Below are 72,089 nucleotides of genomic sequence, written 5' to 3' on the forward strand. Positions count from 1 at the left end.
AGTCAAAACTTTGAAATGATAGGTGGCAGTGACCAACTCAGATTTCCTTAAAAAAACAAAAGTGGGAAATTATTGGCTCACATGATTTATTCTGGAAGTATAAAATAATGTCATCGGAAATTTATTTCTTCTATTCTCCATTTCCTAACACTATTGTTCTCCTTGTCAGCCACATTCTCGAACTTGGTTCTAAATGTGACATGACAAGGCCCCTTGTCATTGGTGGGAGCAAATAATTTAACAAGTGGTTCTCTGCCCTAATCACCGTTTTAAGTATTAAAAAATGATATACCTAAAGGTAGTTTATTATTTTATGCATTTAATACTTAAATAAGAACAATAAAAGAGGTACACAAAACTTGATTATAAGAATTTTAAAATAGTAATAAAAATATTAAGTAATACCTGACAAAAACAATAAAACTATTATTTAAGATATTTCCACATTACTTCCACATTTGCGAAGCCTCATTTTTTTAAAATTATAAATAAGGATTTGGGCATTTGGGATTATGTTTTTTTCCCTTTGTTATATGCTAATTTTTATTCAATTTCATTATACTTTTTGTCATGAACATTGTTTGACTATGTTGTATTTTTTTCTTAATTGCTGCTGGATTAAATGCTTAGAAGTTATCTTTATTGTTTCTCTGTTTTTGATAAGTGGAATTTCTCTGAGTATTCTTTTCTCTTTGATTTTTTGTTTTCCATTGTTTGTTAGCAAGGTGTAACTGGTAAAATTAATTGAAGCACTTTTCTTATTTTCTAAAATATAATATGTAAATAACATGGACTTTCTGCTCCTTGATGGTACACAAAACTTTCTTAGAAAGTTAACAGGATTTACTTTAGGGACTAGGGGGGTCATAGAATATTTTTGAAAATGGATTTAATTTCTTTAATACTTATTGCTTAGTTTCAATTTTTGTATCATTTTGATTCAACTTTGGTGATTAATGTTTTTGGAAAATGATATATTTTACATCGAAACATAAAATTTACATGTTTCACTTACAATTGTTGAATAGCTACTTAATCTTTATTTATATTCCTCTTTTAATTCACAGTGCTACTTTTTAGCCTATTTCTCATTTTTGTAATAATTTATAAGTTTTTTTCTTTGGTATGTTTATCTCTTACCTGGTTTATTTTTCCCCAAATAACATATGGTGCTAATTTTTTCCATTGTTCCATTTCTGGTTTATTTTTTATTTGATCTTTACTATTTCTATCAATTTTTAAATTTGTACTTTATTCTTTTCATAAATTTTGTGTACAGCAGATAATAATCATTTTATCACTAAAAGCTTTTCCTCATGAATGCTAAAAGTTCTTATATTAAGAATTTATAGTCTTTGTCTGACCAAGTGATGGCACAGTAGCGAGGGCACAGGCCTGGGACGCTAAAAACCCAGGTTCAAAACCCTGAGGTCCCTGGCTTCAGCATGAGCTCATCCAGTTTAAGCATGGGATCATAGCCATGACTCCATGGTCACTAGCTTGAACTCAAAGGATGCTGTTATGAAGCCCAAGGTTGTTGGTTCAAGGTCAAGTCACTGGCTTGAGCAAGAGGTCACTGGCTCGGCTGGATCTCCCTGGTCAAGGCACATATAAGAAAGCAATTAATGGGCCCTGGTCGGTTGGCTCAGTGGTAGAGTATCGGCCTGGCGTGCAGGAGTCCCGGGTTCGATTCCTGGCCAGGGCACACATGAGAAGTGCCCATCTGCTTCTCCACCCCTCCCCTTCTCCTTCCTCTCTGTCTCTCCCTTCCCCTCCCACAGCTAGGGCTCCATTGGAGCAAAGTTGGCCTGGGCACTGAGGATGGCTCTGTGGCCTCTGCCTCAGGTGCTAGAATGGCTCTGGTTGCAACAGAGTGACGCCCCAGATGGGCAGAGCATTGCCCCCTGGTGGGCGTGCCAGGTGGATCCCGGTCAGGCGCATGCGGGAGTCTGTCTGACTGCTTCCCCGTTTCCAACTTCAGAAAAATAAAAAAATTAAAAAAATTAAAAAAAAAAAAGAAAGCAATTAATGAACAACTAACGTGCCACAAATATAAGTTGATTCTTCTCATCTCTCTCACTTCCTGTTCATCTCTGTCCCTCCCTGTCTTTCTTTCTCTCATACACACAAAAAGAATTTCTAGTCTTTCAAATATTTTGAAATCTTAATTTTTTTTAACCCATCAGTAATTCGTGTTCTATTCCTACAAACTCATGGAATTTTTTTAGGTATACTTTTTAATATACTTTACAATTTTTTTATTTCTAATCAACTACATCAGAATATTCAGCTAGTAAGAATTTTGCAGACCCAGTCTTTGGGAGAGTGGGCACCTTGGTTTAACTGGTGATCTCTTTGCAGCTAAACCCCCACTCTTGTTACTGAAGATTGCTTTTTTAGCTTTCTTTCATTGATCACGATGGGATCAAACACATCTTTAATGGTTGAGTCTGGATCTGATGTCCTATCTTACTAGGTAACTCTTTTTTAGTCCTCTCACTCCACAGGATGATTCATATTTCTCATAGCCACGGCATGCTTAGAGAACTTGAGATCAGTAAGGCTGTAGCAGTGGCCTTGTTTTTATGGTTTTTCTCAAGTCCATGTGGAAACAAGAATTTTATTTTCTAAGACCATACGTGTCCTATTGCCTTTCCATTTTTATACTGTATTCTTCATTGCTAGGTGTCTGTGACAGACTACTTCTAATTAGGTATTAATTAATTCACTGTAAATTTTGATCTGAAACCTGACTCACTCTTAAGATAATCTGATTTTAAAAAGCACATCATGTTGCCTGACCTGTGGTGGCACAGTGGATAAAGCGTCGACCTAGAAATGCTGAGGTCGCCGGTTCGAAACCCTGGGCTTGCCTGGTCAAGGCACATATGGCAGTTGATGCTTCCAGCTCCTCCCCCCTTCTCTCTCTCTGTTTCTCCTCTCTCTCTCTCTCTGTCTCTCCCTCTCCTCTCTAAAATGAATAAATAAAAATAAAAAATAAAAAAAATAAAATAAAAAAACAATAAAAAGCACACCATGTTTTGATATACCATAGGTAATTAGTGACAAACACATAAATCATTCATTTTTTCAACAATATTTTTGAACATTTATTTTGAGCACTTTTCATGACCCAAGCATGTTTCTCTTCCTAAATAATTTAGGCTGTTGTTGAAAAAGAAAATTGGAAAGAAAGAAGTATGTTATGAAAAATAAAAGTGTAACTGTCTTAAAAAATAAGTAAAACCTCCACCTACTCTTCTAACATTGAAGAAAAGCAGGTATAGGTTGTGAACCTACCATCATTAGCAACAACTCAATGCCAACTGGAATTCCCGGTTCAGGGTTCTGTGAAGAAGGACACTTTATTCAATGCAAAACATCTCAATTGTGAAAACAGCAAGGCTGGTTGTGAAAACAACAAGGCTGTAAGATAGCCCTTGGGGTCATGTGGTCTAGATAGCTAGACAACTCTGCTCCTTGCTGCTCTGGTCTGCTCCATTCTATGCCAGTTTGCTCTGGCCTGCCCATTCTTCTCTGCTCTGGCGAGACACCTTTGGTGTTTTAATTCAGCCAGGGAATGCAGTCTTCAGTCTTTGGTGGAATGACAAGGCCCACTTCCAGAGCCAGAGGACAGCCGCTAGTTTCTGATTGGTCTATTCTCATGCAAATGAGGACTCCAAATCCTTGCAGTTTGTTTGACCCAAAAGACACTGTTCTGAATGGTCAGAATACAGCAGCTCTAATTAGTCAGTGAAGAAGCTGATGGAAAGGATATAGCTGCAAAGCTCTGATTGGATGGGAAAAGCCTCAGTCCTATTGGTAGAAATAGGATCTGGGAAACTTGTTTATAAGGGCTGGCTTAGATGGCAGAAACACAATGCAGGCAGGTAATTCAATGCAGAGGCAGGCAGTTCAGTGCAAATTTCACCATGAAGTGCAATTAGCATGAGACTCCTTTGTATAGAAATAGCTACTAGGCTTTGTTTTATTTAATTTAAGCCCATTTACTCTCTAGGAGCCCTTCTTAGTGGGTACCTTCTTTCTCAGGGTCCACGGGTGTAGAGGACAGTGATTTAAATGAGTCTAGTTGGATACCTGTGATTGTTTCAGTGATATAGAAGGTAACTTGCTGTAAGGGATGAGACAACATAGAAAATATGTGAAGATGAGAAAATTTTTATATAGAGATTTAAAATTCATGTATTAAAATATTTTTTAAGGGAAATGCCAATTGGCTAACGATACTTAAAAACAAGGCTTGAGAGGTATTTGGGGTTAGCAAATATCAGAGAATTGGTTAGTGGGGGTTGTTCAATATCCAAGATTGTGTGCAGTTTATAACATCATTCAGAAACTTAGCTTTTGGAGCAAAATATATAGGATCATCTAAGTTGAAATGAGTCGAGTTTTGTGAGATATACAGGGAAGAAGAGCAGGATATAGAATGTTAGAAAAATAGCCACAGTAGTGTTGCATTTTATTGACTAGGGAAGAAAATGAAGCCATGGAAAGGATAAAGAAAAAATATTGTTAGTCACTTCCACTTCTGTTTCTATGCTTGATTTTAAGTGGTTTTAGATTAAAGTTTATATTGTTTTGTCCATATCTTCACAGCATTTTCTCTGACATATAGTAAAATTCAGTAAGTGGCTATTGAGTAGAAATTAATTTGTACAAAGATACCTTGATAACAAAAATTGAAATAAAAACTTCCACAATTTGTAAAAAGTTTCCCTTTGAACACTGGAAATGAGTTTAAACCAGAGTATCCAGATTATCTTTCATAACCAGATGTTTGTGAGGGATTGGAAATTGCTTTCTAAAAATGAGTCACAACGATTTCTATTTCTGGGCAGAAGTCCATGGACAGTTTAGAATTTCTCACATGAATCTCTTCAGAACCATGTTTTTAAGCTGTTTTTTTTTTTGTTGTTTTGTGGTTTTTTTGAGATTTTTAAATAAAGGCCTCAAAATTAGAATTATACAAAAGTAGATAATATACAGAAGAGTTCCATGATACATTGTATTCATCTCTTTCATGAGTAAAATGTAATAGAAATCAGAAGAAAGAACACTGATAATATTTAAAGAAAACGAAGTGAGAAACCTCAGTATGGGTGCATTTAAAATTCCTAAATATAAAAGCAAAGTAATAGCCCATCATGAAGTTAAGTTGTTCTTTGTTCTGCTTCTGCTTTCAATACAGAATGTGACATGTTGTTCTGCAATAACATGAGGCTTAAAAGAAATATAGTGCTTGAAGCGAAGCTTTGAACTTTACCCATTGAAGAGGTCTAAGTGTTTGTGTGATCTTATTTTTTCCTACACATACTTTAAAAATGTTTTACAATACAGCTAAAGTTAATGTTTCCCTAATTTCCTTAAAAATAAATTGATCTATCAAAAAGCAACTTGTTTATAGCATTAATAGAGTATTTGTAACAAAATATTGAATTATAGTGCACCATTCAATTCAGTTCTATTGATTATAATGATAAAGGAATTAATGCAAATTTTGTTTTTATCTAATTAACTTTAAAAGCTCAAATATTTTGTCAGAAATCTAAAATTGTGAAGTTATAAAGGATAGGAGATTTCTATATTCAGGATTAAAATATTCTAAAAAACAAGAGTATATCATTCTCTTCAAAATATTTTTTTCTTATTTTTCTGGTAGCAAATTTTGGTTTTGTTTCAAAATGTGTTTTGCAGGAAATATACGAGACCATTAACATATTCATATATTTTCTTTTCTATATATTTTTACACTTTATTTAAGATAGATTTTAGAATATCACTAGATAGTAAAAATAAGAGTCCTTAGAGATCATTTAAAACAATCTCTTTATAGCTATAAAACTGAGGCTCAGAAAATACAGCCCTAACAAATTGATTTCCTTTAAAAATATTTAAATTTTCTATATATGCATCCAAATAGCAGTTGACATAAATTGTTTTCTTAAACAAAAATGGTTCTAAAATAACAAAACACACACAAATGGGAATTTAATGTTTTCAGAATAATGAACTATCAATGTAACATAAGATTGAATATGACCAACTTGTTCTGTTTTTATAATGTTTCCAATTGAGTTATGTGTGCTTTAAAATGTTGATCTGAATTTCAAATAATTTTATCAAGTATTGGATTAGCACTTATTTTTAAATCATTTTGTAAAAATTCTAATTTGAGAAGGCAATAATGATCAAAACTGGACTTGGTTATAAGTGTTGTTTTATCACTTAGCTGACATGGACTTCTTAGGAAGTCATTTAATTGATTTAAATCTCAATCTTCAATTCTGTAATATATATATATATATATATATATATATATATATATATATATATATATATATATATATATATATATGACTTTTTGGGAAATTACTGATTATGTCATTAACAACTTTCTCCCCTTCATCCCCTTGTTTCCCCATCTAAGTTGTATTTGTAGGATTTTTAACATTTGAACTTTAAAGAGAGGAAGTGGAGAGATTGGTGTGACAAAGAGAAGTACACAGTTTATAATAGCTTATTTACCTACCACCAGGTTCTTTATACTGAGTTTTGAACCAGAGAGAGTGAGCACTAGGTATGTGTAGAAGCAGAGCTAACAGGACATTCAAAGCTTTTTGTTAGATCAGGGTACAGAGAGTTTGGAGCCCATGGTGACATGGACACAAAAGAGACCTTTCTCACTTAAATTTTGCATGCAAAACAGCATTATTTTGGCACCAAGAATAATAGAAATTTGGGCACTATTGATCCCCAAAAACATAGCCTAGAAATCCGAGTTCTCCTGATGGGTCTTGATGTAATGAAGCTTCTTTAGCAAGCTTGAGGCAGTAGATATGAGTGCGACCAGAGAAGGATGAAGCATGTCCCAGCAAAACTGAAATACAACACGAGGCACAGAGGAGATTTATGTGTCCCTGTCTGGTATTTGCTTTGGACTTTCAGAAGTAATTTTGATTTCTCAAATCCAGAAGAATCTCTTTCTGCTCCAAGTCCTGATTGTACGTATGGTCAGAAGCCTGCCTTTCAGCACATCATATATGCTAATATTCTCTATTCAACAGGAATGTCAGCATCTGGAAGGCATATTAGTTCCTGAAACTTTTATGTCCCTTGATATCTAGAAAAAGGGAGAGACAGAAGTTATGTAACAGATATATTAAAGTATGGATAGAGGTTTTGGTGGCAACAATGAGATAATTTATTTTCACAGAAGTGATACAGTGGCAAAAGCCATACTTGTATGTATTAGGCTATGATTATTTTATTAACCTGAGATGAAAGTTCAAGGACGTGAATAGAGGAAGGTGATTGTGAAGAGAACAATAACATGTATGCCTTAATCTAAAATCTAAAAATAATTACACGCCTGGCTCAATCCAGCTGAGAAAGTATGCTCCTTCTGAATTTATCTTGGCAAGAGTGTGAGAAAAAGAAAGACCCTAAAAGACAGATGTTAGAGATGGAGATGGAAATATTTTTGGATTAAGAGACAGTTGATTTAGTCACAATTTTATCCTGCACTTACTGTTCACAGATTCTTCATAATTTGCTTTCTCTCTTCATGTAAAATATTACTTATTTGCATTTCTAATTCATCCTTAATTTGAATAATGATTAGCTATGACATGGATTGTGGGCAGTGGTTGAACGGCCAGTGAGGCTTCAGGGCTTTTGTTCTGACTGTGGTCTGAATTCTCTGCTTGGTATTAGACTAACTCAGATAATGCTGTTTCTCCAATTGCAAAGTAACCAAACTAGTGATGAAAAATGGTAGTGTGTGACAAAAGTAGGAAACAGAGAATAACAGCATGATTTAAAAATGTTTGTGCCCTTATGGATAATAAAAATACATTGACTCCCTAATTTTGCTGTTTTTCTGCATTAAAAATTAGAAAAAGGAAAATGAACTGATATGATACAGATTGATACAGATACAAGTTGCTCCTTGTCAGATACTTGGAGTTATATTTTTATTTTTCTCGGTTTCCAGTTTTTTAAACTAGGAATATAAAGCATACCTACATATACAGATTAGATGCACAACTTTTTAACTTTCCATCCTTATATCCTTATCCTTTTTAGAAAGTGATGAGGAATAATGTTAGTCAATGTCACACTTTCCTCCCCAGTGCCTGTTATTGTGCTTGGCACTGAAAAGTACTTTAGAATGAACTAGCAAATGTTTGAAGGCAGAGAGATGAGTGGTGTTGGGCCAACCAATCAATGTGTTTCAAGTGTGAAACAAGTGTGTTTAGGTTTCCTCGCTTGTATTTTTCATTGGTGCAGGGCAGCGCCATGAGTGTACAGTCTATGGCTGTGGGTGCTTGCCCTCAGGGCAGCAGATTGTAAATTGTGGATTGCCTTTCTGCTTGGGAAGGGCCATTGTTTGCTATTATTTGCTAGAGAAGGTTTTTTTTCCCCCAGTCTGTTTTTGACTGGAGAGTTCAGAGAGAGAGGAGTGCTGAGAGGTTTGGGAGCCCTGAGCTTTTGGCCCAGCCTGTTTGGCTGGGGAGTGCTGAGACTGGTGGGGGCCTATGAGGACAAAAGGAAGCAGTCTTCCCTGCCTGTTTGCTCGTCCGTCTTTACTAGACTTTAATAAATGGAATGATCCACCATTTTCTGACTCTACAGATCCTTTACCATCTGCCCAAATCCAATGAAAACCTGCATGGCCATGGTGGTGGCCACTGGCCTTACAAGTGGATTCACAGATGGTGTATATTTATTATATTGTGTAACCTCAGGCGGCTTTCCTAAATGTAAGCAAGTTTTAGTGTTCCTGACCCAACTTATTTAGAAAATATAATTCCAGTCATTTAATTTTTATGATAAACTTTGAGCTTATTTTAATGCTGAGATAAACAATAGAACCATTCTGTTTGAAAGTTGGGAGGAACCTGGGGTCATTTAGTCTAGTTATGTCATTTTGTAGCTGATGCTGGAATCAGCACCGTTATGGGGCTTACCTACAATCGGACAGCTAACAGCAGTGCAGATAGTTCTTCCTTTTACTAACCAACACAATAGACAAAGCTGGAGAACTTTCATTTTGCTTTGACTCTAGCTTATTTTCTGTTGCCTTGTTCCTTTTTCTGTTAGCTGGAATGACATAAGTAATAGTTTAAGTGGTCTTGAGCTAGTGGGCATCTACCTAAAGGCAGTTTCACTGAAGTGGTCCTTGCAGGTAATCTAAAGTCAAATGCATATAACTATCATTTTTATTACCGAGCACTCACTGTTGGCAGATCCACTTCAGAGAAACTTGCAACTTTGCCTTTATTCTTTAACTTATTCCTCACTCTAACCCTCTAAAATTAATCCTAGTTTATTAACTTATTATAGACAAAGAAAATGAGAGTGGTTGGGAGAAAATTAAGCAGTTTGTCCAAAGTCACAGTTACTAAGTGAGAAGACTAGGAGATGGTTAGTATAGCCAACTACTTCCAGAAGAGTTTGGAAGTTTCCTTTGTGTAGCTAGCTTACTCATCAAGCCACAGGCTAGATGCTTCCTTCCCCCAGATTGATCTTAACCAGCTTCCTTGACTCTGCTCTACTCAGACCTACACAAGACACTTGGGTGGTGCTTAACGCCATATTATGAAGACCTATTTGGGAATAACATGTAACTTTTATACAAGTTTAGTATGAGTATGATAGAATTTTACATTTTAAATAAATTAATGAATTTTTATTATTTTAAACCAAATTTGCTCACCTGGTTCAATGTAAAGAATATTTAAAACATTTTATAAGCTGGTAATTGACTTTTTGGACCTCACTGAGCTCTTAAAAACACCATTTAAATAAACTAAGTGTAAATATACTGAAAACATATGAATTAAATTTCCCTTGAAATGCACTGGGTTTAAAACTTAGAGGAAGAGTGCTTGGCCAAGGCATTTTATGTTTTGCCAAACCCCAGATGTTGGAAAAAATAGTTTTAAAACATTTTATTGAATCAAAATGCTACTGAGTATACACATACCCTAAAAATTCATGTTTACTTATTGAATTATAAGCCATGTTGGGTTGATACAAATCAAGTGATTATGGGGCAATGTGTCAAACTATTTAGAATGTTAGTGTAAATTGTTTGATAATATAGCAGCAGTCAAGGTTTGACAGAGCTATACAAAGTTTAACCCTGCTCAAGCTAACAGCCATAGAACAGCAGAGGCATAGAATTGTTTTTCCCCCAGGAAAATAGCATTAAAAAATTATGTTTTTTAAAAAAACAAATAAACAGACAAAAAAAATACTTGTTCTCAAATTTAATGGCCCGAATAGTTGTAAAAATAGCTTGACTTAACTAAAGGGGAAGGGAAACAATTTTAAGAATGTCACCTGGTCACAGCAAAACATTGATCACTATGTATATATGTGGGTATATGTTTAATTTACTCAAATTAGGACCAACTACATTTTTAATATAAATAACCAGCAATTCTCTACTTTCTTCAGTGTTTAAGACTCAATTTTATTTGGACATTGATGGGAAATGATTGACATAACTAGTTTCTATAGTAGTGCATGGGCATGACCTACCCAACTCACTTTTCTGTTAGCTGATCCATTAGAACTTCACTCATTTGCATCTTAATGGATTCATGGGCTTCCCTGTCCTTTTTTTTTTTTGTATTCTTCTGAAGCTGGAAACTGGGAGAGATAGTCAGACAGACTCCCGCATGCGCCTGACCGGGATCCACCCGGCACGCCCACCAGGGGCGAGGCTCTGCCCACCAGGGGGTGACGCCCCGCCCCTCTGGGGCATCGCCCTGCTGTGACCAGAGCCACTCCAGCACCTGGGGCAGAGGCCAAGGAGCCATCCTCAGCACCCGGGCCATCCCTGCTCCAATGGAGCCTTGGCTGCGGGAGGGGAAGAGAGAGACAGAGAGGAAGGAGGGGGGGGGGTGGAGAAGCAAATGGGCGCCTCTCCCACGTGCCCTGGCCGGGAATCGAACCCGGGTCCACCACATGCCAGGCCAACGCTCTACTGCTGAGCCAACCGGCCAGGGCCTCCCTGTCTATTTTTAAAACCAAAATATCCTAGAGTAGTAGGTCATTGCTATCTAGTTCCTTAGAAAGAATTATTTAAAATCATTGGTGGTTGGATTGACAACTCACTGGAAACAAAGCTTTGTGGCAATAGGCTTTAGGCTGAGAGTCAGATGGGAAATGTCTGAGACATCTAACAACTGTCAGTGTAAACTTTGTGCAGTATAAAAGGGCTTGCTTGGCTCTTCAGTTGGAAATCTATCAAAAAGTTATCCATGTGAGATTTTTGGCTCTTTATAGAACCCAATACTTTCCCATGACTACATATAAAAATGCTCTTTTTCTACCTCTGCTCTTAGCCAGCTACTTCATTCCCCTTCACTTTTCAGATGAAATTTTACCTCCCAAGAAAATGGTTAAGATAATTCCATATAAAATAGATCTTCAGTGGTATAAATTCTCTTCTATTTTAGTTTCTTCTTCTCCTTTGATAGTATTTACTAGAATTCTGAATTATTATACATATCACTTAAAATATTTAATTTAACTCTTCTTCTACCAAAGGACTTTTATGGAGAGAGGTAATAGTCAAGTTCACAGTTGCCTCCCAACTGTGACTTAGCATTGTGCTTGTCATCGAACAGATGCTTTAAACTGAATGAGTAAATGTTTGATGGCAGAAAGATAAGCAGGCTCATATGTGGTGAGTATTCATTGTATCTAGCAATAGAAGACATCTTGCTAAAATTTAAGCAGATTATGGTTTTACTACAATGTGGAAGATTAGCAAATTAACTTTAGCTGAATTGAACCAATAGCTACTAATAGCTGGAATTTCAATAAGTCTAAGATATATTCTAATACATTTTTTTTAATTAAAAGATATACAGTCCTGATTATCTAATGCCTGGACAGAGAAGGAGATTAAGGCAAAGGCTCCTGTGCTAAAGGTTTGAGACTACAGTTAAGAAAAGCACCTCTAACCTTCCATGTAACCAAACATCTGAAAGAGACGGGACTGGGTATACAGCAGTGGGGAAATACGGGAGCAATGCTTTGTCTAAAATGTCCTGCATATTAGTCTACTTTTCAAAAGACTAATGTATATATCACTTCTGACATATGATCAGCTCATTTTCCAGGCAAAGACTGAATAAAACACAGTGGCCAAAATTAGAGAGTCTTGATGAAGCCTTCTTTCTAAGAGAAGAAGCTTTGATTATTGTCTAGACACATAAGCTTAGTTGGACATTCAAGCAGTTAAACATTTCCAGTGTTTTTTAAAAATTTTCTCTATTTGCCATAATTAAGCTCTGCCTTCTAACTTCTATATTTTATCCCAATTTCATACCAGTGTCTTATTTTCTCTCTTTCTCACAAATAGTTTTTAGCACCTACTATGTGTCCAGAAATTGGGTATATAGTAGTAAACAAGACACATTTACTTTTCACATGAACCTGCACAACCTACCAACATGTTCACGGTGAGAAAATTAAGGCCAGCCAGGCTGCTTTATAATGTTATTGGCATTGAGGTTGGTCTTTGTATTTGTTAAATTGACAGCGTTAAATGCAAAAAGGAATCAGAAAAATTTCCGATTTCTCTATTGTGTTCTGTGTAATTTTTCTGTTGTCATAAAAGAAATAAAATAGTGCTAATGGATGATGAGTGAGATTGCAAAATGGACACTCAGTGACCGTGTAAAGTATTAGGAATTATCTCTAAGAGCAGGTTGACAGGAAAGTCAAAATCCCATCAGACTAGGCTATTAGATTGTTGTGGCTACCTTGAGTTTTCTGCTAGCAGTTCTATTTTTTGTGTGTCTCTGTTCTCTCTCTGTCTCTTTGTAATTTTTGATATTTAGATTCCATTTTTCATAATGAATTAGAAATGTTGATTTTTTTTTTTTGTTCAAAAATGCTATGATTTCAGATTGGACTGAAATTTTCCCATAGATTCTCCATGGAGCATCAACACAGTACTCCTGGTATATGTTTCGAGATGTTTTGAATCTCACAAGCAAATAAAAAGAAAGGTCAAAGGTGTAAAGAAGAGGCAAGAACTCTCACTGGCTTCTCTTTATAGAAAATGGTGTAGTGAAAAGTACAAACCAGCTAAGATGGGTATTATTGGTTTGTCCAATGAAAATGCCTTCATATTAGATAAATGACCAGATAATTAACACTCTTGATTGGGATGTAATTTATGGGCCATATTAGATCAACATTAACATTGAACTTAGCAAAAAATATATGAAAATGACAAGGCATATATATATATATATATATATATATATATATATATATATAATAAAAGTTCTTACATATTAGTCTTGTTACTAGTCTAAATTCTTTTTTATTTCTAGAATAAAACAATTTCAGCATTTTTAAAAATATAACAAGGGATTAATGGGATGGAATGTGGAATGGTATACCCGAATACCTGACAGGTCTACACATTTATATTGTTTTTAATTTATTTAAGTACATTTTACCAATGCATAGTAGTAAGTGTGGAAATAACTTTTCTCATCTGTTTCAATTTCCAAGTAAGAAGATTTCTTGGCCTCGGGCAATACTTGGTATTTCCCCTGCACTACTCACATTCTCATCTCCATAGACAAAGGACTGACTTATTTGCTAAATTTTTAGAAGGAATTATGTATATTCAATCATATTTTCCTCTCCATTTTGATGTCACCCTCAAAAAGCACAAATTATTGTGCCTTCAATCTGAAGCTTGCATTTGGAGGCTTTGAATTTTTAAGTCTGCTTAAGTATGTTTAATTCTCGTTTGAAGTATTAGCAAGCTTCTCTGCTGTAGATTTCAATTTTTAAACTGTTGATCAACATAAAACTGTTGTTTTTATCTGAAACCTTTGTCTCTTATGCCTTTATATCACAATTAATTTCCAATTCAAGAAGAAAATAAAGAGATGTTATTTATACAAACTTTGAAACCCCAACACAAAAAAAACAGACTTTAGTTTTAATTTTCATTTACAAAAGTATGGTATATATTTTACATAATCACCTAATCCACATGTGGGAACACTAAAATGTATATCTGTGTATACATACACAGGTATTCATACATCAGGAATCTACATAAAAGTTTTCTGTAGGCCCCGGTCAGTTGGCTTAGTTGTAAAGTGTCAGTCTTGTGTGTAGATGTTTCAGGTTCAATTTCCTGTCAGGGCACACAGGAGAGGCAACCATCTGCTTCTCTATCCCTTCCCCACTCCCATCTTTCTCTCTCTCTTCTTCTCCTGCACTTATGGCTTGATTGATTTGAGCATATTGGCCCCTGGAGCTGAGGATGGCTCCATGGAGCCTCCACCTCAGGCACTGAAAATAGCTCGGTTATTAGAATGGCCCCAGACAGGCTGAGTTTTGGCCCCAGATGGGGGTTGCTAGGTAGATGCCAATCAGGCAATATGTGGGAGTCTGTCTCTCTATCTCCCTTTCTCTCACATAGAAAAGAAGAAAAAAAAGTTTTCTGTAAATATTTTTTTCCATATTAACACAATCCTCAGTTGGACAATTTATAAGTTTCTATTCTGTTGAAAGTTGACTTCCATAGATTTCAGTTACATATATATAAAACTGAAAAGTAACTTGATTTTTTCTCTCATTACATGTTTGATATACTCTCACAGAAGACTTTACATTTAAATTGTACTTAAGTCCAAGAAGATGAGATGAAAGTAACTTAGATGAACATTTTCAAAGGAAAAATTGATTCATCAAGGTAATTTTCATCTTTTGCAAATTATATTAATTTATTTAAATTATTTTACTTAGTCTACTTATCTATTCTTAGTTTTCAAGAGATAACATATTAAAACTGTGTATATAAATTTGCAAATACTTTTCAAAGATAAAACTTGTTCTACATCATTGTTTTAAAATTAAGAGTTAAAGACCTGTATCCTTAATTTTCCATTACAATTTTTATTGAATTAAATTTAATAATGCTTAGAAGTTGAGGAGTTGATGAAATTTGTCAATTAATTATTCAACCAAATACTTTTGCATTAGAATAATGACAAAAATTTATTAATAAGTTTGAAACAAATATGGAAGTTTTATTATAATAAATAAAACAAACATTTCAGGCTTCAACTGATTTTATTTTTATCACCATTTGACTTAATGAATGCTCTCTCTCATTTTGTATTCCTTGTTGCCAAAATTGGTGTTTTCCTCCTACATCTCTGGGATCTCCTAGGCCAGCTAATTTGTAGGCTTATTCTTTGCCACCTAGTCATTAAACATTGGAGTTCCCTAAAGGTTTTGACCTATGTCTCCTTTCTCCTCACTTTACATTATATGTCTTAGCCATATGTATATATTCCTTATGAACTCCCCTGCTATGGAAGTATGTCTTATATTTCTAGCCCTAATCCAGGAGTCAGGAACCTATGGCTCACGATCCAGATGTGGCTCTTTTGATGGCTGCATCTGGCTTGCAGATAGATCTTTAATAAAAAATAATAATAACGTTAAAAATATAAAACATTCTCATGTATTACAATCCATTCATTTCCTACCACTCATGTTCATGGTTGCAGGTGGCTGGAGCCAATCACAGCTGTCCTCCGGGACAACACTAAATTTTTATTGGATAATGTGTAAGGTACATGGGTCGTTGTATGGCTCTCACGGAATTACATTTTAAAATATGTGGCGTTTATGGCTCTCTCAGCCAAAAAGTTTCCCAACCCCTGCATTAATCTTTCTTCTCATCATTAATGGATATAGTGACCCCTTATTTGGCATTGCCACCCATTTATTTAAAGTCACTATACACTTCATTATCTTTCAATTATCTTATGAGTGTCCCTGATATTCCTGGGGTTTCACCAGTGGGAAAGTGAGGAGTCATCATTAACTTCCTCATTTTCTGTGTCTAATCCATTTATCTTATATCTCATCAAATGTGTCTTTTATATTTGTTTCATTTAGTCAGTCTTTTGTTGTGGCTATCTTAGTCCAAATTATCATTATTGTAGACATTACCAATGGTGATTTAATGTGGACATTGTTATGTTAGTATTGTACTATTTATATTATTTAATTAATTTTTTGCAAAATATAAAATGTATCTAGGAGACAGAATTTTGGTCATAAACTGTTATATCATTAACATAACTTTAGTCAGGAAACAGGAGAATACTATTGTTTCATTTCTCTAGGGTAAGGATTACTGTTGACCATAAATAATACATAATTTATTTATTCTTCTAAAGACTTCTAGGGTGAATATCCTGTAATAAGTTTACCTAGATGAAGACCTTTTGGTTATATTTTAAAATATAATAGATATTCCACTAACAACCTTAATTACTATGTTTTCTTTATGTATACTAGATGTTCTTTTCTCTGTATGTATGACATTCATTGGAGAACTGGTGACTTATAAACAATGTGTTCCAGGAACTATCATAAAGGAACATCATTAAGTAGCAGGGAAAAGCTTTTCATTTGAATTAGACATCAGAATTTAAGTTCTAGGCCCTGGCTGGTTGGCTCAATGGTAGAGCGTTGGCCTGGCGTGCAGAAGTCCCTGGTTCGATTCCCGGCCAGGGCACACAGGAGAAGCGCCCATCTGCTTCTCCACCCCTCCCCCTCTCCTTCCTCTCTGTCTCTCTCTTCCCCTCCCGCAGCCAAGGCTCCATTGGAGCAAAGTTTGCCCGGGCACTGAGAATGGCTCTGTGGCCTCTGCCTCAGGCGCTAGAATGGCTCTGGTCGTGGCAGAGCAACACCCCAGATGGGCAGAGCATCGCCCCCTGGTGGGCGTGCCGGGTGGATCCCGGTCGGGCGCATGCTGGAGTCTGTCTGACTGCCTCCCCGTTTCCAGCTTCAGAAAAATACAAAAAACAAAAAACAAAAAAACAAAAGAATTTAAGTTCTAACTTTGATGGCTCACTTTGTATAAAATTTCATGGCTTATTTAATTGCTTTCCACCTCAGTTTTCTCATCTGTAAAGGGTAATAATAATACTTTCTTCTGAGTTATGAGCAATATCAAAAAAGATACAATTCATGAAGCACATTATGAAACCTACAGCATTTCCTCACACTTTCTTGAATAACAGTAAAATTCCATTACGGAAAATATAGTATTATTTAAATTTTAATCTAATAAAATTTTACTTCACAGAGATATTAGGACCTATATTAAAATTCTAAATAAATAATCTGAACTCCATTAACAAAAGCATTTGGAGTATAGTTTGCTTAATATATGTTTATTAAGACTTATTGAATGTTTCATTTTTTATTTTAAGCTGTTTTAAATTTCTTATGGTAGCTATTTAGTGTAGAAATGATAAACTAATAAATTAGATACAATCCTGCTCCTGTTATTTGCATTATTCTTAATCTGTCATGGCTGTGTTTTAAGTTACCTTAGAAAGTGTACCACAACTAACACATGCTTATCTTTATAAGCCAATAATAAGAGACCAATTATTTTATTGTTTACTAAATTTTTATCATTTAAATCTTTTATGTGGAAATTTAAAATTGGGAGGGACCAATTAAATATAAATCATCTCTTTGGATGGAAAAAATCATGCAATTGTTCTGCTCATTCTTTCTAAGTAGACAGTTTTGTGCCCAGTTTTCTCCATTTAACATATTTTATACAAAGCATATGGAATAGCTTTTTTACATCTTCCATCAGGCATGTGGAGGTTGGTGAGAAAATAGATCATAAGAAAACATTTAAAGAATACATAAAATACATTCAAGATGTATAAGGGAAACCAATTGCAGATTTTTCACGGCCTGGCATATTTAGAAGTGAGAAAAGCTTTGTATCCAATGCCTTGATCTCACTTTTGATCGAATTACTAAATGTGAGTAAATAGCAAAGCAATATTCATTTTTTTAGATAATTTTCATGATGCAAGAAAAAAGCATTCAATTAATACTTAAGTTTGGTTAATGACTGTATATTTTAAGAGTCTGATAATATTTAAATTGATTGGAAAAGGCTAATCCTCTGGAGCAAAAGCTATATAACAATCGTGTACCAGATATTTGAAATTTAAGGGCTAATAGTCATTGACATCCACACAAAAAATAAAACTGGAGGAAATAGAGGAAATGCAAGAGAAATTTCTTAGTCTCTTTCATGTTTCTTTAGCATGGTGTCTGAACATGATAACATTTAATTGTACATTTTTGTAAGAGTGAATAAAATATTTAACTTTTTCTGGCTTCTTAAATTTAAAGCACTATGCTAATAACCTTATGTATATTTCCTCATTCGACTCTCATAGCATCATGATGTAGTGGCGAGGGACAAATAATAACTTTTTTCAATTGAAGAATCTAAGACTTTAAGATATTAAAAAATATATCAAAGTTCATACTTCTATACAATTGGCAGAGTAGGAATTTAATTTCAGTCTTTGAGTTTGAAAGCTTGCTTCCTAAATTATTGTCTTTATATTAATTTTATGAGAGTAGATTGATAATACAAGAGAAGATATTATCATATCTTATTTTCACATAGAGTGTCATATCTGTAATTACACATATTGACTCATTTTAATTTTAAAATGACCTGTAACTATCTAAATTCATATGAGGCTTATAGATAATGCAATTCAGGCTTAGGGAAGTCAGATTTGTTTTAGATAAAATAGAGAGTAATTGGCAAAGTTAAAATTTAAGCTTAAGCCCCATAACTACTCACATCTTGGAAAGTGTTGTTATTCTAGTTATATAAATTGTTAAGTTTTATATATTTCTTCCTTTTCCGAATGCCATGTATTTATAAATTTGCTAGGTAAGATTTTTTTCTTTTTTATTTCAATAGAAATTTATTTACTTCTTGTTATTTCATATATATATATATATATATATATATATTGCTATGGATATAAAATATTTTTAAAAATTGAACCTAGCCTTTAAAGACCTTAAAACTCAACACAAAATAATGAAGACAAATAAACAACCAATTGTAGTGGAGTGGGTTAAGTTCTTTCCTTCGTAGTATAAAAACTATGATGGAAGCGCTGTAGAATGCATTCTGCCTTGCACTGGAGTCAGGAAGAAGAGATTATTTTATTTTGAAGCCCTAGGATACAGTAAAACTAATTAGTAACTCGCCCCTGTTGTGTGTTACTATCCTTTGAATTAATCAACTATAAGCTTACTCAGTCAATCAGTAACTGCAGGAGACCTTGCAACTTGCTTATTGGTCTATCACCTGGCTGCTGCCCTTACAGTGCTCACAGTGAAGTGAAAGAAATGAGAAACCACATTTCAAAATAATGTTAGTTTATAAGGGCAGGGGGTTTTCTGCTCTGTAAGTGACATGAGTGTAAGTGGAAGCCCTGAATAGGAACATAAAACAGGGACCTAGTTCAGTACCCCAAGGCAAAGGCCACAGAGACTTTACTAACAAAAGTACTGAATTCAGTACTGTGCTGAATATAGCACAATAGGATTAGAATATATTCTGGTTAATCAATAGATGGGGACATTTGAGCTACCTTGCTTGCCCTTTAATCTGCTCTAAAGAAGTTCACCTTCCTAACTTCTTCATTCTCTTCTCTGCTTCTTGACTTCCTTATTTCTTTTTCCTGCTTCTATTTGCCTGTATCAATAAATGCCTGTGAGGACTGGGGGTCAGGGCCATCTCATGAAACCTATATAGGGGATTGTGAGGTGGTCTCACCTAGGTCTCCCAGTGCATGCCATGTAGTCTCCAAGAATTCATTGTCTTTGAGACAAATGGTGCCTTATGTGAGGAACGGGAACCAAATGGTGTAACGATCTCCCAAAGCCTGGCAAAGGACACATTCCAGTAAATGGAACACAGATGATGGAAGAATAGCCTCAGAACATCTGCAGTGAGGTCAAATAGGTTTCAGGCCAGGGGATTCCACTCCCTTCCCCTCTTTTAATTGGCATTATGCCCAATTCAGGGCAGAAATATAGGAGATTGTGAGGCAGTCTCCCCTAGGTCTCTTGGTCCATGCCATATGGTCTCCGAGAAGTCATTGTCTCCACAGACGAGTGTATTCCAAGCTATATGGAGTGCCTGATTTCTAGTAAGCACTCAAATTAATAAATGAATGATTGAGTAAGTATGAAGAAAATAGTGGACTTTGACACTAGATATAACTGGGTTCAAATCATATATCCTCTAACTACTAACCTTTTGACTTTGGGGATTTGAGAAATTAATGCACCTAACATAAATGTGTGTGTGTGTGTGTGTGTGTGTGTGTGTGTGTGTGTGTGTGTGTACATAGTGGTACCTTGAGATATGAATTTAATTCATTTTTTAACCGAGCTCGTAAGTCAATCAACTCGTATATCAGACCTGTGCACCAACGTGCCAACTAGCGGCAGCTTCCCAAATCACAACTCGTATCTTGGAATTTCATTCGGATCTTGAACAAAAATATGGACTGAGTCACAGCTCATATTTTAAAAAAATTCATATGTTGGTCTGTATCTCAAGGTACCACTATAAGTGTGTGTGTGTGTGTGTGTGTGTGTGTGTATTATATATAATATATATGTATATAAATTCTGAGGATTAACAAGAAAGAATGTGAATTATATATTTCTTTGTAGTTATTCATAAAATGTAATAATATTTAAAAGTGATAAATATATAAAAGTTGCTGAGCAATATTATGAGAAAAATGTAAACCCTAATGAGTTGTAGAAAGGGAAAGTCAAAAGAGATAGTGTAGCAAAGTGACCTTGAATTTCATAGATGCATCTTCATTATGTTTTAGGTTCCTGATTTCCTACCTCTCTTTTAAGTACATTATTTGAATTTACTATAAAGATTAGATAGTAAGAGCCTGGCTGGATAAAGTGTTGACCTGGAGTATAAGAGGTCTTGGGTTTCACTCCCCTCTGCCCCACATCAGGGCACATATGAGAAGCAATCAATGAGTACACAATTAAATGGAACAAGTAAGCGAACAATGAATTGATTCTTCTCTCTCTCCCTCTTTCTTCTTCTTCTCTCTCTCTCTCTCAAATCAATGAAAAATTAAAAATATATATTAGATAGTAATACTTTATGGAGATTTAAGGCGTGGAGATTGACTGATATGATGCCTAGCAAGTAGCAGGGATTCCATCACCAGTTTCTAGCTAGCTATTATTGTGGATTAGAAAAATCAAGGGAAGTTTTACAAAGGACAGAAAAAGGTAAATTAAACACACAAAAGAAAGCCAAAAATAAATAAATAAATAAAACAAAAATGTGCTTAAATAAAGACTTGGGGCATGTAATACATTTAAAATATTTATATGGAAAAGATAAAATGTCTAATATGTAAGAATCAGCAGCAATATTACACAGAATACCTATGATTGTTCTACATAGCTAACTTTGCTTTAAAATAAACACTAATATGTATTAATTACTTCATTATCAATACTTTTAATAGGTAATTCACTTAATTCATTTTAAAGTTAATGATATTAATATTCCTATTATATATCTTTTGTGGATCAAGAAAGTGAGGTTTTAAAAGGTTTAAAATTTAACCAAGGTCATGCATCTACTGGAAGTATTTATTTACCAACCTGGTATTTCTCCAACCATGGGTCATAGATACACTTACTTTAGTATTTGTGATGTTTTTTAAAGTGCATATTTCTGGGCTTTACTCTAGATACACTTAATTCCTGAGCCAGAAATCCACATATTTAATAAACAATCTAGTAAAATCTTATATATTTGAAAATAATTCCGATATATCTGTACCATAAGAACTCAGATGCCAGTTCTCTTTTTAAATGATATTATATGAGTTAACTGGAGTCACTTTCAATTTCCTCATTTACAAAATGGGAAAAATAATAGTATCTGCTGTGTACATTTATTTTGAGATTAAAGAAATAGGCATGTATAAAGCCCTCAGAACAGAATCTGATGAATTGTTAGTATTCAATAAAGCTAGCAACCATTATTATTTATTCATTTTCTTCAAGATTTCCTAAAGCTAAAATTAGTCTCTAAGATAAGTTTATTCATTTTAATCATTATTTTCTTCATATTCATTTTCTCAGATTGAAGAATCCTAATTTTCTGGTATTTCATGTAGGCATTCCATCACTTTGGCTGTTGAAATTACATCTTTTTAAGCTTTTTCAAACTACATTATATCTTGAATTTCACTAGCAATCACACTACAGAATATTGCTGATAGGGCTACACAATAATTTCACAGTAGGATAAGCTCACATTTTGTGTTAGTTTTCTACCCTTCCTGATGCTGCCCAGTCTTTTTAGTCTTCTTATGCACATTACTGGGCAAAAAGGCCAAATTATTCAGTTTCTTTTTTCTATATTGGAACAAAGATCACAATTTAAAAAAATACAGTGCTTAAATATGTTTTTTCTAAATACATTATTCTAATTAAAATAATAATACTCTATATTCTTATAGTGCTTTATGATTCAGAAAATTTATTAAGTCGGAAACTATAAAAGTACTGTTTCATTATATATTTTACTGTCCTTTAACGCTTTTTAAATGCACATATACAACCACACAGACATAAAGTCAAATCAAATATTTTTCTCACCTTATTCCAAATCTTACTAAGCAACCAACATGAGGTAAAATTTAGGAAGGACTTCTGCAGTATACACACACACACACACACACACACACACACACATATATATATATATATACACAGTGTGTCCGTAAAGTCATGGTGCATTTTTAACCAGTCACAGGAAAGCAACAAAGGATGATAGAAATGTGAAATCTGCACCAAATAAAAGGAAAACCCTCCCAGTTTCTGTAGGATGATGTGGCAGCATGTGCGCACGCGCAGATGATGATGTAACACCGTGTATACAGCAGAGCAGCCCACGGCCATGCCAGTCAAGATGTGGACAGTACAGATGGAAGTTCAGTGTGTTCTGTGGCTCGCTAAATTTTAATCTGTGACCAAAGTGCAACGTGAATATTGGTACATTTATAACAAAGCACCACCACATAGGAATAACATTACTCGGTGGGATAAGCAGTTGAAGGAAATCGGCAGTTTGGTGGAGAAAGCCCGTTCTGGAAGGCCATCAGTCAATGATGAGTCTGTAGAGGCTTTACGAGATAGCTACCTAAGGAGCCCTAAAAAATCTGTGTGTGAGCCCACATTGAACTGCACTGAATAGGTATGAAAATGGGGGAGTTTTTCTTTTATTTGGTGCAGATTTAGCTGAAAGTATTTAGCTGAAAGAAAAGCTGGGTTACTGTTTGCAAGAGGGAGACAGAACTCTCATACCGAGGCTCCATCTTAAAGGAACACACAGAAAACTTCATTCACAACCACTTACCTGGGGCTCCAGGAGTGGGGAGTGCCGAGAGGATTAGAATTGAGAGATTAGAGTGTAATCTTGGGGTCACAGGGAGAGACTGTGGGGGACAGCCACCTTGAACCCTGTACTATGTCACATCCTAAACATAAAGTGGCCATTTTTTCTGGGAGAACCAATGCCAGCAAAAGGAAGCAATTACCCTGCCCACCAGAGGCTCTCCTGCTCCAGTCAATGCAAAGAGACACTTAGAAACAGGTTTTGAGTGCTGAGGTCTGGGCTACACCCCCCCAAACTGCTGAGTACCCTCTAAAGGACGGGAGGATATGGTTGTAGTGGTGGCCGTGGCTCAGACAGCAGGGCGGTGGGGGGTGAAGCCTGGTGAGGCAGTATGAGCAGTGGCAGTGGGAGGCAGAGCTCAGAGAGGGATTCCACGTGCCCACAGGGGGAGGGGCCTGGTGAGGCATCCAGCATGCCCAGGGAGGCAGAGCCTGGCATTGACCGGGCGAGGCATCACCCACGCCCATAGGGGCGGAGCCTGACAGGACTGCCCATGTGTGACAACCCGGCAGCCCAAGCTATGACCTGTGTGCCCGCATGCCCAGCAGTGCCGGTGCCTGAGTGTCTAAGGAGGTGGAGGTGGCAGCAGAGGCAGCAGCAGGCTGCAGAAAGACTACACATCAGAAATAGACCACACACTGGCCAAGAGAAGATAAAAGCCAACCTAGGAGTACAGCTGATATTTACAATGGCATCAGGGCCCAGGAGTGGCAGCCACAAATTCTGGATTGCCTGTAGCTCCAAGAAGGTTGCTAAGGGCCAGTCATAAGCAGTGACACCCACTGGTCTGTGCCAGGTTTCTTCCAGGGAGGTCCAGGGCTGGTACATTCAGCAGCCAGATATAGAGAGCATCAGCTCAGGACCTAGCAACTCTAGTTAGGGTGGTATCTTAAGGAAGGTCTCCTCACACTTGATCCAGCTAAGGCATAGAAAATGCTGACACAAATAGCAAAAAAAGCAGTAGCAGCAGACAAGTAGCCCACACTGATTACAACAACAGCTGAGGCCAATCCAATAAGATCTAGAAACAACACAACTGAAAGCTGGAGGAAGACAATACCAACCATATACTCAACTAGATACACAAACAGCATATCCAAAAGAGCAGAATATACAGAGACAAAATGGGAAGACAGAGAAATGCAATCCAAATGAATCAACGAAAGCTCCAGAAAAAGAACTGAATGAGATGGAAATAGCCAAGATACGAGATGCTGAGTTTAGAATAATAATTATTAGGATGCTCAAGGCTCTTAGAGCAACTATAGATGGACATAACAAGCACTTAAACAAAGAGATAGCAAGCATCAAAAAGGACAATGAAATCATAAAAAAGAATCAGATGGAAATTACAAATATAATATCAGAAATGAAGACTACACTAGAAGAAATTAAAAGCAGGCTGGATGAAACAGAGGATCGAATCAGTGATTTAGAGGACAAGATAAGAGAAAGTACGGAAGTAGAACAGCAAAAAGAAAATAGGATAAAAAAATCTCAGAAAACTCTAAGAAAGCTCTGTGACGACATGAAGAGAGACAATATCCCCACATTAGGGGTTCCTGAAGGAGAAGAGAAATACAAGGAATAGAGAACTTGATTGAAGAAATTATAGCTGAAAACTTCCCTAAATTGATGCAGGAAAAAGACACACAAGTTAAAGAAGCACAGAGAACCCCATTAAAGAGGAAACCAGAGACCTACAGCAAGACACATCATAATTAAAATACCAAAGCTAAGAGATAAAGAGAGAATATTAAAAAGCTGCAAGAGAAATGCAGTCAATTACCTACAAAGGAGCCCTCATAAGAATATCTGACTTTTCAACAGAAACATTTGAGGCCAGAAGAAATTGGCAAGAAATATTCAAAGTAATACAAAAGAAGAGCCTACAACAAAGACTTCTTTATCCAGCAAGGCTATCATTTAAAATAGAAGGAGAAATAAAAAGCTACCCAGACAAAAAAAGAAAAGAAAACAAAAAACCTCAAAGAATTTATTACAACTAAACCAATACTGCAAGAAATGTTGAGAGGCCTGTTGTAAACAAAACAGAGGGAAAAATCTAGTAAAAGAGAAATGTAGATTTAAAGAATAAAATGGCAATTAACAACTACATATCAATAATAACCTTAAATGTAAAAGGATTAAATGCTCCAATCAAAAGACATAGGGTAGCTGAATGAATAAAAAAGTAGAAACCGTAAATATGCTGTCAACAAGAGACCCACCTCAAAAAAAAAGATACACATAGACTAAAAGTAAAGGGATGGAAAAAAAATATTTCATGCAAATGGAAATAAAAAAAAGCTGGGATAGAAATACTTATATCTGACAAAACAGACTTTAAAACAAAGGCTATAGTAAGGGATAAAGAAGGTCACTACATAATGATAAAGGGAGCAATCCAACAAGAAGATATAACCAACATAAATATCTATGTACCTAATATAGCAGCACCGTAATATATAAAGCAGATTTTTATTGACATAAAGGGTGAGATCAACAGCAATATTATAACAGTAGAAAATTTCAATACCCCATTAACATGAATAAATAGATCCTTAAGAAATAAAATTAACAAAGAAACAGCAACCTTAAAGGACACAGTAGATCAACTGGATTTAATAGACATCTTCAGAAACTTTCATCTGAAAGCAGCAGAATATACATTCTTTTCAAGTGCTCATGGTCCATTCTCTAGGATAGACAACATGTTAGGACACAAAACGAATCTCAATAAATTTAAGAAGATAGAAATCATATAAAGCACCTTCTCAGATCACAATGACATGAAAGTAGAAATCAAATACAATGAAAAAACTGAGGAACTTTCAAACACTTGGAAACTAAATAGCATGTTATTAAATACTGAATGGGTTACAATCAGATCAAGGAAGAAATAAAAAAGTTCCTTGAAACAAATGTAAATGAGCATACAACAACTCAAAATTTATGGGACACAGCAAAAGTAGTCCTGAGAGGGAGATTTATAGCATTACAGGCATGCCTTAAGAAGCAAGAAAAAGCTCAAATAAACCACTTAACTCTGCATCTGATTTAACTAGAAAAAGAATAGCAAGTAAATCCAAGAGGAAGTAGAGAGAAGAAAATAATAAAAATCAAAGTGGAAATGAATGACATAGAGGCTAAATAAACAATACAAAGGATCAATAAAACCAAGAGCTGGTTCTTTAAAAAAGTAAACAGGATTGATGAACCTTTAACCAGACTCAACAAGAAAAAGAAGAGAGAGAGCTCAAATAAATAAAATTAGAAATGAGAGTGGAGAAGTAACACTGACACCATAGAAATATAAAAGATTGTTAGAAAATACTATGAAAAACTGTATGCCAAAAAATTAGGCAAACCTAGATAAAATGGACAAATTTCTTAAAACATATAATCTTTCAAAAATCAACCAGGAAGACTCAGAAAACTTAAACGGACCAATTACAATATATGATTGAAACAGTTATCAAAAAACTCCCAACAAAAAAAAGCCTTGGCTAGATGGCTTCACAGGCAAATTCTACCAAATATTCAAAGAAGAATTAACTTTTATCCTTCTCAATCTATTTCAAAATCTTCAAGAGGAAAGATTTCCAAGCTCCTTTTATGTATTCAGCATAATCCTCTTTCCAAAATCAGGAAAAGACAATTAAAAAAAAAAAGAAAATTATAAGCCAATATCCCTGATGAATTTAGATGCTAAAATTCTCAATAAAATATTAGTAAACCAGATCCATCAATACATGAAAAAAATCATACATCATGATCAAGTGGGATTTATTCTGGGGAGGCAAGGCTGGTACAATATTCACAAATCAATCAATGTAATTCACCATATATAAACAAAAGGAAGGAGAAAAATTACATGATAATATCAATAGATGTGAAAAAGCATCTGATAAAATCCAGCACCCATTTATAATCAAAACTCTCAGCAAAGTGGAAATACAGGGAACATACCTCAACATGATAAAGGCCATCTAAGACAAACCCACGGGCAACATCATAATTAATAGGCAAAAATAAAAACAATTCCCTTAAGATAAGGAACAAGGCAGGGGTGCCCCCTTTCACCACTCTTATTCAACATAGTTCTGGAAGTGCTAGCCACAGCAATGAGACAAGAAGAAGATAAAAGGCATCCAAATTGGAAAAAAAGAAGTAAAACTATCATTATTTGTTGCTGATATGATACTGTACATAGAAAACCCTTAAGTCTCAGTCAAAAAACTACTGGACCTGAAAAATGAATTCAGCAAGGTGGCAGGATGTATAATTAATATCCAGAAATTGGAGGCATTTTTATATACCAACAGTAAAATGTCAGGTAGAAAAATTAATAAAACAATCCCCTTCACTATTGCAACAAAGAAAAATAAAATACCTAGGAGTGTATTAACCCTGATATCAAGTTATACTACAAGGCCATTGTACGCAAAACAGCTTGGTACTGCATAAGAACAGACCTATAGATCAATGGAACAGAACAGAGAACCCAGAAATAAACCCACACCTTTATGGACAATTGATATTTGACAAATGAGGTAAGAGCATACAATGGAGTAAAGAAAGTCTCTTTAACAAATGGTGTTGGGAAAATTGGACAGCTACTGCAAAAAAATGAAACTAGACCACCAACTTACAGCAGTCACAAAAATAAACTCAAAATTAATAAAAGACTTAAATGTAAGCGGTGAAACCATAAGGATCTTAGAAAAAAACATAGGCTATAAGCTCTCTGACATCTCTCGCAGCAATATATTTGCTGATTTATCTCCAGAGGCCAGTGAAATACAGGACAGGATAAACAAATGGGACTATATCAAACTAAAAAGCTTTTGCACAGCTAAAGACAATATGAACAAAATAAAAAGATAAACCACACAATGAGAGAACATATTTTATAATACATCTGATAAGGGGTAAATAACCAAAATTTATAAAGAACTTGTAAAACTCAACATCAGAAAGATAAACAATCCAATAAAATATGGGCAAAGAAATGAATACACACTTCTCCAAAGAGGACCTACAGATGGCCAATAGGCATATGAAAAAATTACTAATCATTAGAGAAATGCAAAATAAAACCACAAGGTGATTCCACCTCACACCTATGAAATGGTGCTCATTAACAAAACAACACACAATAAGTGCTGGCAAGGATGTGGAGAAAAGGGAACCCTCCTGCATTACTGGTGGGGATGCAGACTGGTGCAGCCACAGTGGAAAACAGTATGAAGATTCCTCAAAAAATTAGAATGGAACTGCCTTTTGACCCAGATATCCCACTTTTAGGAGTATATCCTAAGAATACCAAATCACTGATTCAAAAAATAAATGACTCCCATGTTTATTGCAGCATTGTTTATAATAGCCAAGATCGGGAAACAGCCCAAGTGTCCATCAGTGGACAAGTGGATTAAAAATGTGTGGTACATATACACAATGGCCATGAAAAAGATGGAAATCTTACCCTTTGTGACAACATGGATGGACGTGGAGAATATTATGCTAAGTGAAATAAGCCAGGCAGAGAAAGAAAAAAAATCATATGACCTCACTTATTTGAGGAATCTAATGAACAATGTGAACTGAAGAGCAGAATAGAGGCAGAGGCAGGATTAAAGGTACCAGAGGGAAAGCAGACAGAAGGAAATTGGATGAGAGGATGGGATCAGAGTAGGGAAAGAGATTGGTGAAATTATATATATCAGACTGTATATTTAGCAGATGGCATTGCTTTATTTTGTCCATATTTAAAGACCATCTACAGCATCTCTGTTTACTGTGATGGAATAAAAGATGACAAATTATTCAGTGCCCCTTAAAGTTTTTTTTTTCTAGGATGACACTACTGGGAGCATTGGCTGACTTTTCATCATCCAGGCAAATGACACAGTCATGCTCAATTTCAAGAGGGTGGCATTTTCCTCCTCCTTTGTGTCACAATAGAGTAGAACTGGAAAAAACAGAAAACAGAAGTAATAACAATAAAAGCCAACTTTATGTAAGAAAGTATACCTGAAAAACACCTACATAACTCCTAACTGGGGATCTTATAGAAGAGTAATTTGATTCTATTGCAATAGAACTGACTGATGAATCAAATGCAATTTTTTATTATAATATGGATATACAAAAACAGACCTCCCAGGACATAAAAAATGTAACATTATGGAAAATGTAACCTTCAAGATCATTGATATGTGTGCTCTTGTAAAATTTTTAACCTTTCTGTTTCCTAGTCTTCTTGTTATAAATTATAATAAAGTTAATATGACAAATATGACTATGCTTATAACAATTATTTAACTTTCAGAAAGAAAATACAATTTTCCTTAAAAACATGCTCAATTTTTTTTCATAAAATATCAAATAAAAGACATGTTTTGTTTTTACTCAAACAATTAGCTTTTTTTAAAAAGCCACATTCTGGAGACCTGAAGATGGCAGCAGAGTAGGCAGATGCACAGACTCCCAGTTCACACCACAAAACTGGATTAAATTAATTTAGAAACAATCAGCATGAAAAATCAACTCTGGACTACAAGAACAGGTCTCAAAAACCAAGGAGCAAAGAAGAAGCCACATCAAGCCTGGTAGGGAGCGCCGAGGAGCAGTGGGTCTCCCCTGTTTACAGGAACAGAGCGGGGGGGGGGGGGTAAGGCTGAGATCCCAGAAGGGCTCTCATTCCAAAGGAAAGAGTAGAAAATATCACTCACAGCCACTTGCCCGAGGACCTGGAAATGAGGTGTGTTGAAAGGCTGGCTAGTCTTCCAAAAGGAAGGGGGAGAGAGAGAGACAGGTGGTGAGGGGCAGAGGAATTCATGGGATGATCTGAGAAGCTGACTCATCCAGTGCTGGAGGTGGCCATAGCTGGAGGAGGGGTTGATCCTTCCACACAATACAAGACTAAAGTAGTTCTGGGTGACCCATCTCTAGACATCTCTCCAGCTCCAATCAGCGCAACAAGACACAGCTGAAAACAAGAAGTGGGGAGGAAAGGCAGTAACTCAGGTCTCCATAGAGATCTGAGATACACCTCCCCCTACTGAAGCTGAGAAAACACCCCACCCCCAGAGAGAGTAACTGGCAGATCAGGCCATCAGAGTCTCAGGTTATGCCCACCACATTCCTGGATACAGTTTCAAATAAGTCCTCTGCTGAGATCAGTAAACAAGACTACCACATGTTAAGAAAACTGAGAAAAAAATAAACAAATCAAGACTTCAAAACAGCTCTACTAGAAAAGCCAAATCCAACAGTGGACTACAAACAACAGCTGATGCCAACCCAAGAAGACCTAGAAGTAACACAACTGAAAATTGGAGGCAGACAACACCAAGCCTAGTCTCAACCAGCTCTACAAACAATACAGCCAAACACACAGACATAATGAGAAGACAGGGAAGTGCAATCCAAATGAAACCATAAGAGAAACATCCAGGAAATGAACTGAGTGATATGGAAATAACCAAACTTCCAGATGCAGAGTTTAAAATAATGATTGTTAGGATGCTTAGGGATCTTAGAACAACAATCGATGGTCATTACAAACACCTAAATCAGCGGTTCTCAACCTGTGGGTTGTGACCCCAGCGGGGGTCAAACGACCAAAACACAGGGGTCGCCTAAAGCCATCGGAAAATACATATTTATTATACAATACATTTTTAAATAAAATATGTATTTCTGATGGTTTTAGGCGACCCTTGTGTTTTGGTCATTTGACCCCCGCCGGGGTCGTGACCCACAGGTTGAGAACCGCTGACCTAAATAAAGAAATAGCAAGTATAAAAAAGGACATTGAAATATTAAAAAAGAATCAGTCGGAGATGAAAAATACAATACTAGAAATGAAGGCCACAATGGAAGGAATTAAAAACAGGATGAGCCCTGGCCGGTTGGCTCAGCGGTAGAGCGTCGGCCTAGCGTGCGGAGGACCCGGGTTCGATTCCCGGCCAGGGCACACAGGAGAAGCGCCCATTTGCTTCTCCACCCCTCCGCCGCACTTTCCCTCTCTGTCTCTCTCTTCCCCTCCCGCAGCCAAGGCTCCATTGGAGCAGAGATGGCCCGGGCGCTGGGGATGGCTCTGTGGCCTCTGCCCCAGGCGCTAGAGTGGCTCTGGTCGCAACATGGCGATGCCCAGGATGGGCAGAGCATCGCCCCCTGGTGGGCAGAGCATCGCCCCTGGTGGGCGTGCCGGGTGGATCCCGGTCGGGCGCATGCGGGAGTCTGTCTGACTGTCTCTCCCTGTTTCCAACTTCAGAAAAAAAAAAAACAAAAAAAAAAACAACAAAAAAAAAACAGGATGGATGGAGCTGAGGATTGAATCAGCGAGTTGGAGGACAAGTTGAATGAAGACATGGAAGCAGAGCAGAAAAAAAGAGACTCAAAAAGTCTGAGGATACTCTAAGACAGCTCTGGAACAACATGAGGAGAAATAACATTTACATTATAGGGGTTCCTGAAGAAAAAAAGAAAGAATAAGGGATGGAAACTTTGTTCAATCATATCATAGCTGAAAACTTTCCTAAATTAATGCAGGAAAAACTCTCACAAGTTCAGGAAGCACAGAGAACTCCATTAAAGAAAAACCCAAAGAAATTTACACCAAGACACATCATAATTAAAATACCAAAGCTAAGTGATAAAGAGAAAATATTAAAAGCTGCTAGAGAAAAAAAGGCTATCACCTACAAAGAAGCCCCCATAAGGATGACATCTGACTTCTCAACAGAAACACTTGAAGTCAGAAGGAATGGCAAGAAATATTCAAAGTAGTGCAGAACAAGAGCCTACAACCAAGACTAGTTTATTCAGCAAGGCTATCATTTAAAATTGATGAAGAAATAAAAAGCGAGGAAGGGGAGAGAGGCGGTGGGGGAGGGCAGGGGCACAAAGAAAACCAGATAGAAGGTGACGGAAGATAATATGACTTTGGGTGAGTGGTATGCAACATAATCAACTGTCAAAATAATCTGGAGATGTTTTCTCTGAACATATATACCCTGATTTATCAATGTTACCCCATTAAAATTAATAATGAAATGTCAAAAAAAATTCACCTTTAAAAATAAAAACCAAAAAACTCCCATCCAAACAAAAAAGCCACATTCTTAGATTAACAATGTGTTCTCCAATCCTGTGATTAATGCCTCATATTTTTCATTTATCAATTACTCATATCTGAACAACTAAATACATTTTGATATCTAATATAAGAAAAACTATAAGAGCTATTTATCAAAATTTTCTTCAATATTTTTTTGCTATCTTTAAGCAGCAAGGGGTGCTAAAATTGAGCTGTGATAGACATTTTCTTACAAAGAAATATCTCAGATAAACTTATTGCAGTTTTAAGAAAGGAAAGGCTGATTTCCTCAGATACTAGAGAAAGTGTATTTCTTGATGAGCAAGGTTCAGCAGAATTTAAAGGTTCAAATATTCAGAATCACCTTTCTTCTCAGAATATTTTAAATTAAATTTATTGAGGTGATGCTGGTCATTAGGGTTTTACAGGTTTCAAGTGTAAATTTCTATGATACATGATCTGTATATTGCATTGTGTCCCCACTGCCAAAAGTAAATATCTTCTGTCACCCACTATATGTTTGGTCCCCTTTACCCTTTACTCCCATCCACATTTAGTCTAACATGTCAGTAAGGTCAGTATTTTTTTTATTGATGTTCTGTTTGTATGATCCATGTCAAGTTGTCAGTGAAGCACTAAGTTCCCCTACTATGATTGTGTTTTTGTCTGTTTCTACATTTGGTTCTGTTAGTAGTAGTTTTATATATTTTGGTGATCTTTGATTGGGTGCATAATATTAAAATGTTTATATCTTCTTATTGTCATGTCCACTTTATCATTATAAAGTGTCTGTCTTTGTTTCCTATTACCTTTGTTATTTTGATTTTTAAAATATGACTAAACCTGCTATTATGTGAATTTTTTATTTTAGGGAGAATCATTTTCCACCCTTTTTCTTTGAGGATAACTTTGTCCTTGCAGAATAGATGTATCTTCTGAAAGCAGCCCATGTTTGGGTTTTGTTTTTTTATCCAACTGAATCTCTATGCCTCTTTATATTTGGTAAATTTAGTTTATTTACATTTAGGGTAATTATTAATGTTTGAGATTTTCTATAGCCATTTTGTTTTTTGTTTTCTGGTAGCTCTGTGACCCCTTTTTTGTGTGTGTGTTTTTAACTATTGCTTTGTTTGTTTTTTAGAAAGAGAGAGAGGGGCAGACAGGGATAAACAGAAACAACAGACTGAATGAGAGATGAGAAGCATCAACTCATAGTTTTGACACCTTATTCATTGATTGCTTTCTTATCCGTGCCTTGATCGGAGGCCCCAGAATAACCAGTGATCTCTTGCTCAATCCAGTGACCCTTGCGCTCAAGCCAGCGATGTTTGGCCTTCAAGCCAGCAACCATGGAGTCATGTCTATGATCCCATGCTCACATCGGTGACCCCACACTCAAGCTGGTGACCTCAGGGTTTGAATCCTGAGTTCTCAACAGCCCAGGCCAATGCACTATCCACTGTGCCCTACTTGATCATGCTATCTGTTGCTTTTAGTTAGTCGTATTCCATATACAGTACTTGGATTTTCACTTCTTCTGTTTTCTTTTTCCTCTTTTTCTAAGCTATGTGTTTCAGACTGAAGTTTTTAGTGAGTGATTACATTAGGTTTATGAAAAAGAAAGTTTCATATATATATATATATATATATATATATATATAGTATTCCTTTTTTAAAAATGTATCTTATCTTCATTCTTCTTTACAAGTTCAGACCTTTACACCCTCCTCTTTTTAATTTTTATCACAGATTATACCTGTTTATGCTGTAGGTTTGTTGGAGCTCTTACTCATACATATGTTTGTTCTTTGTTTCAGGTAGAATAGCTCCCTTGAGATTTTCCTACAATGGAAGTCTTGTGATAAATTTACTCAGCTTCTAGAAAAGTTTTTAAAAATATGGAATACTTTTGCATGTCATCGTTGAGCAGGAATCATGCTAATTTTCTCTATATTGTTTCAATTTTAGTATATGTACTTCCAAAGAAAGAACCAGAAATTTTCATCCCAATCTTGGGCTTTCACTTCTTCTAAGTCATTGCCCAAATCCTAACATTAAAAACATGGCAATGTTGTGCATTTGAATTATATTTTAATTTAAAATGAGCCTAATTAGATTTTAGGTTACATTTGTAGCAATGCCTATCTTATAACAACAGGGGGAAATGACACTTATTTAATGCCATAAATAAACACTCCTATTCTGATTTCTGTATGTGAAATATTAAGAGTCTGAGCCTATCTTTGCCATTTCCAAGTTTTTCACAATTGTTAGCAGCAGTTAAATCACTAAAAGTGAAAATAGGTAATCATATGAATTATCCTGATGCATCTGCATGCCATATATTACTAGCATCACATTTTTCTCTAGCAAAACAAACAAACAGACAAAAAACAAACTGTTAAGGCATCAAGTTTCAAGAGGGACGAAATCCAATCCCAAATCTCATTTTGAAAGTTTCTGTTCTGGAATCACATCTAATACTAAAATTGTTTTAGGGTTTAATTAGCAAAAGTTCATCCTAAATAGTTCAGGAGAATGAGTTAATTACAAAGAGATGAAAAAGCTAGAATGCCAAACAAGGGATTGTGAGGCAACTGAAATATACTAACAGTAGGAAATGTCTATTAGCTTTGCTTTTGAAAACAAACAAACAAAAAAAAACAAAGAAGGAGGTGGTGTGACCAGAATCATTCCAACCAATTGATACTGGAACTATGATGGAGGCTGGCTTATAAAAGCTAGAAAAATTGAGTAAAAATAGAAAGTACTAATTATTTTTCTTTCTTAGATCCTCCAAACTCCTTATTGTCTTTTACTGGCTGAATTCAACTAGAATCCTGTTGGTAAAATGATCCTCGGAAAGAAAATTTGCATTATTTCATACCCATAAATGCAAATGAAGTTCAAGGAAATTGAGGGAATGGATTAAGAGTAAATGGTAAGGTGACAAGCACACTCATTGCCATGACCACTCTTCAAAAATTAGAGAGTAGTAAGATATTTGAGACCATCACAACATTTAGAAAACTTTTTTTTGAGACAGATTCCTGCATCTGCCCCAACTGGGATCCATCCAGCCACCCCTATCTGGGGTTGATGGCTTGAATTAACTGAGCTGTTTTTAGTGCCTGAGGCCGAAGCTTAGACCAACCAAGCTATCCTCAGTGCCTGGCACCAAGGCTGGAAATGATCCAGCCATTGACTACAGGAAGGAAAGAGGAGAGAAGGAGGAGAGGGTACGGGGAAAGAAGCAAATGGTCACTTCTCTTGTGTGCCCTGACAGGGAATTAAACTCAGGATGTCTATATGCAGGGCTGACACTCTATCCACTGATCCAACCATCTGGGGCCTAAAAACTTTTTTAAGCATTCTGGTTTGGAAAAACTGTCTAAAAACTTTCCTTGGTAATCAATTACATGGTATAATCAAGGTTTTTTAAAATTTATTTACTTATTTAATTTATTGGAGTCACAGTGGTAAATAAAATTATATAGGTTTCAGGTGTGCAGTTCTATGATATATCATCTGTATATTGTATTGTGTATCCACCACCTTAAGTCAAGTTTCCTTTCACCATCATTTATTCCCCTTTTACCCTCTTTTACCTCCTCTGACCTCCTTTCCCTTTGGTAATCACCATACTGTTGGCAACAAGTTGTTGTTTTGGGGTTTTTTTTGCTGAACAGCTTCATTTTTTTTTTACAGAGACAGAGAATGAGTCAGAGAGAGGGATAGACAGGGACAGACAGACAGGAATGGAGAGAGATGAGAAGCATCATTCATTAGTTTTTCATTGCGCGTTGCAACACCTTAGTTGTTCATTGATTGCTTTCTCATATGTGCCTTGACCACGGGCCTTCAGCAGACCGAGTAGCCCCTTGCTGGAGCCAGCGACCTTGGGTTCAGGCTGGTGAGCTTTTGCTCAAACCAGATGAGCCCATGCTCAAGCTGGCGACCTCGGGGTCTCGAACCTGGGTCCTCTGCATCCCAGTCCGACGCTCTATCCACTGCGCCACTGCCTGGTCAGGCACAGCTTCATTTTTTTACCCAGCCCCTCAACCCCTCCCATCTGACAGCTGTCAGTCTGTTCTCTGTACCTAAGAGTCTGCTTCTATTTTGTTAATTTTTGTTTATTAGATTCCACATATAAGTGAATTCATATGGTAGTTGTCTTTCTTTGAATGGCTTACTTCACTGAGCATAATTCTCTCCAGGTTCACCATGCTGTGCAAATGATAAGATTTCCATCTCTTTTACTCTTAGTAGTATTCCATTGTGTAATTGTGCCACAGTTTTGTTTTGTTTTTTTAACCTGTTCATCTACTGATAAACTCTTGGGCTACTTCCAAATCTTGGCTTTTGTAAATAGTGCTGCAATGAGGTTACTCCATATTGCTTTCCACAGTGGCTGCACCAATCTGCATTCTCAACAACAGTTAATGAAAATATTTAAACAAAGGCATGTTAATTTTACTACTTAGTATTAGTACAATAGTACTTTGCACTCATATCTGATGGATCCTTGACATCTTAAAATCATCTGTAAATATTCTGGAGGCTCCAATTTCTTCTCTAATTCTTTCCTTGTACCATATTTGACTTCCATACTGATTTTAAATGACAGAATTTTCCTTTATAAAACAGACATTATACAAACCCAGGCCAAATGTGTGCAGAGGAAATACCATATGAGAGAACAGTGAGAAGGCCACCACCTGAGAACCAAGGAGAGAGGTCTCAGAAGAATTAAAACCTGCCAAGGCTTTGATCTTGGCCTTTGGGTTCCAGAACTGAGAAGATAAACTTCTGTTGTTTAAGGCACCCATTCTGTATATGATGTTTTGTTATGACAACCTAGCAAACTAATACACATGTGTATTATCTTTTATGTGTATTATCTTACACTCATTTAAAAATATTATAACATGCATAACACATATTATAATCCACAGCAAAGGCTAGTGCAATATTCTCTAATAATATTAATATGTAATGCAAAATATGAATTTTACACTAGTGGATAAATAAAGACTATGTATAGCATCACTTTCATTTGTGTTAGATTTAGCTGCTAAACAAGTTTTGGTATCAAACTATCAAAAAAACATTTTTAAAAATAGTCAAAGGGAGTCCTTTAGTTTTTATAGCATTCTGTATTTGGAAACATGGATAAGTCATTGTGGACTAGGTCTAAAACTAGTTTAAACTGATGTATAGTACTTTTTTTTTTTAAATATTGATTTAGAGAAGAAGGGAGGGGGAGAAAGAAACATCCATCGATTCCTGTATGTGCCATCACCAGGAGTCAAACTACAAACCTCTGTGCATTGGGATGCTCCCACCAACTGAGCCATCTGACTTGGCTGGTGATGGTACAGTGGCTAAAGGGTGGACACAGAATGCTGAGATCTTTGGTTTGATGCCCTGAGGTCTCTGGCGCTGAGTGCGGGCTATCAGCATAGGGGCACTGGGTTGAGTGGAGAAATCCTCCAAATGATCCAGAGGAGTGCCAGCTTGAGCACAAAGGTAAGCTGGCATGAAAAGCCCAAGGTCACTGGCACAGCCCTTGTCAAGGTACATATGAGAAACTCAGTGTACAACTAATGTGAAAGTAACTTTAGTTGCTTCTCACTCTCTCCTCCCTCTCTTGGAAGCAATCAATGCCTCTCACTCTCTCCTCCCTCTCTTGGAAGCAATCAATGCCTTTCACTCTCTCCTCCCTTTCTTGGAAGCAACCAATGCCTCTCACTCTCTTCTCCCTTTGTTGGAAGCAATCAACTGAAATGAAAGCAACTACATACAAGTTGATACTTCTCACCCTCTCTCTCCCTTCCTGTCTCTCTCTCTCTCTCAAAAAAAAAAAAAAAATATATATATATATATATAATGCTGTGTTTTTACAACTGCTCTTCTCCACCATAGTAAGATCAATTTCTTTTCAAATATTTTTAATGTTCACATTATCATTTGACACAACAGGACACAAAATGCTTTAGGCACCTTGAATTAGAGAGCATAGTAGATATAAATACGGAGTGTCTGTGAGAAGACAGAATCTACAGTGAGCTTTGTTGTATAATACAATCAGTTTATTAATAGGACAATAAAGTGAGGCCAAAAGAATAAAATAATTCATAAAGCACCATGAAATACAGCCCTGGAAATTATCCTCCTCTGAGCCCTACTTCATTTCCTAGTAAAACTATGGCATTGACATAGAATTGGGACTATTAAATAGGTTTAAAATGATCATGAGTAAAACTTGATAGCCTTTTACTGGAATTTTACAATGGAGCTCATAGAAAAATGACACTTTTATCCTTATTCAGAAAGTCATTTGATCATATCTGAGGGAAAATCCCCTGCTCTCATTTCAGGCCAAGGGAGGCATGCGCCATCTGAAGCACCATCAATTATAACAAACCCTCACTGGTTTTATTTTCATCCTACGTGGTCAAATCCATGTGATACTAAAAGCAAATTTTACTTTCATTTGCTGAACTGTATGGTTCTTGTATAAATAAAAGAGTTCAAATCGAGTAGGTCCTTAAATAAACTACCAAATGCCAGTGTGTTGTTGTATGTCACTCATAAACTGTGCAGTGTACTTTTTATCCTGACCAGAGAGAAGGTGCTATCTGTAAAGACTACATTAAAATTAAATAGAACTTGTGTTTAATACAGGAGAAGAATGGTAGACTTCTAGGTTAAAGAAATGGTCAGGGGAGCAATTGACTTCTAGAGGAGATGAGATGGCCCTATGAAGTTTCATCTGGTATCCTCCTGGCTCTTTTCAATTTATGCCTGAGACACTTAAGACCATCATTTCCTTACACAAGCATTTAGAAAGAAAAAAAAAAAGAGTATGTTTATAGAGATGAGTTTGTGACTTTTAATTTCAAAAGTTGAGCTCCAGATATAATATAAAAAATGTTGGAAGACTACATGATTAGACAGAATTAGACTGCTTATTCTTCCCATATCTTTCCATTTAGAACAGTGAGAACCTGGCAGGAGTTTTCCTCAGCGCCACATCAGATTACAAATAACTGAGAGAACTTGGAAGGCAAAGAGTATTCTCCATCCTGGATTAGGGCGAGAAAGCAGACAAGTTTCTCATCACAATCTGTACTTGATCTCGTCCCTAGTATGTCTACTATGTACAGTGCATTGTGCTGAAAGCTTACATACAATATCTTTAGTTTATAAAACAACCTATGTCAGAGTAAATAAGCATCTTACCCATTTTCCTAGCATGAAACTGATAAGTCTGGAATTTAATCCTTGCTATTTTGTCTTTAAAACTCATAATGATAAAATATATGGAGGGGAGAATACGTAAAAATAAACCATTATGGGAGTTTAAAAAAGATGACTTTGAACTCAGTTCTAACAAATGGGCAAGACAGAAAATTCAAATTGACAAAACTAAATGTTAGGCACATTTACTAAGAAAAGTTTGATTAGTAAAAGTAAGCTGGCTTGAATAATAAACCCTTGAGATTTTGGGGGTAAAGACCATGTTTTTCTCTGTTTTCTGATACTTTTCAGATATTTCATATGCTTGTGTAATGAATCACCAGGCTATTCATATTTGGTTGGAATATTAGGCATATATATATATAAACTCTTTTTGGAGAAACAAGATATTAGAAATTTTTTTTAATGTTTCTCTTTCTTGGGATAAAATATTCTTATCACTAGAGATTAGGACATGTCCTCCAGTTGTTGGGTCTTCTGAGAAACCTCACAAACAAACCCCCAGCAATATGCTTCATTTACTTCTGTATGTGTTTCTGATAACATTTGTCTTCATCCACTCTGTTAGGTGCCTTTATCTTCTATGTTATACCTTTGCCATCATTTTATTTATATCCCCAGTATCTAGCAGAATATCTTCCATGTAGTAAATACTAAAAAAGTCCAGAATATGTCCTGTACTTTTCAAACACTCTTTTCCATATTAATGATTTATAGTATGCAGAGAGGAGTTACCAAGCATAAATCTCTACTCCTGATTGAAGTGCAATATAACTAGAAGAGGAAATGCATTAATTTGCTGAGGTTCTGAAAGAGTCAGGTACAAAGGAGAAAGACAAATTGGTAGTACAGCCAAGAGAGGGAACCTCATGTAGAGTCATAAATGTGGTAGTTCTAGAAATTATAAAAACACAGCACATTGCCTCCTTTACAATAAAGCAGCCAGACGAGATCAGGCGTGTTCAGAGTGGTATGGCTGTAGACAACAAATAGGACCACATCAGACTAGGAAGCTTTTGCACAGCAAGAGAAACTGACAACAAAACAAACAGACAGCCAACTAAATGGGAGATGATATTTTCAAACAACAGCTCAGATAAGGGCCTAATATCCAAAATATACAAAGAACTCATAAAACTCAACAACAAAAAAACAAACAATCCAATAAAAAAATGGGAAGAGGACATGAACAGACACTTCTCCCAGGAAGAAATACAAATGGCCAACAGATATATGAAAAGATGCTCAGCTTCATTAGCTATTAGAGAAATGCAATTCAAAACTACAATGAGATACCACCTCACACCTGTTAGATTAGCTATTATCACAAGACAGGTAATAACAAATGCTGGAGAAGCTATGGAGAAAAAGGAACCCTCATCCACTTTTGGTGAGAATGTGAAGTAGTACAATCATTATGGAAAAAAGTATGGTGATTCCTCAAAAAATTAAAAATAGAACTACTATATGACCCAGTAATCCTTCTACTGAGTATATACCCCCAAAACTCAAAAACATTGGTACATAAAGACACATGCAGCCCCATGTTCATTGCAGCATTATTCACAGTGGCCAAGATATGGAAACAACCAAAAAGCCCTTCAATAGATGATTGGATAAGGAAGATGTGGTACATATATACTATGGAATACTACTCAGCCATAAGAAATGATGACATTGGATCATTTACAACAACATGGATGAAACTTGATAACATTATACTGAGTGAAATAAGTAAATAAGGAAAAACTAAGAATTATATGATTACATACATAGATAGGACATAAAAATGAGACTCAGGGACATGGACAAAAGTGTGGTGGTTACTGTGGGGGGAGGGGTGGAAGGAGGGAAAGGGCACAAAGAAAACCAGGTAAAAGGTGACAGAGGACAATTTGACTTTGGGTGATGGGTATGCAACATATTCAAATGTCAAAATAACCTGGAGATGTTTTCTCTGAACCTATATACTCTGATTGATCAATGTCACCTTATTAAAATCAATAATAATAAAAAACAAACAAAGCAGCCAGAGTTTAGAAAGTTGAAATATTTAGCTCCATGTGACTAAGTTAATAAAACAAAAGACCTTTTAGAGCACATGGAACATTGTCCAGGATAGATTATATGTTAGAATACAAAGGCATCATAATAAATTTAAGATTGAAATCATATCTAGCAGCATTTTTGGTCAAATTGTTTGCACATTCTTGCAAAGTTACCTGCTTCTTCAGTCTCTTGCAATATCATATATCATGCTATCTCTAAAAAACTCTATTATACATTCATAGAAAATTAAAAAAACCAAACATCTTAGTATTTTTTAAAAATTAGTTTTGACCTTTATAAACCACCTGAAAATTTTGAAGCCTTCTAAGGAACTCAGACTTCAAGAACTACTTCTGTAGCAGATATTTTTAATAATTATCTTTCTCCTTTTATTGCTTGTGTAGAAGGCTGTGGTCAAAATATTGTTCTCTTCCTATAGCTGAGTTTGTTTTTTTTGTCATAGCTATATGCTTTATAAAGCCCTAGCCAGTTGGCTGAGTGATAGAGCATTGGTCTAGTGTGTGTATGTCCTGGGTTAGAATCCACATCATGGCACACAGGAGAAGTGACTATCTGCTTCTCCAGCCATCCTCCTACCCCTTGTCTCACTCTTTGTTCTCCTCTACAGACATGGCTCGATTGGATTGGGCAGTTTGGCCCTAGATGCTGAGGATGACTCTGTGGAGCCTCACTCAGGTGCTAAAAATAGCTCAGTTGCCAAGCAATGGTTCAGACGAGCAGAGCATCACCCTGTAGAGGTTTTGCCAGGTGGATTCTGGTCAGGGTGCATGTGGGAGTCTGTCTCTGTCTCCCCTTTTCTCACTTTAAAAATAAATTAATTAAATAAATGCTCTCTAAGAATCTTTCTTTGTACTTAAATTTTAGTAACATCCCAAGATATGTTTTATTATTTTTGTTCATTATCAGTTTAACACTAAGTTCTGCTCTTTTAGATAAGAAGTAAATATCCTCTTTCAGTCACAACTCTTCCTTCATTTCAAAATATTATTTCTGTTACATTTGCACACTTTTTTAGGAACACAATTATGTTTTTTATCAGATTTTCTTTGTCTTTCCTAACTATTTTTATTAACCTGGTTTTCCTAATAATCTTTTAAATTTTCTATGGTGATATTTTTCCCCTTCAAGTCTATTATTTATAATTGGCTTTGTATATAGTTCATTTCTTTTTATTGAGCTGGGTATTTCATTTTAGTAATGTCAATATTGTGACCTAGAGTTTAATGAGCACTGCCCTCTGTTGTCACTTTTGTTATTTCTGTTATCTTATTAACTCTTTTTTGAACAATATTTTATGAAATCTAGAGTATCTTGTTTTCAATAATTTTATGAATATAATGTATTTTTTCTAAAATGTCTTCTTTCCCTGGAAAAATTTTCTTCTATTTTCCCCCACAGTGGTCTATGATTTATGATCTACCTTCCTTTTCAGTTAGTATATAGAAATAGATACCATGATGAATTCTTATGCTTATGTTTTATATACAAATGGGAGAATTTTGGGGGGGGGGATTTTTTTACCCACTTTATTGAAGTCTGATTAACATGTATAAAGCTGTACATATTTAATATATACAACTCAATGAGTTGGGGAATAAATATATGTCTATGAAACTATCACCACCATCAAGGTCATAAATATGTCTGTCATCTGCCAAAAATTTATCCTATCTGAGTTATTAATATCATTATCATTTCTGTGTTTTAAGAACACTTAAAAGAGATCTATTCTCTTTGAAAACTTTTAGTATACAATGCAAAATTGTTAGCTATAGGCATAATGCTTTATAATAGATCTCCAGAACTTACTTGTTTTGCATAACTGAAACTTTGTACTTTATGACTATTACTTCCCTATTTTTCTCTTGCCTCAGCAGCTCATGGTAGCCATCATTCTATTCTCAGTTCTATGATATTGAATATTTTAGATTCAACATGTAAGTGAGATTATATGGCAGGGGTCCCCAAACTACGGCCCGTGGGCCACATGCGGCCCCCTGAGGCCATTTATCCGGCTCCCGCCGCACTTCCGGAAGGGGCACCTCTTTCATTGGTGGTCAGTGAGAGGAGCACATTGACCATCTCATTAGCCAAAAGCAGGTCCATTGTTCCCATTGAAATACTGGTCAGTTTGTTGATTTAAATTTACTTGTTCTTTATTTTAAATATTGTATTTGTTCCTGTTTTTGTTTTTTTGTTTTTTTACTTTAAAATAAGATATGTGCAGTATGCATAGCGATTTGTTCATAGTTTTTTTTTATAGTCCGGCCCTCCAACGGTCTGAGGGACAGTGAACTGTCCCCCTGTGTAAAAAGTTTGGGGACCCCTGGTATACGGTATTGTTTTTTCCGTGTCTGATTATTTCACTTAGAATTATGTTCTTAAGGTCCATCCAGGTTGTTTCAGTTGGTTGTATTCCTTTCTTTTATAAGGTTTAATAATATTTTATTCATTATTATTATTATTTTCCATGTATTATGTACTTTAACATACTAAATGCAATATACAATAAGCCCACAGTTAACATCATAGCCAACAGGAAAACCTGAAAGTATTTTCTCTGAGGTCAGAATCAAGACTAAGATACCTAGTATGGCCACTTCCAGTCAACATTTTAATCTATATAAGTATATATATAATTCTATTAATATATATGTATATGTTCTCTGATCAGCTGACTTGAATCAGCAGCTGGGGATCTGATTACAAGTTTATTTCTATTCTATACCTTTTACCTTCAACTTGCTTTTCATGAATAATAGAGTTAAAATTTTAATAGGACTATCTATAGAAGTCTCAGTTCTCATCTTTGCAGTGATTTTTAACTATTTCCATATAACTACTCTCCCATGTCCCCATTCCTTACATTAAAAATTTTTTCTTCATACCTTCCTTTCAGAACTCAATCGATTTTATGAAAATTTCTAGCCTGTTAAACATCAAAGTGAACTATATTATTATATTAATAAGGTTGAATACACTGTTTGCCTGTATTTGTTTTTGCAAAAATTGTAGCATGATCCTGCCTATGTCTTAAGAGCAAAAATTATGGTTATAGATATTTTATGTCTACCAGTACTGCAATTATTAAAGCACAATATCATCCTCTAATATAATGTATCTCCTAAGTTTATTGCCAATGAGAAAATTAACTATCTATAGAGATTAGACAACTACAGTTTGAGGGCCAATTCCTGACCACTGTCTGTTTTTATAAATAAAAGTTTACTGGTACACATAAATACATTGGTTTACAGCCATTGTCTATGACTGTGTTTCTTTCACAACAGCAGAAATAAGTAATTATTACAGACCCTATGGTGAGCAAAGCTTATAGGATTAAGAATTTGGCCCTTTAAATAAAAAAGTTTGTTGTCCTGATCTCCAAGAAGAAGGTAAAATGAAACATGATAGATACTGCACAAAGACTCTTCTCTTTATGTATTGAGTTCTAAAATTGAGTATACCTAAGACAGAGAAGAAGAAGAATTTGCAGAAAATTTTATTTTAGTTCATCTTTTTCTTATAGCTCATTTAGGTAAAGATTCAAAGTATGCTGAGTGGAGGCACATTTACATTGGAATTGTATTTAAACAGATTTTAATGCAAAAATAGAATATAAATAAAAACTAAAATGTGCAAATGCATCTGAGATTGAAATAAATTGGGTAGCTCTAAAACATCAATCACAACTAATTCTCTGTATAAAAACTAGAAATAGCTAAATGGCATATCATCTCACAGATATGAAGGTATATCTGAGATTTTAGTTGCCAGTACCTTTTTAACAGACAAAAGCAAATTCTAGGGCCTGGCCAATTGGCTCAGCAGTAGAGAACTGACCTGGCATGTGGAAGTCCCAGGTTCAATTCCCAGTCAAGGCACACAGGAGAAGCAACTATGTTTCTCCTCCCCTTGCCCCCACTTCTCTCTCTCTCTCTCTCTCTCTCTCCCTTTCTTTTGCTCCCACAGCCATTGCTTAAATGGTTTGAGCAAGTTGGCCCTGAGTGCTGAGGATGACTCCATAGTCTCATTTCAGGTGTTAAAAATAGCTCAGTTGCTGAGCAACAGAGCAGCAGCTCCAGATAGAGCATCTCCAGGTAGGGAGCTTGTCGAGTGGATCAGTCTGCCTCTCTGCCTCTCACTTAATTAAAAAAAAAAAAGTAATTCTATTTCAGATGGAGTAAATTATTTTCCTAAAATAAATGATAGAATAGGATTGTTTACAACAAATTAACTTTTCAATGACAAAATAAGCCTGCTGCTTAAAGAAGAACATTTATTTCTACTCTGTTCAGAGATTGTTTATATTTTCTCTATGTAAAAATCAGAAATAACTGTTAGTTTGCTCTCCATATCTATGAGTCTGTTTCTATTTTGCTTGTTAATTTATATATTTTGTTTATTAGATTCCACATATAAGTGAAATTGTATGGTATTTGTCTTTTTCTGACTGGCTATTTCACTTAACATAATACCCTCCAGGCCCATCCATGCTGTCACAAAAGTCCATGCTGTCAGAGGGGAGGTGTAGGTATTCAGAATAGAAATATTTATTCATCAAAAAGTTCATCAAAATCTATTTTTATTAAATAAAGGACTTCAAGAGAGCTATTACTATTTTCCAAAGTCATATATTAAAAATGTTTATAGCCATCTAACAACATCCAAAATATTTTTAACTTCATAAAAATAAAAATGATCATCTATAATAAAAATGTTAATATCCTTTAAATAACCTTATTTATAATTTCATAAATTGAAAACCACATAAATATACAATATGAACACTTTAAATTGTGGTACAAACTTCCAAAAAATATATCATCAAATATTTTTCTTATATTTTATATATATATATAAATTTTGCCATATTTATTTTGCCACATATACATATATCATTTTTGCCTTTTTATCCAATTCTGTATTTATATTTTTCCATAATCCTTTTTCCTTTTTGTAAAATTTTTTCTAGTCTTTTTGTATTTTTTATACTTTTGAGTTTTTTATCAAATGGCTAATAGAAATTTTCTTGTATTTAGCAGTGGATTACGTTCAGAGGATTTTTTTCTTCTTAGTTTACTGAGTGCTTTTTTTTCAGCATCTTTTCTCATACCCAGTGAACTTCATTCATGGGTCTTATGTTGTTTAGTGTTATTTTTTTCTTTACACATCATCAGTCAAGACAACATGTTATTATATTTCTTCATACTCATCATCAGTCAAGACTCAATGTTTGTCAACAGATAAAATGAAGATTTTTTTAAAATCTCTCTCTTTCTTTGTGTGGTAGTTTTTTCCATATTTACAGCTGGAATGCAAATTGATGTCCCAGACCTCAATCCAATTCTTTGTGTTTAACAAAATTTCATCATATTTGTCTTCACTCAGGTGACATCTAACACCTGTCAATATTTTCTGCAATTATAGACAAATATATGATCAACTATTACTCTACTATACCGTGCTAGCAAAGTTGTCATGTGGCAGCTCTTAAGTAAAGTTATATTCCCCTGGTGCCTATATTTCTCAGAACATCCTGAAATTCCAAATGGTTAATCCTACCACTTAACAGCCAGCTATTAAACTAAATCGTTTTTTGGGGTAGGTTGTTTGTTTTAATTTTAAGTCTGTTCTATACAGCAATCACTGCAATGAGAGCTGAAAATGACAAGGTAAAGAATATACTGTCCTCACCAAACAGCTGTTGAGGGGTAGAAAGAAGTACTTTGTGTTGCTAAGTCAGAAATTGCTTCTCAAGCTTGTGCATTATTTCCAGGCAATATCTGTGTGTTATTCTGTATTTGTTATGAACGAATTAAAAATACAGTATCTCAGTGGTTTAATATTTAAGTTGCTAGCTCCTTGATCTTTTGGTCAGCTGGGTGGCTCACTTCAGGACTATTCCATGTGTTTTCCATCCTCTTTCTCCCTGGAATATGTCTTCAAGGTAACTGATAGCCATGTAAGAGGAACAAGTGGAAATAATGTACTTCTCAAGATCTTCTCTTAGAAATGCTACACTCTCGGAGGTATCTCTCGCCCACTATCTGCGCACGCCGACCAGGAGATCGGGGCGAATGGCTGCCCCACTTGTCTTTCTTTATCTGGGTTTGGCATAAGTGTTAGCTTGTATTGCCTGGGTTGCCACAGGCACAGTTCTTCCTCAGCTTGGATCTCCATGCCACAGCCTGGTTCGGCCATTTGTGCCGTGGCCTGGATCTATTCACCCTCTTTGCCTGCCTTAGTTTCTATTCTCTCAGTTCCTAGTGAAGCAGCCCTATTTAGGTTAGTGAGGAAGGTGGAGTATTACTTACTCCCTATTTCCTTCGGGGTTTGATTATATATTTAGCCAATTTTTCGCTCGACCATACCTTCTGGTGTATTGCAGAACATCTGGAGGCTCCAAGGATAGATTTTTCTGTTTCTGGTTGAAGATCTTGTTGAGCTTTTGGGGAGATTTATCAGTATCGCTTCCTACCACGCCATTACTCTGACGTCATCTCCCGAGTGTGGTGGTTACAGGGGGTGGGGGGAGAAGGAGAGGGAAAGGGGGAGGGGGAGGGGCATAAAGAAAACTAGATAGAAGGTGACAGAGGACAATCTGACTTTGGGTGATGGGTATGCAACATAAATGAATGACAAGATGACCTGGACATGTTTTCTTTGAATATATGTACCCTGATTTATTGATGTCACCCCATTAAAAAATAAAATTATTAAAAAAAAAATGCTACACTATGAAATGTGTCAATATTCCATCAACCAAAGAAAATTCAGAATTCATGGGGCAGCAAAACACATTTTGCTCATTCTGGTGAGAACTACCTTCTATTATCAAATAGAAATGGGCCTCAGTTAACTATTGTAGAAAGGAAGTGAATAATTAGTAATAAATTAGTAATATCTACCATATTCTGTTTCATGAAGCAAATCCAATGTTCTTCTTGTGTTGAAACATAAGCAGATTTTATTAATAATAGATTCAATCTGCTTCATAATTTAAATCAGTTTCTTCCAGATTCTCTCATTAATTTATCTGTCAATCTTGGCTTTTTGTGCTACAACTTTTAATCTTTTTCTGTGTGCCCAAAGTTATGTTGGCAAAATTGAGTGATATTATGTTAGTACTTGTTAGACAGTCATGAGTTTAAATTGATGATCTGCATACTGCTTTACTTCTTTTTAAAACTAGAGTTGAATTATACCTTAGTTTAAGTACAATATAAAAACAATTTCCAAGTTGTTACATGTAGAAATCCATAATTTCTAATCTAGTAAAAAGCAACTTTTTATTTTTAAACTTCTAATTTAAATAATTTTTATCTTTGAATTACAATTGACATACAATATTATATTAGTTTCATGTGTACACCTGGTAAGATTAGACACTATATATTCTACTAAATAATGATCTGCTAAATCTCGTATCCATCTGACACCATACAGAGTTATTAGAATGTTATTGACTGTATTTCCTATTCTGTATTTTAAATGCCCATGACTATTTTACATTGGTATTACGGAGGTGTCAGAAGGGGAAGATAGAGAGCAAGAAATTGAAAACCAATTCAAAAAAATAATAACATGAAACTTCCTTAACTTGGTAAAGAAAATAGACATGCAAGTCAAGGCAGTGAAGAGAGTTCCAGACAAGATAAATCCATAAAGGCCTACACAAGACACATCATAATTAAAATGCAAAAGGTTATAGACAAAGAGAGAATCTTAGAAGCAGCAAGAGAAAAACCCACAAAGAAGATCCCATAAGACAAACAGCTGAATTTTCAACAGAAATTTTGAAGGCCAGAAGGAATTGGCAAGAAAAATTCAAAATGATGAAAAGCAAGGAAATACAAAGAAGATTACTCTTCCCAGAAAAGCCATCATTTAAAATCAAGGGATAGCCCTGGCCAGTTAACTCAGTAGTAGAGTGTTGGCCCACTGTGTGGAAGTCTCGGGTTTGATTCCCAGGGGAATCAGAAAGGCACACAGGAGAAGCGACCATCAGCTTCTCCACCATTCCCCCTTTTTTTCTCTCTTTCTTGATCTCTCTCTCTATCCCCCTCTCACAGCCAAGGCTCAAATGGTTCAAGCAAGTTGGCTCCAGGTGCTGAGGATGGCTCCATGGCCTTGCCTCAGGTGCTAAAATAGCTCAGTTGCCAATCAATGGAGTAATGCCTAGATGGCAGAACATCGTCCTATAGCAGGTTTGCCACATGGATCCCTAGCTGGAGGACATGCAGGAGTTAGTCTCTCTGCCTCACTGCCTCTCACTTAATAGAATCAAGGGATATTTAAGAGCTTCCCAGACAAGAAAAAGCTAAGTGAATTTATCACCACCAAACCAGAATTACACAAAATATTAAAGGATTTTCTTTAAGAAGAATAAAAATAAATAAAACATGTAAATAATAAAATGGCAATAAATACATACTTATTAATAATTGAATCTAAAAAAAGAAGCAAATAAGCAGAACAGATACAGACTTATAGATAACAGAGATCACTTTGACATTTGCTAGAGGGAAATGAGGTTGGAGTGGTTGTGTGAGAAAAGTGAAGAGATTAAGAATTATAGATTGGTGGTTACAGAATAGTCATGGGGATACAAGGCAACATTTTAAACTGAGTTAAGTTTGAATCTGCTCTCAGCTTCAGTAGTCTTTATCAGTAAAGTAAGAGAATTGAAATTGCTGATGTCAAATCTGATATAATGGTATATTCTTCAGAAATGTATTAACACAGAATACTTTTATATTTTCCAATTCTTCATTTGAATCATGTTCTATCAAACATAGGAACAAACAAAACTTTTTCTCTCTAAATTATATTTTCAAATTTCATATAAATCTCATGATTTACTAGTCACTCTCATTATTAAAATGCAGCTCAGTACATTTTAAAATTCTAATCTTATTTCTCATTCATTTCCTTTGATTGGGAAGGAGCTAGAGGGAGCTTTGTGGGATATGCAAATATTCTTTTTTGATAAAGCTGTGAGTTACATACGTGTATGCATTTGTCAAAAATCAAAAACGTACACTTAAAATTTGAACATTTTACTGTATAAAGAATTTACCTTCAAAATAATTATAAGCAATCTTGATTAATTAGTTAAGTTTGCTTTTCACAGTGCCATGGGTAATCATTTCTCAAATTGCTTTTTGTGTATTATATAGGTTTGAGAAAATAAGTAAATGCATCAAAGATAAGTGGAGACAGGGAGAACACTGTTGAAGAATATTCCTCAGTGTTGTGCACTGAGAGCATAAAAGCAGTGACATACCCGTAACAGTGAGCACATTTAGAGCCCAGGTCTTTATTTCTAAAAGCCCTTCTTCACTAGAAAAAAATAGGGCTCTTGGCAAAAGGACTGAATCTAGATATAGGAAAAATGACTCTATTCTAGAACAACGTGTTATGCCACAAAATAAAGAAAATATTTTTAAAAAATGGGAACAAATGGAAAGTATATAGATGCTAGCTTGAAGGTAGACCAACTGGCCAATTTAAGATATTTTGAATATCAAAATAAATAAATAAATAAATAATTATAGAGTATAAAAAAGATTTTATGCAGATAGGAAGGAGGAAAGAAGGAAAGGGAGGGTTATTCCTAGCAGTGGAGAATCAACCAGTAATACGGAAGAAATGATGAAATTAGAAAATCATCAGTGAATGTTAAAATAATGGAGAGCATCAGTGTGATAAGAAAGATAATTACACAGTTTCAAAAATATTCTGACAGATTATATAATAATTTAGAAAGAAAATATACTGACTTTACAAAAGATAAATTTTGTAGATAGCTTTCACCAAAAATCAAATTAATATCACATACATTGTGCCTGACCAGGCGGTGGCGCAGTGGATAGAGTGTCAGACTGGGATGCCGAGGAACCAAGTTCGAGACCCCGAGGTCACCAGCTTGAGCATGGGCTCATCTGGTTTGAACAAAAGCTCACCAGCTTGGACCCAAAGTCGCTGACTTGAGCAAAGGGTTACTCGTTCTGCTGAAGGCCCGTGGTCAAGGCACATACGAGAAAGCAATCAATGAACAACTAAGGTGTCACAGTGCTCAACGAAAATCTAATGATTGATGCTTCTCATCTCTCCGTTCCTGTCTGTCTGTCCCTGTCTATCCCTCTCTCTGACTCTTTCTCTCTGTCTCTGTAAAAAAAAAAAAATCACATACATTGTGATAAGCTGACATCATGTGCCTCTTACCTGATGGCTTAAGCAGCATACAACATCTTCTGTTAAAAACTGTAATAGCTGAAACTAAACATGAGTAAATATTAGGCAAATCTATATTGTGGTATTCCACAGGTAGTTGACCCTTATATATTATATAAATACATACACACACATCTACACAAATACAGGGGTGGCAAAAGAAGGTTCACAGATATTCATATAACTAATACAATAATTAATAATAATATAATGAACATATATACTCACAAGTGTAAACTTACTTTTGCCTACTCCTGTACACACACATACACACACACACACTTATATATAAAGGTAAAAAGGAAAGATTATCTATGAAAAAGAGAAAAAAAGACAAAATGTTTTTATTTTATTGGCAGAATTGATGAAAATTTTAATATGAATTGTGAATTAAATAATAATGTACCAGTGTGAAATATCCTGATTTTGATAATTATGCAATAGATAGATAAGATAATGGTTGTTTTGAAGGTATACAAATTGAAGAATTTTGTTATAAAGGTGTATGTTTCCAAATTACACACACACACAAATATACACAATATGTTCCCTTCTCCATCTCAGGCAAAACCTATGGCTAAAGAACTTGGAAATAGGAACAGAAATAAGATCTATACTTTCACTCCTCTTTTCCTTTGCAACTGGCAAGGAATGGTCAGAATGGGGGAAGGAAGGGTGTCTGTTAATGACTGCATATGGCAAAGCTCACTGCACATTCTTTTTTTTCTTAAAAACAGGCTAGTTTTTAATAAGCATTTTAAAATTAATTTTAATGGGGTGACATTAATCAATCAGGGTACATCGGTTCAGAGAAAACATCTCCAGGTTATTTTGACATTTGATTATATTGCATACCCATCACCCAAAGTCATATAGTCTTCTGTCACCTTCTATCTGGTTTTCTTTGTGCCCCTCCTCTCCCTCCACTCCCTCCCTTCCCCTTCTCTCCTCTGGTAACCCCCACACTCTTGTCCATGTCCCTGAGTCTCATTTTTATGTCCCACTTATATATGGAATCATATAGTTCTTAGTTTTTTCCAATTTACTTATTTCACTCAGTATAATGTTATCAAGGTCCATCCATGTTGTTGTAAATGATCTGATGTCATCATTTCTTATGGCTGAGTAGTATTCCATAGTATATATGAACCACATCTTCTTTATCCAATCATCTATGGAAGGGTTTTTTGGTTGTTTCCATGTCTTGGCCACTGTGAACAATGCTGCAATGAACATGGGGCTGCATGTGTCTTTACGTACCAGTGTTTTTGCGTTATGGGGGTATATTCTCAGTAGAGGGATTGCTGGGTCATATGGTAGTTCTATTTTAAATATTTTGAGGAACCACCATACTTTCTTCCATAGTGGTTGTACTACTTCAAATTCCCACCAACAGTGGATGAGTGTTCCTTTTTCTCCACAGCCTCTCCAACACTTGTTATTACCTCTCTTGTTAATAATAGCTAATCTAACAGGTATGAGGTGGTATCTCATTGTAGTTTTGATTTGCATTTCTCTAATAGCTAATGAAGATAAGCATCTTTTTATATATCTGTTGGCCATTTGAATTTTTTTCTGGGAGAAGTGTCTGTTCATGTCCTCTTCCCATTTTTTTTATTGGAGTTTGTTTGTTTTTTGTTGAGTTTTATGAGTTCTTTGTAAATTTTGGATATTAGGCCCTTATCTGTGCTGTTGTTTGAAAATATCATCTCCCATTTAGTTGGCTATCTGTTTGTTTTGTTGTCAGTTTTGTTTGCTGTGCAAGAGCTTCTTAGTCTGATGTAGTCCCATTCATTTATCTTTGCCTTCACTTCCTTGCCTTTGGAGTCAAATGAATAAAGTGCTCTTTGTAACCAAGGTCCATGAATTTAGTACCTATGTTTTCTTCTATGTAATTTATTGTTTCAGGTCTTATATTTAGGTCTTTGATCCATTTTGAATTAATTTCAGTACAAGGGGACAAACTGTAGTCGAGTTTTATTCTTTTGCAGTTTTCCCAGCACCATTTGTTGAAGAGGCTTTCTTTTCTCCATTGTGTGGTGTTGGCCTCTTTATCAAAAATTATTTGACCATATACATGTGGTTTTATTTCTGGGCTTTCTATTCTGTTCCATTGGTCTGAGTGGCTATTTTTCTGCCAATACTATGCTGTTTTGATTATCATGCCTCTATAATATAATTCGTCAGGTATTGTCAAAACCTGGCAAGGACAACACAAAAAAAGAAAACTACAGACCAATATCTCTAATGAATACAGATGCTAAAATACTAAACAAAATATTAGCAAATCAAATACAACAGCACATTAAAAAAAATAATTTATCATGATCAAGTGGGATTCATTCCAGAATCACAAGGATGATTCAACATACATAAGACGGTTAACATAATACACCATATCAACAAAACAAAGAACAAAAAACATATGATCTTATCAATAGATGCAGAAAAGGCATTTGATAAAATACAACATAATTTCATGTTTAAAAATCTTAACCAAATGGGTATAGAAGGAAAATATCTCAACATCATAAAGGCCATCTATGATAAACCATCAGCTAACATCATATTAAAAGGCATAAAACAGAGAATTTTTCCCCTAAAATCAGGAACAGGACAAGGTTGTCCACTCTCTCCACTCTTATTCAACGTAGTGCTGGAAGTTCTAGCCAGAGAAATCAGACAAGAGAAAGAAATAAAGGGCATTCATATTGGGAAAGAAAAAGTAAAGGTTTCACTTTTTGCAGATGATATGATCCTATACATTGAAAACCCCAAAGACCAAAGACTCCACAAAAAGACTACTAGAAACAATAAACCAATACAGTAAGGTCACAGGATACAAAATTAATATATTTATACAAAATTCTATTGCCTTCCTATATGCCAACAATGAAACATCAGAAAATGAGCTCAAAAAAATCCCCTTCATGGTTACAACAAAAAAAATACCTACGAATAAACATAACAGAGAATGTAAGGAACCTATATAATGAAAACTACAAAGCATTGTTAAGGGAAATCTAAAAAGATATAATGAAATGGAAAAATATTCCTTGTTTTTGGATAGGAAGAATTAATATACCAAAATGACTATATTACCCAAAGAGATATACAAATTTAATGCAATTCCCATCAAAATTCCAATGTCATTTTTTAAAGAAATGGAACATTCTTTTAAATAATCTTGAAACATATCTATCTTCTAATTATTTGTTGCTCTCTTTAGAATGTTTTTGTTTTCAGCTAATCATCTATTAATAAGGAATAAGAAATATCCTATGTATTATTCTCTGACGTTGTCTTACATCTCTAGCATTGAAAGTCTAAGAACAGTGAGTAAAATAAAGACTCTTTACAAGTTTGAACTCACTATATACATTGACCTTAACCCAAACGTGATTCTACACTGCTATATGTGGATGACCAAATTGTTATTCTTGGAACTAGAAATTTTTCACAACATCTAAGTTATATAAAATAAGAAAAGTAAATCAAGTGAAATTATTTAATCTCTGTGTGTGTGCGCTTTGTTTTAAAATGATACAGTCTATTTCTGAGCCAATAGCTTTGTTGCTAAAATCTTTATTCTGAAGGGTATAAAGCCAAGTTTGCTCTATAGACCAGTTAAGTTTCCCAGGTACTCTCATGGTCCTCGGAGAGCCACTGGCAAAAAGTATGCCGAGTAAGGAGAAAACTAAACAAGTCACTGAGAACTCTAGATAAACAAGAAAAACAAAAATTTATAGAGTAACTGTGGAAATAGAATATGTGGGTATGAAAAATAAAATTGGCTCCTGACGTTTCACTACAAGTATATTACCATCAATTTTGCTGGATAGTAGGCAAAAAATTGGCTGATCACATTAAAGTAAGTACAAAGTAAAAGCATCAATAATGTGGAAATCAAAAATAAAAATTTACCATTCACAATATTTATCTCTCTATAGTTGTGAACCATCAATCCACTTGCCAACTGCATTTTCCTTTTGTAACTACAGGATGGTATGTCATAGACATCAAACCTACCCATAATTATTAGGACCTGTAACTTTACAAACACGTAATATTATGAGGCAGAAAATATTATGTTTACTTATATACAAAGAAAATAGAGTAATATTTCTATGCCACTGTCATGCATCATTCAGCATATAATATACAGTGGCTGTTATGAAGAGAAAATATGCTAAAGTAAATAACTGTTAAACAAGTGAAGTATTCTAATTTGGACTCTATCTTTTATGATTCCAGGACCATAAACTAATCATTTTTTTTCTCTTAGTATACCTTTTTGTAAAATGACAATTTGCCAGGTCACTTTATAATTCTAATATCTGTAAAATTCTGACAATAAATACTTATAAAAGTTTATTTTTTGGAGTCCGTCAGAAAGAAAAATGGTCAAATTTAAACTCTTTATATCATTATGAATTAACTTCTTTTTATTCTTAGTCTATTGAAATAAAAGAAACTAATTTGGTCAAAACTAAAAATCATATGCAAAGACCTTAAATAAGTCAGGATCCTTGAATGATGATGTTTGCTATTGTCACAACCCCCTGCCCCCTTCTCTCATTGTGTCTACTGTAAGTAACTGGGGCAAGCCTCAGTATAACCTCAAAAAGCAAATATCACACCTAGGAGATTGGGGATATTTCTTCTTTCTTGTGCAGTCTGTTGAGAAGGTCTTTAAGCAATTACACATCAATAACTATGTGGTCAAAATTATCATTGCTAAAATTGGGGAAAATTGATTTCATTTATTTCTTCATACAATGTCATGAGAAACATTCTACTCTCTTGTTTCATACTGTGGCACAAAATGCACTATATAAGTTTAATCAAGAGGAAATGTCAGAACCTAAATTGAGGGACATTCCCCCAAATAATTGCCCTCTACTCTTTAAAGAAGCCAAGTTCAAGGAGGACAAAGCCTGCAGAATACTTTCAGTGTGATGGAGACTAAGAAGAATCAGGGGTCCCCAAACTTTTTACACAGGGGGCCAGTTCACTGTCCCTCAGACCATTGGAGGGCCACCACATACAGTGCTCCTCTCACTGACCACCAATGAAAGAGGTGCCCCTTCCGGAAGTGTGGCGGGGGGCCGGATAAATGGCCTCAGGGGGCTGCATGTGGCCTGTGGGCCGTAGTTTGGGGATGCCTGGATCATTAGATCCTGGACTGGGAAATGTAACAGCTATGACAAACATTATTGAGATTTTGATAAAATCTGAATATGGACTCTGGATTAAATGACAAGATTATATTACTATCAATTTTTTAAATGTTTGTGCTGTCATTATTAAGAGAATGTTCTTAAGAAATAAACCGTAAAATACGTAGGGTTAAAGGGGCCATATTATCTCTAACTTTTAAGTAATTCAGAAATGTGTTCATACACACCAAGAAATACTGTGAAAAAGGAATGAGACCAAAATATAAAGCATTGGGGAAGAGGGGCTAACAAAAGAGCCTTGTATTATCCTTGAAATTTTTTTCTAAATTTAAAATTATACCAAAATAATAATTATAAAAATATCAAGAATGGGGAGCAAAGGATAATATTGCTCACTACAATGAAAAATGAGGTAACTCTTCCCTAGTCTTAACAGTTGTCTCAGTTGTCAATCAGCCAGTTATTTAAAAGGGTGATTCTTTCCTCTTGAGGAAGGACCTTGCAACATCCAGCAATTACACATATATAATTTTTTTAGCTAAGCTTTTGTACTCGGCCTTTAGTATGGGCACAAAGGCCTTCTCAGTGGCCACCTGGTATTTAACCAAAGAGAAAAAGGAAGAAAATGGGGTAGTAGTGTATAGGTAAGACAGTTCTCTGGGTGGGGGGAGGGAGAGTCCAATTCAGAGTGGTTGTTGATTTCTGTGGCATAGATTTTTCCTGACATAACCAATTTCAAGTTATTAACAGTTTAATAACTGATTTAAAATTTTTTAATTTATTTTTTATTTTTATTATTGAGGTATAATTAATATATAATGTTATATTTGCTTCAGGTATGCAACATAATATTTTACTATTTATGTATTGCAAAATAATCACCACAATAATTCTAGTTAACATCTGAGTGTATATGTAATTATAACATTTTTTTCCTTGTGATGACTTTTAAGATCATCATAACTCATCAGCAACTTATAAATGGGCAATAGAATATTTTGAACTATAGTTACCACACTGCATATTATATCTACATGACTTAATTTATTTTATAACTAGAAGTTTGTACCTTTTGACATCTTTTACAATTTTGCCCAACCCCAGACCCCCTATTTCTATATATCTTTGATTTCTTCTTCTTTGACTCAGTAGTTGCTTGGTAGTGTGATGTTTGGTCTCTAGATATTTGTGGTTTTTCCAGCTTTCTTCTTGTAGTTAATTTCCAGTTTCCTAGTTTGCAGTCAGAAAATATGTTTGGTATGATTTCAATCTTTGAAAATTTATTGAGACTAGTTTTGTTCCAGAACAAGATCTACCCTTGAGAATGTTCCATGTGCACTACAGAAAATGTATACTGTGATGTTTTGAGATGGAAAACTATAAATATTGACTATGTCCATTTGATCTAACGTGTCATTTAAGGTTTAATTTCCTAACTGACTTCCTGTTTGGATGATCTACCCATTAATTATTGTCAATGGAGTATTCAGGTTCCCTACTATAATTGTATTTTGTACGTTTCTCTCTTACGGTGTTAACAGTTTCTTTACAGATTGTTTATATATATTGGTGCTTCAAGGTTGAGTACATATATATTGATGTGATATGTCTTCTTGATGGAATGTCCCCTTTATCACTATAAAATGTCCATTTTTGTCTCATTACTTTTTATATCTTGAAATATATTTTGTCTGATGCAGGTATGGCTACACCCACTTTTCTCTGGATATCATTTGTTTGGAATATTATCTTCCACCACTTCGCTCTGAGTCTGTATTTGTCTTTTTATCCAAGATGGGTCTTCTGAAGGCAACATATAGTTGGGTGTTGTTGTTTTTTTAATTCATATTTTGACTCTGTGCCTTTTGATTGGTGAGTTCAGATCTTTACATTTAGTGTGGTTATTGATGTAGGAAGATTTACTATAGACACTTCATCTGTGTGTGTCTGTGTGCACGCATGTGTGCATGTGCGCACACACTACATCTCTATTGTTTATTTTCCCTTATGTTTCTGTCTGCTATTGCAGTTTGCTAGTTTTCTATTACTTTTTTCCCAATTTCTTCTTTTTTCATTTTATTATGTGCCTCAGTTCTAGATTTTTGGAGGTTACATAAAATAAGAATATTTAAATAGAAAAAGTTTTATACATACAATAGTCTTTTTTCTTCTAACTATATCTTTATTAACCTCTGCAAGTTTAGTCTTTTCCCCGCTCCTTTTGTGTGTTTGTCATCATAGATTATCCCTTGATATACTGTGTGTTCATTTCCAAATTGCAAAAGCTGTGTGCTTTTTGTACATTAGATAAAACATTTCTCACTCTTACTGTTCTTTAGTTTTATTCTTCCACTAAACCAAATAAAATAACCATCTGTTTTTGCTACAACTAAAAATATGTTCACATGTATTTTCTGCAATCTTAATTTTAGAATGTAAACATTATCTAGTTTTTGTAGAAAAAAATGTATTAACTCAAATACAGGTCTACTATGAATGACAGCAAAAAAAGTACAAATTAGATCACAGCAGAAGGCATTAAAATATTTGACACTGTATATGGTTACAAACACTTCAAAATCAACATCATGAAATAGCCATCCTTTTTGACTTGAAATAAAAAGATTGCCTTTCATTGGGTCTTTTATAAAAGACCTTATTGCCCTGGCTGGCTGGCTCAGTGGTAGAGCATCAGCCTAGCATGTGGAAGTCCTGGGTTCCATTCTAAGCCAGGGCACACAGGAGAAGTGCCCATCAACTTTGCCACCCTTCCACCTCTCTTATCTCTCTTTCTCTTCCCTCCTACACCCAAGGCTCCATTGGAGTGAAGCTGCCCCGTATGCTGAGAATGGCTACATGGCCTCCGCCTCAGGCACTAGAATGGCACCAGTTGCAATGGAGCAAGAGCCCAGATGGGCAGAGCATCGCCCCCTAGTGGGCATGTGGGTTGGATCCTGGTTTGGGTGCATGCAGGAGTCTGTTTCTCTGTCTTCCACTTCTCACTTCAGAAAAATACTATAAATAAATAAATAAACAAATAAAGATCTTATTTGCCCAGTTAATAATCTCTCTTGATCAAGTTATATTTGTATCTTCAAAGGATTATTATATAGGTAATCCAATAATAAACAATCTTTATCACCTATTTCTTTGTTTAGTTACTATACTGACCTGATAAATTGCTCATAGAATACCTTTAGAGTATTTAGCTATCAAGAAGAACACTTTTATTTTAGATGTCAAATTTTTAAATCAGCAGGATTAAATTTATGTCAGCTAGGATGTGCTTTCATGTTTCCTTAGGGAATAGAAATAAAAACATTAAGTTAACATTTTTCTCTTTCACATAACTTAAATTACTATTAAATTATGTTCCCTTTGACACGTTGGTTGTTTAGAGAGTTTTATCACTTTAGCTGCTCAAAAACAAAGTGAATTTTTTTTTGTACCAAGCACCTCAGATTCAAAGACATGACACCAATAATATCTTAGTTAAATCAACTGCAAAAACTTTAAAGGAAAACTCTGTAGCTTATTTACTTCAAGATTATTATTTATTTTGAAGTAGGTCAGACCTACTAGTCAAACAAATATTTATAACAACTAACACATGAGTGCCTCCTTTCGTGTAAGCATGATTATAAGTTTGCTATGTTACCTTACCAGAAGAAGGAAGAGAAAGAGAAATCAAGGAACAAGAAAGTCACAGAAATTTCCCAAGGTCACATAGCTTCAAATCTGAATAGATTCACTTAAGAGTTGGAAATAAAAATGGAAATCTTATAAGCAAAGATACAAAGATGGGTTGATAAAAGTTGTATACAGGATACAATATATTGATTCTTCTCTTTTTTTTTTTCCTTAAGTATAATATATGGATTTTCATAAGGGAGTAACACTGATAGAGTAAAAAGCGAGGCTGGGCTCACATTATGGTGAACTAATTATGGATTCTGGAAGATAATGGAGAGCATGAAAGGCCATAGTATTCCAGCAGAGGAATAGAAAAATCAAAGTGTTGCCTAAGGAGAAAGATTAATGTTTGATGTTAATTTAACTTTTAAACTGCTGTTAAACTATAACCTTGACACCACTTTAGATGTGGGAGCATTGAATTTGCTTTTGAAAAACAACATTACTCCATGGTTCTGCTCACAGATTTATAGTAAATAAACAAGTCACTTCCTGGCATCTGTTGAGTGTTTTATGAAAAATCTGGGATTGTGTAATTACTTGGATGGACTTCTGGGTAACAAAAACAGAGTGTAAATCCAAACTAGTTTGAATAAATCACTGATAATATTTTTTAAATTTCCTAATTGTTAAGAAGTTTAACATCCTAAAACTCCCATCATTTTATTGTCATCAACCTTGTTCAGGTTGCCTTAACCCCACACTCCAGAGGAGTGAATCAGCCTCCACAATTGTCTCTAAGCTTCCAATTTACCAGTTTCCTCTGCAATTAGAATCCCAAGAATCTTCTCAAAAAATTTTTCAGTGGCTTGCAATAACTTACCGACATAATTTCAGTTTTCTTAATCTAGACTTAAAATTTTCCAAAATGTCTCTCATCTTGTCTGTTTAGTTTATTTTTAATTACTGTGTCATTGCCAGTTTATTCAACAAGATGATGAGATGATTAACTTGCTACCTCTCCTTGTGGATAGGAAGCTTGACATAAGGAAAGAGGGATGAAACTTAGAAAAAGGCATTACTTTGACTCAGTAATTTAACTTCTTGTGCCACAGTTTTCTATTTTGTCAAAACAATTTTTTATACCTTGCCCATAAAGCTATTGTAATAATTAAAATAACTAAAAATAATTAAAATGAAATATCCTAAAATGCATTGTTTTAAGACCCGAACTATGTATTTTGGTTGCAATGACAAATATTCTAGAGGTCAGGATATAAAAAATATGGGTTAAAGTTAGAATTTGTAAGGTTATGCTACACTGATTTCTCTCTTCTAAACTCAGAACCAACTCAGAGATGTTCAGGAAGCCAAAATATTAATTTTGTTACTAATAAAACTGTGAGAGAGAGTAGCTTACTTTTAAAGTCTAAGGTCAGTACTGTAACATCCTCTACACCATTAGGAATAAACACTGGGATGTTTATCCCATCAGAGAGATTATTGGTTCTGAAAAGTAGACACGTGTGCCCCAAAAAAGCTGTCATTACTCTGTGATAGACTGTTTAGTCTTAGCGGGGATTATATGCAACCTGGGTTTTTAGGCAGGACTATTTCATTATGTTGTATTTAAATTCCTGACAGAGTCCAGTAAAAAGCAAAACAGTAAAAACAAAGTGTGGTTGATATTCCACCATTGACCTAAACAGTAACCTTATTAAATTGGCCTTTTCTAATTTATCCTGTTCCCTCCAAGAGAGAGTTAATTCCCAAGCATAACTTGTCTCATTCCTATTTACTTCCATACAACTATCTTTAAATCCTTAAGACAGTCTGCTTATTTCTTGATATGTACCCTCTAATACAGGGGTCCCCAAACTACGGCCCACGGGCCGCATGCTGCCCCCTGAGGCCCCCCACCGCACTTCCAGAAGAGGCACCTCTTTCATTGGTGGTCAGTGAGAGGAGCATAGTTCCCGTTGAAATACTGGTCAGATTGTTGATTTAAATTTACTTCTTCTTTATTTTCAATATTGTATTTGTTCCCATTTTGGTTTTTTACTTTAAAATAAGATATGTGCAGTGTGCATAGGGATTTGTTCATAGTTTTTTTTATAGTCCAGCCCTCCAACGGTCTGAGGGACAGTGAACTGGCCCCCTGTGTAAAAAGTTTGGGGACCCCTGCTCTAATATGACACAAATAAGATAATTCTATCAATTTTTACCTTTGCTGGTCTCCTTCATACATTTATTGAAGTTTGGGAATGCACAAAAAATTTGGAGAAAAACAATCACAACCATTGTACAGTGTGTCCGTAAGGTCATGGTGCACTTTTGACCAGTCACAGGAAAACAACAAAAGACGATAGAAATGTGAAATCTGCACCAAATAAAAGGAAACCCTCCCAGTTTCTGAAGGATGATGTGGCAGCATGTGCGCATGCGCAGATGATGACGTAACACCGTGTATACAGCGGAGCAGCCCACCGCCATGCCAGTCGAGATGTGGACGGTACAGAGGAAAGTTCAGTGTGTTCTGTGGCTCGCTAAATTCGAATCCGTGACCAAAGTGCAACGTGAATATCGGCGCATTTATAACGAAGTGCTACCACACAGGAATAATATTACTCGGTGGGATAAGCAGTTGAAGGAAACCAGTAGTTTGGTGGAGAAATCCCGTCTGGTAGGCCATCAGTCAGTGATGAGTCTGTAAAAGCTATATGGGATAGCTACCTAAGGAGCCCTAAAAAAATCTGTTTGTGAGCCCACATCAAACTGCATTGAATAGGTATGAAACTGGGAGAGTTTTCCTTTTATTTGGTGCAGATTTCACATTTCTATCGTCTTTTGTTGCTTTCCTGTGACCGGTCAAAAGTGCACCATGACTTTACAGACACAGTGTATAAATGCCTCATAATGAAGTTTTGTACTGCTGTATCTTTCAAGGGTATAGACTAAAATTTATTTGCTAAATATATGTTCTTTTTCCAAGGATTTTTTCCCTTATAAACATTTCCCACTTTAATCTCTGGCTACCATGAAAGCCATTTGTTTTGACATTTACTTTAAGTTCTCTATAGAATAGGAAACTTAGACACAGGTTCTAAAGAAAAACTCTTCTAAGATCAAAACATGGCTAAATTAATACTTATATAGAAATGAGTAAGGTCAGACAGTCCCAAACAGGCATATATGATTACCCTACCTTAAATTGAACATGAGTCTAAAGTCCTATTTGGTGTTCGTAAAGACAGATTGGGTTAATATATGGAAGATAAACAAGGCATTTCAGGCACTTTTTTCTGCATATCCACTTCAAATATTGATTTTTTTTTTTTTATGGTATACTATGCTATTTATGGTTCATTGGATGGTCTCCCAGCAGTTCCACCTGAATGAGAGTCAATCAACTACCTAAATACTAGGTCCAGACATCTATTTCTTTACGTGATAAACATATGACATCTCTAACTTCCCAGGGATTTAATAATTATAGGTGCATGAGATGGGCATGAGATGACTCAACCTCTATAGATTTGTCTGTTGCTCAATTCTATGATGACTCTTAATTTAACCAGGACCTCTCAAACCTACTTTCTCCACATTCAAATTTAAATTTTATTTCTTTGAACTAGATATCCTCAGATTTTACAAACTCTCAAATCTTTTAATCTTAGGAAGAATACCTTTAATCTTGGGAAGGAAGACCCTGGTACCAATAATGAAGTCTCATAGATTTTTATTACATTGCCGCCCCTGACTGTATGATAGACACCCAGGCCTTGCAGAGTGCCAGGACCATAGAACTGGTCTTTTTTCTCTCTCATTAGGTTTATTTGTTAACCCAGTTGAACTTTTAATCTAGTTCTAGAAACCGATTTCTCCTGTTAATTGGATAATTTATAATTCTACTGGCAACATTCATAGCTTTATCATGTGGTTAACTAAAGTGGACTACTTACTCCCCCAGTAATGCTCGGATTCTATCCAATCATTCATGACTACCTTCAGCTTCTCAAAGCCTCTGAATTCCACCAACTTGATTCTAATTATTCCTCTCCCTTGGAAGAAACATTATCTTTAGGCTTCTCTGATTTACATTCCTGCTCTCTATTTAGAAACATGGATGTGCTGGTAGTATTCTTCATTTCTCTCTATTTATTATTAACCCATAAATTTATCATTCTAAAATATGTCTTCATATTTAACCATTAGTAAAACATTTAAAATTTGAGTTCCTCATTATCTGGGAGCATTCATTTTGAGCAGCATTTTGACAACAGAGAATTAGTTAAATAACTTTGCTTTGGTTAACTACTGTAGCATCAACAAGCAACACACATAATCTATAAAACTGGCACAAAGCTCTTCTCAATATTTCCCCAGGTTTTTACAGAGTTATGCACAAAGTTATGGTATATATGAGCTGCTCTGAGTAAACAGCCAGATCAGAAGTACTGAGATAAACACAGGCCACAACTTCTTACACTGTATGACTGGGTGATGGGCCATGTCGTCAGTATTTAAGAGGATTTTTTTGCATCTCTGTTACAGCACCTGTGTTTTATTTCCTTTTCCATTTCAGTATACTTTGGTTTTTGTTTTTTTTAAAAGATTCTTTATCAAATTTATTGGGGTAACATTAATAAAATTATACAGATTTCATGTGTACAGTTCTATAATATGTCATTTGTATATTACGTTGTGTGTTCACTCTACAAATCAATGTTCAACATCATCTACCCCCTTTATCCTTCTCCAACTTCCCCACATCCCCTTTCCTTCCTGAAATCCCCACACTGTTGACTATCTATAAATTTTTTTTCTTTGCTTAATTCCTTCATCTTTTCCCTTAGCCCCACAACCCCTCCTCCTCTGACAACAGTCAATCTGTTCTCTGCATATGAGTCTATTTCTATTTTGTTTGTTAGTTTTTATTCATTAGATTCCACATATAAATGAAATAATATGGTACTTATCTTTCTTTTACTGGCTTATTCATTTAGCATAATAAATTTTCAGGTCCATCTATACTGTTCCAAAAGGTAATATATAAGGTCTACCGGAAGGTTCTGTCCGTTTCTATCACAACAAGTTTCGACACATAAGCACATGTTTATTTGGCGCATGTGTGCCTCTCTATTTTTATCACTTAATGTATACATACTGACGTAGAAAATTAACTAAAACAAAGTTGATTCACGTTAGTCTGATGTGTGAAGCTATAGTGTACCCATGGCTACTGATAAAGTTCATTTACGCCACTGTAATTTTTATGAATTTCAACAAGGAAGAAATACTACAGAAGCATGTCTGTCGCATCCACCATATTCCCTGGACTTAGCACCCTTCGACTATCCCTTGTTTTGGTCCTTACAAAAGTTTTTGAAGGGCAAAAAATTCAAAAATGAAGAATATATCAAACAAGCACTGGTTCAATTTTTCACATCAAAAGATAAAACATTTTTCAAAAATGGGATATACAGATTGCCCTCATGCTGGCAAGAAATCATTAATAATAATGAAAATTATATTATTTAATAACATTTATTGATGGTAAGAGAAATTTGTATTTTGTTTTATTCCAAAAACGGACAGAACTTTCCGGTAGACCTTATATATATGAGTGAGTAGTATACTATTGTAGTAAATTACCACAACTTTTTTTTTTTTGTATTTTTCTGAAGTGAGAAGCAGGGAGGCAGAGAGACAGACTCCCACATGCACCCATCTGGGATTCAACCAGCTTGCCCAACCAGGGGCAATGCTTTGCCCATCTGAGGTGTTGCTTCATTGCAACTGGAATCATTCTAGCACCTGAGGTGGAGGCCATAGAGCCATCCTCAGTGCCTGGGCCAACTTGGCTCCAGTGGAGCCTTGGCTGCAAGAGGGAAGAGAGATAGAGAGGAAGGAGAGAGGGAAGGGTGATGAAGTCGATGGGTGCTTCTCCTTTGTACCCTGGCCGGGAATTGAACCTGAGACATCCACATGCCAGTCTGACCCTCTACCGCTGAGCTAGCCGGCCAGGGCTGTAGCACACTTTTTTAATCCTCACATCTACTGATGGGCATTTGGGGTACTTCAAATCTTGGCTATTATAAATAATGCTGCATGAACACAGCAGTGCATATATTCTTTCAAATTACTGTTTCAAGTTTCTTTGGATGTATTCCCAGGAGTGGAATTGCTCGGTCATAAGCTTGTGTTTTATTTCTAATGAATTATCAGGCTAAAGGCTGGCTGTGAACTACCACTCATTCTTCAAAAACATTTTACCTCTTCTGGATGGAATTAATCCATGGAGAAAAAAATGTTCTCATGCTAAAATTTAGCCCACAATTTATTACTATGTACTGTGGCCTTGACTGTTTCCCTTAAGTTTTATGCAATATTCTTAAATCTTTTCTTAGATTTCTAATTCAATGGATTTCTTGAGTGTTTTCCTCACAACACAAGCAACCTCTGCATTTCAACAACTGAACACTTTGATTGTTTGTTTTGTTTTTTGCATTTTTCTGAAGCTGGAAACAGGGAGAGACAGTCAGACAGACTCCCGCATGCGCCCGGCCGGGATCCACCCGGCATGCCCACCATGGGGCGATGCTCTGCCTACCAGGGGGCGATGCTCTGCCCATCCTGGGCGCCGCCATGTTGCGACCAGAGCCACTCTAGCGCCTGGGGCAGAGGCCACAGAGCCATCCCCAGCGCCCGGGCCATTTTTGCTCCAGTGGAGCCTCGGCTGCGGGAGGGGAAGAGAGAGACAGAGAGGAAGGCGCGGCGGAGGGGTGGAGAAGCAAATGGGCGCTTCTCCTGTGTGCCCTGGCCGGGAATCGAACCCGGGTCCTCCGCACGCTAGGCCGACGCTCTACAACAACTGAACACTTTGAAACTCATCCAATAATACTATACTTTTCATATATTTTTTTATTTAGAAACCAAATTTATTGGGATGATATTGGTCCACAGGAAAACATAGATTTCAAGTAAACATTGCCATACCATGTGAACCATTCATTATGTCAGGGGTCCCCAAACTTTTTACACAGGGGGCCAGTTCACTGTCCCTCAGACCGTTGGAGGGCCGGACTATAAAAAAAACTATGAACAAATCCCTAAGCACACTGCACATATCTTATTTTAAAGTAAAAAAACAAAACGGGAACAAATACAATATTTAAAATAAAGAACAAGTAAATTTAAATCAACAAACTGACCAGTATTTCAATAGGAACTATGGGCCTGCTTTTGGCTAATGAGATGGTCAATGTCCGGTTTCATATTTGTCACTGCTAACCATAACAAGTGATATAACACGCTTCAGGAGCCGTGACGCATGTGTCCCGCGTCATCGGAAGTAGTACTGTATATGAGCAACACTGCGCTTTTTCACTGACCACCAGTGAAAGAGATGCCCCTTCCGGAAGTGCAGCGGGCCAGATAAATGGCCTCAGGGGGCCACATGCGGCCCGCGGACCGTAGTTTGGGGACCCCTGCATTATGTTGTGTGCCAATCACCCAAAGTCAAAACACTTTCTGTCACAATATATAATTATTAAGCCCCTTTTACTCCCCTCCCTCCTAGCCCCTTACTCTGGTAGTCATTTCTTTTATCTATGTCCATGAGTCTCAGTTTTATATCCCACCTATGTGCAAAATCACATTGTTCTTAGTTGTTGTTCTTTTTATTTATTTATTTTGCTTAGCATAATATTCCCAAGGTCCATCGATGTTGAAAGAATGGCATTATTTCATCATTTCTTGTGGCTGAGTAGTATTCCATTGTATATATGTACCACATCATCTTTATCTAATCCTCTACTGAGGAACACTTCTGTTGTTTCCATATCTTGGCCACCATAAATAATGCTGCCATAAACATAGGGGTGCATGTTGTTATGTACAAGTGTTTTCAAGCTTTTTGGATGGATACCCAGTAGAGGGATTTCTGGGTCATAAAGTAATTCTTAGTTTTTTGAAGAACTGTCCTACTGTCTTCCATAGTGGCTGTACCAGTTTACATTCCCACCAGCAGTGATTGAGGGTTCCTTTTTCTTCACAACATTTCTAACACCTGTTATAACCTGTGTCTTGTTGATAATAACCATACTAACAGATGTGAGGTGGTATCACACTGTAGTTTTGATCTGCATTTCCATAATAGCTAGTGAAGTTGAGCATCTTTTCATATATCTGTTGGTGATTTGTATGTCCTCTTGGGAGAGTTGTCTGTGTTCAGGACCTCTGTCCATTTTGATTGGATTGTTTGTTTGGTGTTGAGCTTTGTAAGTTCTTTATATATTTTAGATATTCACCCCTTGTCAAAGGGGTTTGTGAATAACATCTCCCATTTGGGTGGCTGTCTTTTTGTTTTGTTGTTGCTTTTTATTTTTGCTGTGCAGAAGCTTTTTAGTTTAATATAGTCCCATTAATTTATTTTGCCTTTGTTTACCTTCCCTTTGGGGTCAAATTCATAAAATATTCTCTATGGCCAAGGTCCATAAGTTTCAGAGCTACATTTTCTTCTAAGTAAGTTACTATTTCAGATCTTATCTTTAGGCCCTTGATCCATTTTAAACTGGGTTTTTTTGTGCATGGGGGCAAACTGTAGTTAAGTTTCATTCTTTTGCCTATGACTTTTCAATTTTCCCAGCATCATTTATTGAAGAGGCTTTCTTTTCTCCATTGTATGTTTTTTGTCTCCTTTGTCAAAGATGATTTATTCATATATATGTGGTCTTAGGTTTTTATTCTGTTCCATTGGTCTGTATGTTTATTTTTCTGCCAATACAATGCTGTTTTGATTTCATAGCCCTGTAGTACAATTTGATGTCAGGTAGTATAACATCTCTGACATCTTTTTGTTTTCTCATTGATTGCTTTGACTATTGGGGATTTTTTGTGGTTTCATACAAATATAATAATTTATTGTTCTATTTCTTTAAAAATTATATTGGAATTTTAATGTTTTGCATTAAATCTATATATTGCTTTGAGTAATATGGCCATTTTAACTATGTTGATTTTTCCAATTCACGAATATGAAATATTTTTTCAGTTCATTGAGTCTTTTTCAATTTCTTTATTGTTTTCAGCATAAGCTCCTTCACATCCTTTTTTAAGTTTATTCCTAGCTATTTTATGTCTTTGTTGCAATTGTAAAAAGAATTATTTTTAATTCAATTTTAAGGTTTCATTGTTGGCTTAAAGGAAAACAGGATTGTATATATTGATTTTGCATCCTTCACCTTTACTGTATTTGTTCATTATGTCTAATAGTTTTTTGGTGAAGCCCTGGAGTTTTCTATATGCAGAATCATGTCATCTGCAAAAAGTAATACTTTTACTTCTCCCCAGTATGAATGCCTTTTATTCCTTTCTCTTGTCTGACTGCTCTGGCTAGAACTTCCAAGACTATATTGAATAATAGTGGTGAGAGTGGGAATCCTTGTCTTGTTCCTGATTTTAGAGAAAACACTTTCAGTTTTTCACCATTGAGTATGACATTGGCTTACACTTTTTTATATATGGCCTATCTTATGTTGAGGTACTTTCATTTTAAACCCCTTTTATTGCATTTTAAACCCCTTTTATTACATTCTCTAATCATAAATGAATGTTTTATCTTGTCAAATGCCTTTTCAGCATCTATTGATAGGATTATATGTTTTTGTACTTTGTTTTGTTAATGTAGTGTATTACATTGATTAATTTGCATATACTGAGACATCCTGAATGAATGAATTCCTAGAATGAATTCCACTTTATTGTAGTGTATTATTTTTAATGTATTAGATTTGCTAGTGTTTTGTTTAGAATTTTTGCATCCATATTTATTACAGTTATTAGTCTGTAGTTTAATTTTTGTGTGTGTATGTTGTCCTTGCTATGTTCTGGTAGCAGGGTCATGCTCGCCTTATAAATGTGTTAGGAAGCATTGCTTCTTCAATATTTTGGAAGACTTTGAGAAGAACAGGTAGCAAATAGTCATTGAATGTTTGGTAGAATTCACTAGTGAAGTTTTCTGGTCCTGACTTTCTTTAATTATGGGGGGATATTTTTGATAGTTGTTTCTATTTCCTCACTCTTTATAACCAATAAAATTTATAATTACATAAAATTTGGACAGCTTACAATATTAAAAGAATATTATGCTTTTATATATCATATTCTATAATTGTCCCAATCTTCAAACAGTGGTTCCTTAATTGGCTTACTTTTTAATCTTTTTTTCTGTGATTTAAAAGTATTTGTCAAAAATTTTTGGATCTTTTTTCTTTCTAAGTTATTTATTCTGGGCTTCTTATGAGATTTTCTACTTCTTACTCTTTTGGATCTCTCTCTCTTTTTTTAAATTACCCTAACCTCCATCCTCCTTTATTTAAATGGGTAGTCCTCAACCTAGGGAGGTGACTGGAAATGCAGGAGGCTTTGTAATGTCACAACGACTGAGGAGATATTTTGCTTTTGAAAATGGGGGAAATATATTATCATATATAGGATTATTCTACACCATGGAACACTGTTCTACCTAAAATATCAATATCATGAGCATATTCATGGAAAACACTAATATAAAAATCATCAGATTTCTTTATCTTCTCATCTAAATTCCGAAACTGAGATAGCCTGGATACAAGTATATATTTAGTTATTTGTTTTACATTTTAGTTTATACTAATTTACCTGTCTCTCTGCCAGTGTCCTACAGTAGTTTTATTAACGGTAGTGCTTAACGGAGACCTCTGTTTTTATGTGGTTAAGTAAAGTCACAATATAATTTTCAAGTTTTATAATAACTATTTATGAAGAGTGAAAAGTAAAATCTCAGAGTGAATAGATGTCCCAGTCTGTAATTTTTCCATAAATCCATTGATTTTACATTAGGATGATCATTTAATGAAAAAAAAATACCTTGTAGTACAAGAGACATGACTGAAAAAATATAACCACAGTAATCAAATGATATTATTAATCAATTTTTAGATACCTCATATTCAGAAACTAATATTTTTGCTTTGAAAAAATTTTGAGGGTGGCACTGGTTAATAAGATTATATAAATTTTAAAAATAGACTCTTATGATACATGAAACTAATTTTAAATAGATTTTACCAACCAAAAAGGATTGTCAAAGTCAAAGAAATATATCTAGAAGAGGGTTCTGGGTGGATGGCAAATTAGGTAGCACCAA

At 35.3% G+C, this 72,089-nt stretch overlaps 1 pseudogene; it reads right to left on the reverse strand.

Moving 5' to 3' along the window:
- Window positions 1-34,405: 34,405 nt before the first annotated feature.
- Window positions 34,406-34,505, reverse strand: LOC136396528 (U6 spliceosomal RNA; annotated as a pseudogene).
- Window positions 34,506-72,089: the final 37,584 nt, after the last annotated feature.

This window comes from Saccopteryx leptura, chromosome 2, assembly GCF_036850995.1.
Source record: "Saccopteryx leptura isolate mSacLep1 chromosome 2, mSacLep1_pri_phased_curated, whole genome shotgun sequence".
In the NCBI taxonomy this organism is placed as follows: Eukaryota; Metazoa; Chordata; class Mammalia; order Chiroptera; family Emballonuridae; genus Saccopteryx; species Saccopteryx leptura.